The 72089-nt window shown below is 34.6% G+C and overlaps 1 protein-coding gene across 1 annotated transcript; it reads right to left on the bottom strand.

Annotated features, from left to right (window-relative positions):
* Positions 1-42118: 42118 nt before the first annotated feature.
* On the bottom strand, positions 42119-57961 carry LOC131028934 (ERBB-3 BINDING PROTEIN 1). Its single transcript, XM_057959309.2, has 10 exons — positions 57632-57961; positions 57424-57536; positions 55369-55453; positions 55071-55220; positions 54612-54765; positions 44112-44327; positions 43461-43597; positions 43056-43147; positions 42640-42822; positions 42119-42537 (listed from the first exon to the last, which is right to left on the bottom strand). Exons 2-10 carry the CDS (start codon positions 57515-57517, stop codon positions 42458-42460), a joined length of 1191 nt encoding a protein of 396 aa, XP_057815292.1. The 5' UTR covers positions 57518-57536; positions 57632-57961; the 3' UTR covers positions 42119-42457.
* Positions 57962-72089: the final 14128 nt, after the last annotated feature.

Below are 72089 nucleotides of genomic sequence, written 5' to 3'. Positions count from 1 at the left end.
ACTATAACCAAAAAAAGAAAGTGGATCGGGAGGCATACCTTGTCTTGGAAAATTTGGCCTTCTTTGAGCAACAAAGAAAACTTGTTCATCATCACCTTGTATTGTCTTGAAATAAGGAACTTGAAGATTTGCAACTATTTTACATCTACAGTATCTTTGCCTTTGTTTACAATGTGGGCAAAATTATGCAAGAATTGCATCAACTTCCTCATGTTTCTTCTTAGTTGAAAGTGTGTCCAATTGAGCAGCCATATTGTTTATGATATCTTTCTTAAAATCCTTCAATAGATGGCTAAGCTCCATTCGAGAAACTCCATTACTGGATGATGATGAAGTAACTCCTGGCTTAAAACGCCTATTCTTCTTAGAAGAAGATCTGGAATACTTCTGACAAATTTGTCCAATGTAATTCCATGTTGATTGTGTTATATCACCTCCTCCCATTAGATCCAAAGCATCTGTGCATTCATCACTGATTCCTCTTAAAAATATTAACTTAAGAGACTCTTCATTTAGAGTACTATGCTTAGACTTCTTGACACTGAATAGAAATCTCTTCAGATAATTTTCTAGACTCTCATCTTCTTTTTGTGTCATTTTGAAGATATCATCCCCATGGTGGTCAGTCCCTCTACAATAATCCTTGTATTTCACAAGAAACAACCATTTCATCTCATCCCATGTAGTGACTGTGCTACTCCCTAGACTCATAAACCATCTCAAAGATGACTCTTTTAAAGTGGCAGGGAATATTTTGAGTCTATGGGCATCTATAGTATAATCAAAATTCATACATAGGACATCAAACTCAAACAAGAAAGTGTCAAGGTCTTCTGTCATTAATCCATAGAATTTAGGGAGGGAAGAAGCTGGAATGTTCTTGAGATTAGCATTATCATGCTGATCAGAAATAGGGAACTCAAACATTGGAGTCACAGGTGGAGGTGGGTTATTCCCACCAGGGGGTGGATTTCCTTCTATTGGGCTTTGAGGAGGAGTTACCAAATGAAGTTCCTCTTTAGGAGGTCCAAAGAGAATATGGAGGTTGTTCTCAGGAATTTCAAATTCAAGAGGGTTCAAATTATCTGGGGTTTGGTATAGTGCAGCAAAAGGATTTACGTATGGGGGGTCATATGGATTGAGTCTTGTATGATTAGGACAGTTGGGAAGGAATCTACCTTGAGAATATCTTCTTTGTCTATGCATGCAGATTCATGAGAATTACTTTAAACAAATTGAGTTATCAAAAATAACTATACCGAAAGCTAAAAATTAATAACCATAACAGGTTCTTAGTTTGACACCATCCCCGGCAACAGCGCCAAAAATGTTTGCTTCGCCAATAGGAACAATAACTATAGCTAAAGTCTCAACCCAAAGTTTTGACAATCACTCTGTGAAGTTATTATCTCCGTAATTGAAGTTCATTTTTTTATCAACCCAGGGATGTATTACTTGAAACGGGTTTGCACTATATATGCACTAAGTTCCTGCAATAGCTATTCTTCATTCTACAGCAACTAAACCTATTTGAAATAAGCAAGCAAGAATTATAACAACTGAATGGCTACAAGAAAAATCTGCATTAGCATAAAACCCAATTAAATAACTACTAACTAAGTCCAAAGATGACAAGCAAGAATTACTTTGTTTGCTTTGGCTGCAGGAACAGTCACAGGATCTGTTTCCAGTGGTTCCATGAACAGTCAATTGCCAGAACGACTACTGCAGCAGAAAGGGAAACTAAGTTAACAAATGCATAGGAACACTCACCAAGTGGTCCCCCTTGGATGAGTGTATCCAGGCTTCCAAAGATAACTCTAAATACTTAGAATAGCATCACTTTATTCATTGTCTTTCAAAGGTCAATACAACATACAGAATGAAAGAAAGCTAAACATACTCTGCAACTTTATTTCTAAATATTTTGTCTCTCTTCCCCTTCTCATTCTCTAACCTTTGAGAAGAGGCACAGACTCTTATTTAAAAAAAAACTACAACAACTTCCTACAATCAAGGTCACCCTGATGAAATAAGGCGGAGAACATTTATGACATAGAACAAACGGAGTTAAGCCACTGAAAATGTGGATCTCTACTAAACCGCAACCAAGAATATATCATGGCGGTATTACAAGATTTGATGTTTACTAAAGATAGACATAAATGAGTCTTGCGCGCCCTGCTATTCCTTTTCCACTCCTTACGCCCATTATTCTCTTTTTTGTTTGAACTTTTAACCGCCCCTTGAATATCTCAAACTGCCTTCATGACGTGACACAATAACTGCCACTGCAACATCTTATTTATTTCTGCAATTAAAAAGATAGAACATACAAGCATACACATATATCTATTTTAATTAATCAAAACACTTATGCATTTCACATATGATATCACCTATGATAATCTGCATGGCAACAAGATTAATTGGTCAAGACAAAACAGGATTTAATGAGTTCAATTAACATCTATAATGCATATAGTCAAACTCTAATACATCATTACTATCCCATTATATGAATTAAAACATGGTAAAAACTTATGAGTTTTAAGAATAAAAGGAGCTAATATCTCAGCTCATCAATGCCCATTGAGGATATGCCACAGGTCTAATAAATCCCACGTCCAGTAATTTCTTCAGTTCTGCTTTGACAAGGAGAGCTATATGAGGATGCATCTTTCTCATTTTTTGCTTTACCGGTTTATCTCCTGGAGTGATATTTAGATGATGCATTATAAGATCTGTATCCAACCCTAGCATGTCTACATATGACTAGGCAAAATTTATTTGTCGTCTTTTGAAAAATTCCAAATATTTTTGCTTTTCTTGTTCTGATTGAGAGGTTGTCGGATGTAGAATCTTTGGTTGATCTGTTTTTCCAATGTTGATCGCCTATGTTGGATCAATTAGTATAGATGATCTCTCTTGATAATATTCAAGTAAGGTGTCAAATCTCCCATATTCTAGCACCTCAAGGAGATTTTCACTGTTAGATGCATCCTTTATTTTTACTTTTTCTTGGTCTAATGTTGCCAATAAATGGTTTTCAGCATTAGACCTGATTTTTTTCTTTATTTTTACTTTTGCGACTGGGAGATTTGGCACCCACTTGACTGGAAGATGCGTTAGCGAAATCCCTGGTGGAAGTTGTTTTGGGATCAATTGCATTGAGGTATAAGGCTATAGCATGGTCATTAGGAAAGGTATCAATTTCAATATGTCCTTCATTATACCAGTCAATAAGTTCAAGATGTATTAAAGGTAAGAGATCCTCAAGTTGAGATGTTTAAAAGGCATTAAGGATCATGATAGAAACGTTAAAGTATTCAATATGTATTTCAATGTCTAGGATGATACTCTCGTCAGAATGACCTCTCTCAAGTAGTTCCTGGTCATCCACGATTAAATCCAAGTTGACCGAATGTGATTCTAATTCAAGTGATCTAGTTCCTAACATTTGTCCTGCATACGCATGAACTACATCAACACCCACATCTTCTTCATAGCAGGTTTCTTCAGCTGATTGTTCAGAATGGTAGGAATCCCATTCCCATTCATTGGAATCTGTCTCACTGGCAGCTTGCAGATTTGTTCATATAGCTTTTGGTTTGTTTCTTCTATTTTCCTCTCTATCTCTTTTCTTCTCTCATATTCAGCTTCCTCTGGGCTGATATTTTGTTGTGTTAGTCTTGCTATTAGTTCTCCTTTCTTTAGACCACCTTCTTGTCTGTTTTGATTAGAAGTTGACTCTTCTTGGGAAGTGCCATTATTTTGTCTATCTTGCTGATTAGAAGCTCTCTCTTTTTGTGATCTTATGTTTACTTGTTCTTGTTGTTTGGCAGATTCTTCTTCTCTTTCAATTGAAAGTTGCTCTTGTCTTTTGTCATTTTCATCTTTTTGTTGCCTAGAAGATGTTTCTTCTTGTGGAGTAATGTATCCATACCCTAAGCCTAATTTATCTTTAGCCTATTGAGTATGAGGTTGTATAGGTTCTAAGATACCTTATTTATTTTTTCCTACAAGACCTATTCCAGTGTATCCCATTTTCTGAAGGATGTTAAATCATATTCCATATTTCTTTGTGGGTATTCTAACATTATTGATTTTTTGTTGAACTTCTTCATCCTTATAAAGCCATTGTAGCACATCTTTGTCCTTTGTTTCTTCAAATAATGTCCCAACACTAACAAATGCTCCATCAAATATTGGAAGAGTTTTTATAACTGGTTGTTGTTTTGAGTTTGATGGTTTACCAGAAGATTTAGGAGAAAGTGGTAACTATGATAGTGAATATTCTTTGTTCCCTTGATCTCTCAGTTGTATCTACTTTTCAAAACTTGACAAGATTGAGGAAAATGTTTTTTCCTTGGATTGTGTGCTTGAAGATGATTCCTCTCTATTATGTGAAACGATGACCTCTTGTGCCGGTTTCAAATTACTACAATATTGGAATGGATTCGAGTTTGCTGAAATTGTGATTTCTTGCCCATTGTATGGAAACTTCAGGCACTGATGATAAGTTGAGGGAATAGCTTGTATGTCATGAATACATGATCTTCCCAAAAGTGTTGTATGATAAATCCAGGTCTAGAAATTGGCATGTTGTATCTTTCAGCAAGGGTCCTACTCTGATGGGTAATACCACAATTCCTTTGGAGGAATGTTCTTCTTCATCATATGCTTTGATTGTGATCTTTTTATGGGGATCAACTGCATCTTCAAAATAACCTGAATCATGAACAATACTTAATGAGAAAATATTCAAGCCAGCTCCTCCATCTATTAGGACACGTTTAATATGTGTTTTATGAATAAGGACTTTGATATGCAAGGGAGCGTTATGGGGATGTTGCAAAGACATGTCATCTTCTTCTGTGAATGATAAGCAATGAGGCGTTGTGAGGTGTCCCACCATAGTTTGGAAATGATCTACATCAAGATCTTTGGATACCATCATATCTACTAGCGCTCTTTTTAAAATTTCTTTATTTGCGGGTGAAATTTTTAAAAGTTCTAAAACTGATATTTAAGCGGGAGTTTTTTGTAGTTGATTCACTAGACTATATTGTTTTGAAGTGGATGATGTGTTAGTCGTAGGACCCGGAAAAGTAACTTTGGCTTTGCTTCTTGTGATAACATGAGTGGGTTCTTGTTGTTGTTTCTCTTTGACCACAATCACATTGGCCATGTTATCATAAGTATGAGTATAGTTCACTTTTGCTTTACCCTTTCCATTTTGCGTTGCTAATGATTCACCCTTCTCATAATTAGAAAGCAGAGTTTTGAAAGTTGTGTGTGATTCGTTTATCTTATGCCCATCCACAATTATTACACCATTGTCAATCAAATATTGGATAACATGTTTTAACCGTTGACAATCATCTATTTGGTGTCCTTTGTTTCGATGAAAATCACAATAATGGTTGTCGTTCCACCAAGCACGTTTTACCTTGGGTTCAAAGTTTCTTTCTTCTGGAAAGGTAATCAACTTGTTTTCAAGAAGTGTCTTTAATGTTGACCCAAGCGGTTCACCAATGTTAGTAAATTTCCTATAAAAGAAATTATTAAAAGACGATTTTTTTATTATTGTTATCTTGTTGAACCGCTGCTGTGTGATTTGATAAATTGAAAACTAGTTGCTTTAGTTTCACATTATTATTATCCACTATCTCATCATTGATGATGTTTTGATTTATGTTCCAAAACTTGGGCTTATCATTATTGTTATTATTAGTAGTGTTGTTGGGAGGAGGATTAACTCCTTCTTTGTATATCTTCAACTCTCATTTCTTTACCATAGCTTCCTCAATCTTGATTTTATTATCAATCATCTTTTCAAAACTTGGAATGAAATTATATTTTTAGGTTATAACTCATTTGTTCATTTAGATTGTCAATGAATATGCCCATCTTTTCATATTCTGGCACCATACGAGGATATCGTGCAGCTAATCATCTTCACCTTTGTAGAAATGTCATAAAAGGTTCTCCACTCTTTTGCTTGGTGTGACACAAGTCTAGCATTGTGATCTCATGTTGTATGTTGTATGTGTATGCGGGAAAAGTGGGTCGATAGAACTTAATATGTGAAAAATGTTCCAAAAGACTTGTCCACACACACACAGAGGACTTCTTGGTGCAAGCTATGGAGTAATGAAGTATTACTCAGCTTCCCAAGGTTGGTCCCATGGTTCTCTATCTTACAATGTCCCTCAAACCAATGTTTTTTCTCTCAGATCACTGAGCAAAATGGTTTAGGGATGGCAAATGTAAGAACGAGGGATGCTTTGATAGATTTTAGAATGAAATGCATCCTAAGCTATGCATGATTCTAGAAATGCAATAAACTAGATTATAAGATGACAAGGTTAGCATGAATACTATCCTAACATGATATATTAATCTATGATTGAGCTAAATGATAAAGAAAGTATTCTAAACATGCATATTTAGACTAATTTCTATCTAAAAGAGATTCTAAAATGATGAGCATAAAAATGATATGAAAGCTTGAATGTATTTGAGCATAAGTGTGATACTACAAACTTGGATTGATCTCTAAAAATGGAGGAATGAGAGCTCTATTTATAGCAAAAATAGGGCAATGCATGGCCAGGATTCAAAGGTTTAATCAAGGGTTGAGTTTGAAAGTTGGGAATCCATGTTTGCAATTGGCACCAATGAAATGGTGACAATTGTCAACATAAGACTGGTTGAGAAAAGGGGTTGGAGACATTAAATGCCTGAGAAGACCTCATGGTTATCTAGAGGGTAAGAGTCAAGCTTAAGTTAGGCTTACCCATTGGATTAAGAGTTAATCCAAGGATAAACTCTTGTGCAAATGATTAAGAGATAATCATGGTCAAAGCATTAAAGGCTTGATGAGACCCTTGGGTTGGATGAAGGTTAAGTTAGGCAAAAAGTCTCTAACCATGTAAGAGGGTTGAATTAACCATTAATGGTTTGGGAGACTTTGGAAAATTAAGTGGTTGAAGACTTGAAGCCTTTAATGGTTATCAAAGACTTTAAGGGTTTGAGAAGTGACTTCCCCTTGTTTAGGGATGTGACAAAGTTTAGAAGATGGGTTAGGCTAATTAGAAGCGATTAGAAGAGTTTAGAAGAAATTAGGAAGGGGTTTAGGAAGCAAGTGGGAGATGTAGGAAAATGCAAGTGGATGGAGGGATAATAGGATTTAATTGAAATAAAGTTAATTTAATTCAATTTGGTTGCAATTTGGGGAAATTAAATAAATTAGATTTATTCAATTTAGGATAAACTATTTAATTAAATTTGAATTTAATTAAAAGTGGATAGGAGGGATTTAATTGAATAAAATGATTTATTCATTAAATGGTATAGTGAATTTAATTTTAAATAAATTGAGTAATTTACTTAATTAAATAGAGGAATGCGGGTAATTTAATTAAATTGGATTTAATTAAATAGAGAAATGAACATAAAATATTCATTTAAGAATGAAGTCATTTTTATACGTCTACAGTATGTATATTGTGAAACAAACTTGTCCACCAATTCTGCAAATGATCTAATTCCGGGTAAAAGTTTTGAGAAGCATTCTATATCTTGTCCACTTAAGCTCTTTGGAAATAACCTCATTAAGTATGTGTCCTCATGTGCGAATTACATGCTCATTGTGAAAAATTCTCTTATATGATATTGGGGATTTGTTCTTCCATTATATTTGTCATGTCGAGGAGTTTCACAATTTGGAGGAAAAGGTATCATGTTGAGACTTCTGTCAAATGGATAAGGACATATTTCTTGAAGTGAATACTTCTTAGTAGTTCCCCTTTGTATATCTTGAATTTGTGTTTGAAGAGTTTGTATATGTTGCATGAGAGCTAAGAGAGGATCATCGACACGATTTCTCCTTGTATCATCATGAGTTCTTGTGTGATCATGATCTCTTTCTTGTATCACCACGATTCCTTCTTATGTCATCATTAGTTCTTTGTGTGTCCTCATGAGTTCTTGTGTCATCACGATTCCTTCTTGTATCATCATTAGTTCTTTGTGTGTCATCATGAGTTCTTGTATCATCAGGAATTCTTGTGTCATCCTTTTTGTGACTGAAAATTTCTTCATTTTGTTCATTGTCATTGTAAGTGTCACTTGATCTTCCCCTTTGTCTTAAATTGTTTACATCAAAATCTTGGGGAAGTTTAGCTCCAGACTTTTCTAACATTAGGAAGTATTTTTCTTTTTCACCCTCCAATATTTTCTCCATGAATTTATCAAATTTAGGATCTTGTTGGATTTCTCTGATGTGTTGATCAGTTATCTCTTCTTCTTGTATTTCATTTCCTTATGTCATTTCCTCGTGATCTTCTTCCATTTCAAGTGTTTCTATTTATGTTTATTTGATCTTTCGTCTTTAAGTACTCATTAAAATGGGCATGTACAATTGATGTGATCGAGAGCTAGAAGTGATACATATGTTAAGATCAAGTCGAAGCTAGATGTTTGTTTGAGGTGATGATTGGATGAAGAGATTGAGATCAAGTCTGGTTTCACGAACGATCTATCTTGTATAAGATGTAATCTAAGCAAATCAGATTGATGGATGATTGATTGAATCAGCTAGGATATAATTGACAAAATCATGTAACATAATGGTAGGGGCATACTATCAAGATGCTATGCTCAGGATGAAAAAGACAAGGTATATGTTGTCCTGTGATGTATTGAGACTAGCCAGGAAAGTATGACAGAGGTCTATAAAAGATATCAGAATCATGCAAACAAAGTTTTCTGGACTCAGGAAGACAGATTTTCGTACGACAAAATGCCTACGACCATACGACAAACTAAAGGTAACTAGACGACAAACTAGGTTACTCGTACGAGATGTTGTTATAAGTGTTCAAAAAGTTGTTCAAAGCGGACAGTGAAAGTTGCAGGCTCGTACGATAATACACAAAGGCTCATACGACAATTCTCAGATATCAGTACGACAAAATAGGTTACTCATACGAGATGTTGTTATAAGTGTTCAAAAGTTGTTCAAAGAAGACAGTGAAAGTTGTAGGCTTGTATGACAATACACAAAGGCTCATATGAAAAATTAGACAAACTAGGCAATTGAGGTCTTGACTTGTACGGAATAGGATCAGACAGGAAATGAGTTTTGACAAGAAATAAGGTTTTGACCACTGAGTTTGATTCTTCAGTTGATTATTCAGGTTTTCCAACTTCAATTTCAGGTTGTTCTATGATAGTTTCAGATAGTTCAAGGATAAAGACATAGCAGACACGCAAGATGCAAAGTGAATTCAAGCATAGCACACTAATCCTAAGGAATTTGAATGAGATAGAAAATATTTGCTTGCAGACTTAGGTACACACCCAATAGCTAATCAGAATATAGTCGATGAGTCTCACACAATGGATTCTCAACACCGTATTAGCCGAATCCAAATGCTAATGGGGGTATGATATGGCAAGTATCTTGGGAGAGTTACTATCTCTCTTGCACAAAGATTATCCCCCTTTCAGAGGTGAACCAGGTAGCTTCTATCCTAGATTTCTTAGTAAGGGTTTTCGTTCAAAGTTACCCCTTGAAGTTGCGCAAGCACGATTGAGGCCTATAGCCCGACAAGGTACCAAGCAAGATGTAGTCACGCAAGCATGATTGAGACCGCGAGGCCCTACAAAATGCTTGATATGACAAATCTCAAAGAGAAAACTCAAATAACTCCTTGCTCCACGACTTTAATCTCAAAGAGGCTATTTATTATAGTGAACTTCAGAATGCTTGGGTCTAGATGTACTCACTTGGGTTGTTCTCACAAGGTGATTACTTTTTCCCACTGTGACAGGCTCGTTAAAAGAACACAAATCTCAAACTAGAAAAGCTTCAAGGGTCTGGATTCCTGATTGTCTGTGCAGACAAGAGCATACTCTCCTACCATTTAGACTTTTCTCAAACACAAAAAATAGATTTGTTTATTTACCACATCACAATTTAGGTGCCTAGAAAACAATTAAGAATACACAAAGTTTGCTTGAATCTCCTTAGACAACCTTCAAAAATAACGAATCAGTAATCATATTGTTTTTTAGCGATACAGATGTGTTCTTGGACAAACGTTCTACAAAACTTGTCAGGCTGTGAAATCACTTAGATAGACAGAAAACATATTAGGGTTAACATTAGTGCTAGAAAAATAAAATCAGAAAAACCCCTAAGAGTGCTTTGTTTTTCATGCGAGAAAGCAGAGAATTGTACGAACTTTCTCACCTGACCATACGAGAATTCTCACCTACCCATAAGACAGAAGATAGAATATTGTACTATAATGAATAGAATATTGTATGAGATTTTGCAAACAATGTATAGATAGAATCCGAAAGATGAGAATTTGATGATCTGCGAGCCCGAAAAATTGAGTTTTCGGCCCCATGGTGGGTGCCAATTAATGTGTGTGTGAAATTTGGAATTTATATCTGAAACACAAACACTCAATAAATCGTTACATGAATTGTTAGTTGACCAAAATCAATAAATGTAAAAACCATAACAAATCAACCTATTGCCTCCTAAAAGATGTGAGTATAGATTTGCTCTCAAATTTATCTAAGCAATATACCAGTGACTAGACTACACCAAGACGGAGGATTTAATCTATATGAATGCAAACTAAATGAATGCAAGATTAAGCAAATTAAGCTAGATTAATCTAAAATGATATGAGATGCATGATTGTATGCATGATTAATCTAAAATGCTAATTATTCTAGATGATTGAGATTAAAAAATGCCTATAGTAATGATGCTAAAATCTAGGATGCAAGGGATCTTATTGCTCCAAAATGAGGGATATTTATAGGAATTCCAAGGCCAAAGTTGAGGTGGCAGGAATCGACGATCTAGATTTGATTTGAAGATATCAAGGGCTAAGATTGGGGAAGTTGGAGAAGAGGTTGGAGGAAGGGACACTTGTCATCTTTGTGGTGACAAGTGTCAAGGAACCTTGATCATGAAAGGGCAAGTGTCCAAGGGAGGAAACATGTGGAAAAAGTGTCATGTGTCTCAAGGGGACAATATCCAACCCATAAGAGGTTAGGATAAAAGAGGTTAGGATGAGCGAGATAGGATAAGATTAGTTAAACCCAGGATTAGATAGAATGGGTTATGTTAGGGGGAGGTTAGGCTAGGTGGTTAGAAGTTAGGAGCCATGTGCTCATATTTGAATTTAAAAATTCAATTATTAGGAAAATGGTAATTAATCTCAACAAACTTTAGTTTGTTAATCTTAATTAGGAATTAGAAGAATTGATTAAATGGAAGGAATTAATTAATTAAAGGGGGGATATGAAATGAACTATAATGAATAAATCCTTAGATTTATTTATAAGTAGATAAATGGGGAAATTAATCAAATTATTTGCGAATTCAATTAATTGGGAAGAGTTACTAATTAAATAACTGCGTATTTAATTAATTATCTTCAGACCATTTTCAGGTGTATACAGTGCTAAAGAAAACAAAAGGTTCCAAATCAACTAGTTGAAGAGACATCAATATCAAAAATGTCTTGATTGCTAATATCATTCTTGGCATCTTATTACAAGAGCACTAGTGGATTTATTGAAAGAAAAATAATATAAACCAATTCATGAAACAAGAAGGCATGAATTCCATTGGACAACAAGGTGCATAATTTTGGGTGATTCATGATTGTATCATGGATTCTACTAGCTAACAAGTTGTGTTATGCTAGGTGATCCATGAAAAAAAAAGAGACGTGGATTCCACTAGACAACAAGTTATGTTGTGTTGTGTGATCCATGTTAGAGAAAGAAAAGTCAAATAGTTCTAGGAAGGTGTGTTATGCTAGTTGATGCATGCTAAGGAAGACTGCAAATCAAAATCTTTATTTGTTAGATAATCTGAAAATGAGACTACAAAATGGGTACTACATTATACACCAAGAAAAAATTCGGTATGAGATTGTGAAATGGGTACTGCAATGACACCAAGCACAAACAACTAGGATGTGTGATATAACCCCCCTTAAGATGTCAACACACTTCCATTTTGATATCTTAAGCAAGATATAGATACACATTAAGGATAAAACACCTTCATTACCAAGGAGATATCCTTAAAAAAAATGCATATGGTCCAAGCTAAGAAGAAGCTCCTTATGAAGAATACAATCTTCAAGGAATAGGTAATTTTAAAAGAAATATATCTTGCAACAAGTGTAAAAGGATACTACTTATCAAGGATACATAACTATCAAAGGGGAAGGAAGAGATCTTTTCCTAAAGATATGTATCTCCATAAAGAGAGGAGATCAAGTTAATAAAGATGAAATCTTCAACACTAAGAAAGGGGAAGGAGATCAAGAATACACACCTTACCTATTTCTAGGAGGGATTCTTGATGAAGGATTTATAAACTTTCAACACCAAGGAGAGATCATTTGTAAAAGGCATACACTTTCAAGCAAGGAAAAGGTCCTGATCAAGGATGCACACCTCCAAGCAAGATCAAATTCCTCATGAAGAACAAACAATTATATGCAAGAAAGGAGATTCGGTTATAAAAGATACAACTCAACAAGAGGAAAGTAAATCCTTAAGAAGGATGAAGGTTTGAAGACTATTTTTTCCGCCCAATGTAGATTCAAAAATAATTAGGCTAGTATGCTGCTATCCAAGTATGATTGTGCATGAAATTATACCACCATGAATGACAATAAGCCCCCAAAAGGTAAGCTTCTAATATTACATAGTGAGGAGCAACATAATAGGAAAGAAATGTTATTTAGAAGGGGTAGGGCAAAGATGCCACTTATTGTCACTTATCATTTCAATGATACTATAATCAATGAGATTGAATTTTACACTCCAAAGCTTGGTGTTCATTAGTGGAATGTCCATACATTTGATGATACACACAAACTAAATAATTTTCATTAAAAAAAAAATTCTCCTTCATTTTGACCAAGAGAGAGTAATCAATTTGGCTTGAAGAAGGTCAAATAAAATACTCTTTTTTTTAGATGATAAGTTAGGAGAAGAAGGCATAGATGTATTAGGTAATGGTGGAGGGGATGTCAACAAAGAAGGAGGTTGGAAACCTAAACCTTCCTTAAAAAATAATGACGTGGATTTTTCATGAGCCTCAACACTTTGTTCCATACATCCTAAACCATATCCATTGCATCAATGTTTAGAATCAAATTTAGGATCCTTGGTGGGTGTTGAAATGTTAGGAGGAGAGGATTAACTCTTAATTGCAATTAATTATAAATATCCCCAATCATCATCAAGACATCTGTTAGAAGAGAAATTTGGAATGGATTTAGAAGAAGCTTGATAAATGAAACATAAGGCACCTTCAAGGCTTCATACTTAGAATGGGGACTTTAAATTTTCCTTGAAAGGAGAGTGTAAATTCTAATGGACGCAATTTTTTGTCTAAGAAAATATCATTGATGAGATTATGGTGTAGAAGGAATTACAGTGTTAAAGAAAGATATGCATCCTACTTCTTCTTGAACACCGTTGTAAGGATTAGAATTAGCCTTGATTGTGTAAACTTCATTGTCATGTATGAATTTGATTGTGCATGAATGGTAAAATGGATTGCTTGCATAGCATGAATCTATAATCTACCTAGAAGAACATTGTATGTGAGGGTATCAAGCATGACATGGATAAGAGTGTGTAAAGTCATAGGTCCTACTGTAATAGGTAATGTGATTATAGCTAGTGACTCTCTATCAACATTATCAAATCCACAAATAGAGAGAGAGAGAGAAACAATTTGAATAACAGAAGTATCCATATTCATTTTATTTAATAGGTTTATGCTACAAACATTAAAACCTGATACATTATAAATTAAATTACTCTTTTTCCTATGTTCATTAATGAGAGGTATGATCATGAGGGGATCATGTTGATTCCACACCTCAAAAGAAGGTGACTTATCTTGTGATAACATGATATCTATATTTTCATACATATAATAAAATGAGGTTACTACTTTATTTGGTCTAGCAAAAGGAGAGACAGATATCTTTTGTAAGGCTTCTTTAATCAACCCATGGTAGGTAGGTGAAGTTTGAATAAAAATCCAAAGGGAGATCTTAGCTTAAGTAGCATGTAGTTTCTCAACAAGATTAGGCTCCCTACCAACATGTTGCTCGGAAGAATATTGTTTGGATAGTTATATGTATGATCCACTGCATGATAACTATAGACACCTAGAATTGTCCTATCCTAATTAAATAAGTATTTTTATTTAATTAATTATTTTATCCTAAGCCTTCTATTAATTAAATAGTTTTTTGTTTATTTAATTAATTCACTTATCATCTTCTAGTCTTTCCCTATTTAAATAAATATTTTTATTTATTTAAATTATCCTTTCCCTAAATTAAATAAATATTTAATTTATTTAATTTGTCTCACTTCATCTATTAATTAAATAGATCTTCATTTATTTAATTGATTCATTAGCTTTTTCCCTCTATGACACTTGTAATTTATCTCTTCATTTTATCCTCACTACCCCCTCTCATTATTTTATTATTTTCCCTACCTACCCTTATAATCCTAGCTGACCATTTATTCTTTTACCTCTTAATCTTATCCCTCCATTTTCTAAGGTGATCTCTATATAAGGGGATCCTCTCATCCTTTCACAAACCTAACACTTTATGCAATCTAACCTACAAAATATCGAGAAACTTTACAACCACAATCCACTCTTTGTTAAGCTCTTGTGCACAATACAAAATCTAAGAGCAATCATATCAAACAAGATCAATGGAGATAGGAAACAATGGCGATCAAACCCTACCAAGAATGTGAATGGTATAATCTTTCTATTTTTTTGTGATTTGCATTATTTAAGTTCTTCATTGGTGTATGGTGGATTCTTGATTGTAGAACTAGGGTTTTGTGTGGTTGGATATTTTATGGTTTTACAATAGTTTTGATCTTCCAAATTTCACCGTATATAATAACTATGTTGTTGTGACATTTTTTGATTCATCCTATCTCCTTGAGTGATTTGTTTTGCATAGTTTAAGATGTAACTAGGAGGTCTATTTGGCTTCTTAAAAAAATTAGAAGTTTGGTATGAGGTTAAGGGAAATATCAATGAAGATGAACAACAATTTTAGGCTTCATTTCTTCATTTGCGTGATCGAAAACATGAATTGTATCGACTTGGATTGGATTATGTTATATGTTCTTCAAGGATTCATCTCTAGAAGGTAAAGCATGAATAAATTACTAATGATATCATCATCTTGCTCTAAGGTATCCTCATGAGTAGTAAAAACTTTGGGAAAGGAATTTGCAAGATCCATCAATGCTTCATCTCTAGAAGAGATGTCATCTAGGTGCATGGAAGGTAAAGTGATATTAAGGAAGGTGTTTATAATATCATCCTCTTGCACTAAAATATTCTCGTGGGTAAGACCAAATTTGGGAGAAGGACAAGCATGATTCATCAATACTTCGTCCTTAGAAGGGAGAGCATTGATAAGGGTGCAAGTGTTACCACCTTCTTGCTCAAAAATATCCTTATGGATAGGAAAATATTTAGGGGAGCGACAAGCATGATTCATTAAATTCTCATCTCTAGCATAGCTATGGATAAGAGGAAGAGATAATTTATCATCATATGCATAAAATAAATGTCTTGGCTAAAACTTGAAATTGAACAAGAAAAAGAAGATAAGAATCCATTCATCCAATACACTATGATTAAAAAATATACTCAATAACATATGTCATTAATAAATAATTATGTAAATAAAATAAATACTTAACCAATGTATGCAATGAATTTCAAAAATGAATGCTTCTAAATCTAAAAATTTCATGCAAAATTTGGATCTGAAATTGAAAATCAGAAGTTATACAAATGTAAGAAGAGTCAAGTTCACCAAAATAAAATGATGGGAAATTAGATCCCGGCCTAGAGATATGAACTAAGATCCATTTCCAAACTCTTTCCTTGGGGAACAACCAATTAGACTCAACTTCAATCCTAATTTGTACCACCCCCATCATCGTGTCATTTCTATTTAGGGTACTCCAAGAAACTATCAATGTTCTAACGACTTCTCTTATATTGCACATTTCATTAAATTTAGTCAACCTCTAACTTCCATAAAGTAGTCCATACTTGCAAAACTCAGTGAAACAAATAGGTAACCCCTTTCCCTATTTCTCTTCCTCCTTTAACTCTTATTCTTCCATGAGATTCCTTCCTTCTTGTTAGGAATGGCTATGAGTATGATCCTATTGAGTAGCTCCAAGATACTCAAGCAAAGATATATCTTTTGGAGTTGATATAAACTTCACCTTCTTATTGTGGTATGTGTTTGAAAGGGAAAGGGCATTACCAAAATGACCTTTAAGAATCAGTATGAACCTTCAATATCCTTTGTTTATTTTAGTTAGATGTTTATTATCTTGATATAAGAACATACTAGTATGCCTGTAAAGAAAAATTATACATAATTAATTTCCCATTAGATTAACCCATAGAGGAGAGATAATGTAGCCTGCAGACCTAATTAAATTTTAGCAACATAATGACACGTAAATTAACACTTTAAGAATGAGAAAGAAGAAAAAATAGATAGAAGAGAAGAAAGACCAATACACATGGGGAAAACCCTTTTAGGTAAAAATACCAACACTCCAAAGAATCAAACCAATGTATTAATATATAACAAATAAGTTACAACACACTTGTAGGCTTATAGCCTTTAACATAGAGACTACATCTTGTTCTTTGGAGGAAATATAACAACATAATTTAGTATCTTTATAATAATAACCTTATCATCCTACTACTACTTAATAATCCAGCAATTATTTAATGATATACAAGCTAGGTGCCCAAAAAAGCATTCTCCAACTTCAACAAAGCTAAAAGCTGAAAAAAAACCACATCTATGGCTCCACCTTCAAAATGCTAATCCAAACAAATCACTCCTCATTCTGCACCCACCTTCAAGAAAAGTATCCACATCCATTTCTTAGGCACCAAGGAAAGATAAAAGCAAAAAAATTGCTTTCTTTTCTTTTTCTATTCAAGAATTAAAACTACACAATAGGTCTCTCTTCTAAACATAGGAGATTGTCAAATATATTTTTATCTTCAAAAATAAAACTTTGACTTTAATCCCCTAAATCATAGGACCTAAAAATTGGGCACCCATTTCCTATAACATATGGATTGTTCCATGTTTTCTTTCCTACACAATAGGAAACATGCCAAATATTTCACCTGCCATGTAGGATGCCACCTCTCCAAGAGGGCCCATAAAGTGAACAGAAAAATTAGGAAATAATCAACTTGGGATGAATAAATATGGACCACAACAATTAATTAAATTAATTATCAATGTTCAAACTCAAAGGTTGAGACACCTTAATCCCAACATTCTCCCACTTGTTGAAGACATGTCAAGAGTCTAATACAAACCATAGAATACTACCACAATTCCATTATGCTCATCATCTTTACAAAAACATCAATATGGCTTTAACCTCATTACCAAAACACAACTCTAAAGTCCAAAATTTCTCAAAGGAAAAGATCAAACACGAATATTCATAAAACTTATCAAAACAACAACCATAACTAGTTGCTCTCATCCAACTACAAAAACCCACATGACTAGAAAAAGAAACCACAAAAAATTATAAACCATACAATCATCCATACCTCTAAGGTATCAACAACATCAATAAACTCATGCCAACAAAAATGAATCCAACCCATAAACCACAATCAAGCTCTATGTATCAAAACTATAAATGAAGAACTTATATTCCAAGAACTCTCACTACATGGGTAACATCAAATCTTAAAATATGTCATGGCACACCAAATCTACCAATCAACACTTACACTAAGATGTAGCTATTAAATTAATTATATAATAACAAAGAATAATCATAATGATCTACACATTCAGTTCACAAAATGTTGTATAATCTCTCACAACATGTCACCACAAATCTCTTAAGTCCACCACATTGTGCCATGTGAATACAAACCTCCAAGAAGTAGCCATATAACAAGGAGATAACCTGTAAATCATATCCCAACCATGTCCTCCTACCAACACTTCAAAGTGCTAAACTAATTCAAGTAATATCTCTTTCACAACCCCAAAAGAAAATCCTCAACAACACCCATATGTTCAATCTCTAAAGATCAAACTAAATATATGTGCCAAATTTCACCAAAATGGATATAATCTTCTCCAAAAAAATGAATTTCAAACTCAAAAAATATTTCCATCTCAGGAAATCATCCCAATGCACCATCTCCTAAGATCTCGATAATCAATCATCATAATATCAACTCATATGCACAAGGAGATAATCGTGCTAAAGCATCTCTCAAAATGAATCCTTCATAACCATCTATCCATAGCTCAAGATTCGAATCTATGAAAGATAAAGCATAAAATATAACACATCTAAAAATAAGAATAAGCAAATATATTGTCATATGATGATGCAGAGATAGGGTTTCACTCAACAACATGTAGACATATTTCACAACAATGGGCTAATATCTTTCCTCACATTCCCAAACAAGCAACCATATTAGAACATTTATCTCTCAAGGAAAGGTCCTTGGCATTTCAAGTCTTCAAATAGATATGGATTCATCATAGAATGGATTCCCAATCAACACTTTCCCATCATTCTCCACAAACTCCAAGTTTCCCCTTCATAAGGTCATTATGCCGCATAGGCTACAAACACCAATCAAGAGCTCAATGGCTCACAGGACTCCATTGACCATGGGAAAATTTTAGAATAAGTAAAAATGATATGTTCCAACCCTTAACAATCCTCAAACCCACTAGTTATTCCAACTTGTATGCTTTCCACATAAACTGTCTTGATTTCTACTAGCCCTCACAAATGACAAAACAAGGCATAACTTTTGATGTTGATAAGATCTTCGCAAACTGATTACATATTCAGATACCATTTTGGCGCTTGCAAATATATTGAAAAATTGGTCATGATTGTTTTGAAACACATCAATCAAAAATGGACTGATAATCTGCTCTTTAGGCTTAATTACAACAGGAAATTGGGTTTTTTTGGTATAACTTTCACTATAGGATTCATATCAAAAATATAAAACCACTTTTAAATACCTGTTTGGAATTTATACAACATATATCAAAATATGGTAAGATTTATATGGAACATAATCCTCAAAAATGGACTGCTACGTTCGAAAAACCTAGTTTCTGAATTGGGTAACTCGAAAGATTTGACCATTAGACAACTTAAACGACCTTTTATGTTGACCTTGTAAGAACAAAAAATGTTTGAAATTAAATTATCTTTCCAACCATGTGAGTTGAGGATCCATATAATTTTGTATATGGTTGTACGATATGAAAGAACAATAATAAATGTGTGGAAAAATAGAGAAAATGAGGTTCTTTATTCATTCCATCTTCAAAACTATCCTCACCACCTTCCTCCATACTTAACCATGTAAAAATGATTAACAAGGGGTCTATTTATAACTTTCTACACCCTTTATAACTTCTCCAACTACACCTTTACAACTTTGTCTCTTCAAGTTCCCATCATGAACATAACAGGATTAAGCCTTGAAGAACCATGTTTCATTGAAGAAAGTCTATGGGTGTTTTGGTGATCTAAAAAAAATCAGTAATTAGTATCTTTGAACACCTTTGAATCCCATAATTTGATTGTTTTATATTTCTGATATGAATCCTTTAGTGAACGTTGTACCAAAAAAAACCCAATTTGTTGTTGTAATTAGGCCTAAAGAGCATATTACCAGTCTATTTTTTATTGATGTGTTTTGAAACAATCATAGACAAGTTTTTGATATGTTTTTCAATCCCCAAAAGGGTATCTGAATATGTAATTATTTTATGAAGTTCTTATCGGCATCAAAAGTTGTTCCTTGTTTTGTCATTTGTGAGGGCTAGTAGAAATCAGGACAGTTTATGTGGAAAGCATACAAGTTGGAATAAACAGTGGGTTTGAGGGTTTTTAAGGGTTGTAACATATCATGTTTTCTTGTTCTAAAATTTTCCCATGGTCAATGGAGTCATGTGATCCATTGAGCCCTTGATTGGTGTTTGTAGCCTATGAGGCATAGTGACCTTGTGAAGGGGAAAGTTGGAGTTTATGGAGAATGATGGGAAAGTGTTGGTTGGGAATCTATTCTATGATGAATCCATGTCCATTTGAAGACTAGAAATGCCAAGGACCTATCCTTGAGAGATAAATGTTCTAATATAGTTGCTTGTTTTGAGAATGTGAGGAAAGATATCAGCCCATTGTTGTGAAATGTGTCTACTACTTGTTAGAATTGGCACAAAAGATATTTTCACTAGCTATCCCCATGTGAAAAATTCCCCACCTTTGCAATGGCTTTAAAAGCTTGGTTAATTAAATAACCACTAGCATATTAGTCAAAAAAGGACCACTAGATATGAAATAATAGCAAAAGGATGACAAGTTTACAATAAAAGTTGAGGTAACAATTTACTTCCTATTGTTAATAGAAATTATGACTAACATTTAGAGAGTACAAGTAACATGTGCCCACTAGGTTTCACATCAAGTGTGGTTGGATGGAATTTGACCACGTCTTTAGTAGAGGAAAGGATCCAGTAATTGAGCACTGCAATTTTGCACTTCTCAAAATCTTACGTGAATATTAGGTATTAAATCAACAAATGTGAATGTTAAATCAACAAATTCTATCATGGTTATTGAAACGTACTGGAATGTGCTCAACTACCAGATCCTCTCCCCTAATATGACCCTTCAAAACTACTTGAATGATAGAAAATGAGATGAAACCTTCTTTTCATTTATGTTGGGCACCTATGATGTAGATTGGAAAGTACGTATAGATAAACAAATGCTGACACTGGAAAGTGGCATGAGAAGTGGACGTTCCTGGGAGGTGAGAGGTGCCCAGAAACAAAGTGTTGGGTTGTACTATCTGCAAAAAAACACCATATAGGGGAGAGGACCTAGTAGTTGTGCACCCTAACTTCACACTTCTCAAAATCCTATGTGGAAATTTCAAATCACTAATTTTTTTACAGCAGCTTACTTGGCAAGTCTCCTGCTTATAACTAAGGTTTCAAGGCCACGTCATCAAATATGATGCCACATCAACATGCTTTTTGCCAAGGTGTCCAAAACAACCCAAAAGAAAAGTGAGACCAATAGGTGTGCAAAAGGGCCCCAAAACTTATGCAGCTGATGTGGCATCACATGATTGGTTAATTTTCACAACAAATGGTATTTTTTATTTAATTATTGGTACTTATCATACAGCTATTGGTGCAATGTTGTACAAAAGTTGGACATTAAATCAGCAAGTATGGGGGTATTAAATCAATAACTTCTATCACAAGAATTGGAACACGCTCAACTATTGGGTCCTTTCCCCTATTATGCTCAAAATAAAGATATTATGACCAAATATTGTCTTACACCACTAGAAGAGGAACGCCTTAGTCCAGTGGTATGAAGATGAAACAACTTTAAGATAATCATAGAGTAGTTCGATGTGATAATGGATGACCAAGTAATAAATAATTGCTTCTCCAATGAAAGATCCAAAATCTTAGCCACTATTGAAAGATCCAAGTGCACATTGGAGCTGCCAATGATATTAGTAAATGGGCGTGGCCTGCTAGCAAGATTTACAACAACAAAACCAAATGATGTGATGGTAGGTTCTTTCAAGTGACACAAATGGATGTAGATATAGGCATCCAGTTGTTGAAAGTTGGTAAGAACAGTGAAAGGCTTTGCTAGTTATCATAATTGCACACTAGAGTCAATCTTCTTTAACGTGCAATTGAAGACAAATACATCGTCCTACTAAGAAGAAATGGCTACCACAAAATTTGTAAATACTGTTATAAAATAATTCCTCTAGATATGCAAGAACTGGATTGTTGAGCCAAACTAGCAAATGGGTAGAGGGTCAAATGGCCCTCTACTAAAACAATCATTTTTTTACAATTTTTTCAATATAACAAAAAAAATATATTAAAATTTACTCTCTTGATAAGGCTGGTGTTGGAATCACATTGATGTAGGAAGACACATGCAATCATGGCTCCGATACCATGTTGCAATAAGCCAAGAATTTGAAAGCACGAAAAATAAACTTCCACTTATAAAATGATAAACACACAGGATAACCTATCAAGTAATATGAAGATTGTGTAAATGTACATAGAAGTCTTTCTTATGTAGGCAAGAATGACAAGGTGACAATGTAGGAGTGAAATTCTGACTACCACTCCAAAGATGGTACACTTGTAAGCTCACTTCATAAGTGTGCGAGGAAATGTCAAACATAAATGCGATAGGTGTCTTACAAAATGAGGACACATGTCTCAATCATATGGAGGCAAAATTAGGAATGGCCTAAGTAAATTTAAGCTTAATGTGAATGAGTCAATCCTAAAATTGTGATTAGCTAACTAGGTGCATAATGACTTTGTTTACACCAACATTGTATGGCCCTATAGTAAGGAGAATGGCAAGAACTCTAAATGGGGTTGGCACATTTAGTTTGCACCAGATTACAATAGCCTCTCCTTTCTTTGAAATGATTGGTAAATAAATACTTAGTCCCGTGCCATGTGTATATACAAACACATTCCAACCCAAGCCCAACATATTTTATTTTCTTAATGTGTGAATAATATATTTTACCTAACTAGTTCACTAGTAGGCCTACTTGGAACCATATTTCTTATGATATCTTATTTGCCAATTTTTGACACTATGAAACAAAGTTATGGAGAAATTAAAAAAGGTCTAAATTTGGCACTTGAGGGGCCAAAAAAAAAAGCTCTTCTTGCAATGGATCGCCAATCTGACCTCAAGTTCTATCAATGGAAAAACATGTCACCTTAGGTGACGGCACCACTCAGACAATGGTGGTAGAGTATGGTGGTGATTATCGTGCACCACCTACTAGGCAATGAGTGTTAGGTGCTAGCCAATGAACCATAGGATAAAATCCAGGGGCTTAAATATATAGATACTAATAATAAAAATATTTTAATTTAAACCACGAGTTATACCTTATTAGTTGATGATGACATAGAAAATGTATCATTTTGTTGATGATGCAGACCATAGAATATGCCAAAAATCTAGAGCATATTCCCCTTGAGACTAAGGAATATTCTTTGACTAGAGAATTGGCTAATGACTTGTCATATTGTATAGCTCTATAAAGATCATACAAATTTCGAAGGATTGTACAAACAAAAATAATGGTGGGGGCAAACAAAATCTCAAGGCTTGGGAAAAAAGTCTTGAGTTTGACAATTTGATAGTCAATGGGCCTTCTAGGTGCAGTGGTAGGGTCTATTTTAGCCCAAAATGTTGTAAATTGTAGCTACCTTTTAGATATAACAACCACTTACCAACTTCAAACCCTCATCGATTTGGCATCACATATCCAATTTGAATAAAATAAAAGGCAAAATGAATTTTCTTTAACTCTCTTAACTCAATGGTGAGCTCAAAATCACTCCAACAATCTTTAAAATGAACCTACTATAAACATACAAAGAAGAAACCACAAAAAAAAGTGTTTGTATCAAGTTTTTAATTCTCTATGGATGTAGCAGAAAATCATACTCAACTTTTCAAGATCCACCAAGATCTTTGAAATCTAGCAATAGCTCAATGCACAAAATCACCCTCAAATCCAAGAAGGTGTTTGTAGAATTGGAACTTTGGTACCATGTCAAAGTTGGTATAAAATGCTCTTATACTACTCACTTACCCCAAAATCACCTACAAAATAAAAATATAGCCTTCCAAAAGATAGTACGAAAAGAAGAAATCTCGCTTGATATTAATATCCATGTTAATGATCTTCTATTCTTATGATACAAAGTATACAAGAGCCTTACTTATATAGAAAAGGATGAGAGATAGTATTAGACAAGATCATGAAATGTATCTTAATCCTATAACATGGGGGTCCAACTAACTATAAAAATATTAAATGAGCTAGAACACAAGAAGTAAGTGAGATAAGATAAGATAAGGAGCATTGACAACTAAAACTTCTAGAAATATTCTTAGGACCTAAGTAAACTTAACATGTGAATAAGACATATTAGTGAACTAGTTAGGTAAAATATATTATTTGCACCAACACCCCCCTTAAGTGCAACTTAGGGAGGGACAAACTAATGCAAATGATGCAAATATGGGTCCTAACTATGAATTCATTTTAGGTACATCTCATAGCTCAAGCAAAGGACAAAAACATAATGGGAGAAAAATCCTCTCCAAAAGAAAAAAAAGAAAATAATCATGTAGAAGTGATGAAATAAGCGACCAATGGAAGACTAATCAACACTGAAGTAGAAAAAATACCTTATGTGTCTAGCATTACAAAAAATAATAATAAACCCTCTATTATTGGCTTCCAACCCTCTCACATTCCAACTAATAATCTTCATGAAACAATGGAAAAGAAATATTGTTCCAAGGAAAGGAGAGGGCCCTCCTCCTTTACACATTTTTTTTTAAATGATGAAAGAGGGGGGTGTCTAGGCTCCTTCCTTTTACTAGAGTTTCTATGGTTAGGAATTCCTAAGCCCCACCCTAATTTTCTATCACTTCCCAATTTTTTAACATTTTTTTATTTCTCTTTCCATACGAAAAGGACCACATTGGTCAATAATTAAGTTTTTTTCTTTTGAAAAATGGGGATTTTCTACCCATTCAGAAGATTGTTCATTACCAATCTTTGCGGGACCAGTATTTTGGGCCAATGTAGAAGGAACCAAATAACAGTTGGATAAAGGTTAAGGGCCAATTACACTGTGCAAGTCTCGTGTATTGGTATCCTCATGAAGTTTCTCGTTCATATTTCTTCACACCCTACCAATGAGATTTTTAGGTGTTCCTTGGGTGGTTTAGAAGCTAAGGGATTATTATTGGATGGATAACATTTTGTTTTCAAATTGATTCATTTTTTTTACTAGCAGACAAAGCATCATTGGAAATATCACTCTTTAAAAAATTAGAGAGAAATTTGATCTCTAAGTATTTACTAGATATTTCAATATGAAAGTATTAAAAACTCATGGGTCCTTCTCTTTCTAGGTAATCCCTTTGGCTTCCTTTTTTCAAAAGAGGGTGACCTTTTGAAATGCCTGTCATCTTTACAAAGAAACCAATAATTAATACTTGCAAGCCCTTTTAACTAGGAAACAATAACATAACCATAAATTTTAAATGAGAGTGTAGAGGGGACACGAGATTTTAAGGGATTTTAAAATTTTGGCATTCAAATGGAAAAGTGAAGACCTAGTGTCCTCAATCATAATCACCTCATCCAAGGGTTTGAACAATAACTGAAATAAAAATCACAAGTGTGGTGGAACATTACACAATTCTATCCAACTAAGAGTGAATTGTAACAAAACATCTTCTTAGCTAAAAATAGGATCTTTAGAAAAGTCTCTAAACATAGAGCAACCAATGTTCCAAAAAAAATGTATAAGTAATCTCTTCTACATATTCCCATTCTTAAAAATAAAAATAAAGAATACTCCTTTCTACGACATTCTACAAAACAAAACATAGAATTATAGCTTTTTATTCCAAATAGATCATATCTAGTTATAAAATATAATTATTGAAAATAGAGCTTATAATGTCAAATAAAGAAAGAAACGTCATTTTTAAACCTTCGCTCTTCATTGTCAATCACAAATTTCTTAGCTTCATTAAGATTTCTAAAAATGATAAATGAGTACTCACCTTTCTCACTTCTTACTTCAATCTACATTTGGACAAGCCCCTTATCTTTACCCACCATCATTAGTAGAGCACCTTAAAGAGCTTCAATATTTCCATCACTAATGAAAGCATGTTCAAAGGTTTTAATAGTCCCAAATTATTCTTTTTCAACTATATTATTATCTTTCATAAGCGTACTCCAAACTACTACCAATATTTACATAATACTTATAAAGAAAGAAATATATATACTAATATTGATCGATGAATTTAACGAAACCATCAAAAATCAAACAAACAAAATACCAAAATCAAACAATTAAATCCTTGAATTGTGATCAACAATACTAAATAACATAACAAAAACAAACTAGACACAAATAGAACCAAAAATAAACAATACAACAAAGAAGATAACCATAAATGATTCATCTTTCCTTCTCAACATTTGAAAATTCACCATTACAATTATGTCTATCAATATATAAATCAAAACTTGTCTTCATAATTATTTATGAATAAATACATCCCACTCTCATATTCTCTCCATATTATACCACAAGAAGACTTCAAAACTTTATTGCTTGACCAATCAATCAATAGTATTTATATAGAGAATTAATAAAACAATTTCAATCCCACAAATTTGTCATGTTTAGAGCTGACAAAAGGGGTGGTATGATTAGAAACATTGAATTATGAAGGATGTACCTTCAATAATTGACATTTAAAAAGAGAATCCAATTTTTTAATTAAGTCAACTATAGGTGTAAAGTATGGAGTGAATGATGGGAACATATGACTCGATTTCCAATATGACCATCTTTTTCACATTTATATTGTGATGATGAGAATCACAGTGAGCCCCATGCTTGATCCTCTCTCATTTTTATGACTATAAGCTTTGAATCCAAATAATGAATTATGACAGATGCTTAATGCTTCTACAAATTTCCCACATAAATGAATAAACAAAATGAAAATCATTTGAAATCTTCCTAGGTTCTCTTTTGCACTAAATATTTTCCACTTTTATACTAATTAATAAAACAATCATTTGAATCCTACACTAAAGTGGCTAGGAATTGGTAAATTAATAGTCTAAATGGCATGATAAATTAATTTATTAGTTTTAAAGGTATGCTAAGCAATAAATGTAGTCCAACTTTAAATTAATTAAATGATTGAGATTTGAGATATTAAGATAGTTTAAATATGTTAATAAATAATAACTTAAAAGGAGAGAAAGATTTATTTAGAAACTAATAGAATATTTTCTTATATTGTTGAGGTATTATAATATGGAGTTGAAAATTAAAATTTAAAATTAGATTAATAATCAAAAATAACAAAAAAAATCAATTATGAGCTTTCTATGGTCTAGCATTAGATCAAGACTATAGTTTAGTTCAATTAGTGTGATTTTATTCTATGTAATATTTGACCTTCAATGCTTATAAACATAATTTACTTGGATGTTATCTATATTTAGAAAATGGGTTGGTGTTAAGAAGCACTTATAGAATCCTGCTATCTATAAAGGGAACAATGAATCTTCAAGGCAGGTGGATTTATACAACAAGATAGAAATGAAAAAACAAAGAGTTTTAAACATTGAAATCTTGATGTAATAATGCATTATGCAAACTAAGATTAATGTCTTTTGAGACCAAGATCATGTTGGTTGTTGATGCTTATTTTTTCAAAGTGATGGTTAGTTATTGAAAATGTCCTCAAATTTTGTTTGTAAATACACAATCATAGACATACAATTTGAACAAATTTGGTGTACATGCCAACAAGTAATGATCATGTCCTAAGATGTCATTCTTGGAATTAGAATATTTTGATTTTAAAATTGGAAGATTAAATAATGCCTAGATGCTCTAGTCTAGAAGACAAAATTGCACCCAAGCCCAGTCAAAGTGTACACAACTAAAAATTGCATATTTCCTAACATTATCAGTACCTATCCATTCTCTCATTAATTTTATTTATGTCATTTTCCTTAAAATCCTAACCCATTTTCCAAATTCCTAACCCATTTATCTAAATTCCTAATATATCACCCTATTTCCCACTACACATGATTTAATAAATAATATTTGTTATAAACTACATTTTTCCTCTCATAAATCTATAAAAGAATTAAAATTCCTTTTTATTCTCCACCATCTATCTTATAATAATGATTCATGAAATTCATAAAGTAATTTTAAAATATATTTTTCTTCCACCCTCCATCTCTTAACCAACACCCATAGTTCAATGAAATAATTATAAGTGTTTTTTTCTTCCACCCTTCATCTCCCAAATACCCAACCAACTTGATCTCAACCATTGATCTTTTAGTCAATCCTCACCATTGATCCCTCCATCTAAAAGTCTATAATTCAAACTATTGATGCTCAAAGTTGTAAATCTCAAATCCCTAAGGTTGTATAGTTTCTCAAGTGCCACAGATATTAAACTTGAAAAGAATACCTCAAAATGTATATTCAAGTTAGGCAACCAAGGACCAATTACTGAGGTGGGTAAAACCTCCTTTTGTTTTGGTTATACAAGATCAAGGTGGGTTTCCCTAAGATGCTAAATCATATGATACTACAAAGAATAAATAATTATCTTATTGTAAACTATATCTTAGTTTAAAACCATAAGTCTATCCACCTTTATACAATAGTAAACATTAGAACAGTGTTTTACCAAGAAAAGTGTTTTATAGTATGGTTGTAGGAACCATTATTTTTATTATGCATTCATACATGGAATATACAAAGATAATACAACTAAAAATGTATATATATAATTTAATTGGTTTAAAATGTGTTAAGGTAATAGAACAAGGAACTGTAGTGAATGAAAAAGTGAAGTTTTACAATAGAAATCTTTCTTGAGAATTAACCTCAACTAGTACTTTTAAACTTATTTAAAATAATTTTGATTTTTTAAACAAAAAATTTACATAGGTAGCTAAAATACTTAAGAGTAATAAAGTGGTGAAAATAACTAAAATAAATCAATTAAAATAATTTTTAGCTAAAAAATAAAAAATACAAGGAATGAAAAACCTATGACTAAAATATGAGGATCTCAACCAAGGACATCAACATATCCCATGGATGTCCATGCATAGCACTACCATTTGTATGAATAGTGTATGAAGAATACCTAAAAAATGCAAAAGCCCAACTTCATGATTCAACTAATTTGCAAAACCAATAAATAGAAAACAACTCAAAAAATAATAGATAATATAAATAAATAAATAAATAAGATTCAAATTATGAATAAAATAAATGAACAATAAAATAGCACTTGTAAACCTTTGTGTGGTTGATTTCTCTCAAAATACCTACATGCATGAAGAAGAGAAAAAATGTTTGGGGGTTTTAGGGGCTTACATCAATCAATCCCTCATTTTGGTCTTTCAACCTCCATAAACAACCAAGATAAATAGATAAAAATAATATCATGTTTGTTCTTATTTTGAGTACATCTAGAGATAAGAATAGTGATCAAATAAAACAAAAGGGATGTGATAACCCATAGGTTCTTGGGGGAACAATAATATATAAATTAAATCGTATCACCTATAAAGTCTTGAGGAAGCCAAGAGGATAAGAGGTTTATGAGAGAATATTGTAAGAAGTTGTAGAGCTAAAGAGAGTTGTATGTAAGCTTAGGAATGTTTTGAGATCCAAGAGAACCAAGAGAGTGTGAGAGTCTCCAAAATAAAAGTTATATTTTAGTTCAAAAGAGAAGGGGAGGTAAAAGGAAGGGGTTGACAAGCCATTTAGAATTATTCCAAACTATTTTCTCTTACTTGGGAAGGTGACAAGTGGAAAAACACTCAGAATTGTCTACCAAATGAAATCTATCATACATGAAACTAATACAATGCATGTGTTAGGATATGTGACACTAACCTTGAATACCTATATCATTCTCATATGTCTCCACATTCCTTGGATTTTTTTTTAGGGGATATGAGAGTGTAAACATTTATAATGTATTTTATTGACAAATTGTAATTGTATTTCAAAGAGGTAAAGGCATGTTTGTGGTGGTTACAAAACAAAATGGCAAAATATACTTCTTAGGGATCCACCTTGGGAATATGAACAAACATGAGTTGGAAACCCAATCTCAGAAGATGAAAGTTTGTCATATTATGTGGTTGAAAGAGTCATCGACAAGTTACAAAGCATCTAAGAAGGCAAAGAGTTGATTTGCTATGCATTGAGTACCCATGTCGGAGCCATGTGAAAATTATTATTTGATTACTATGTCTATTGGTTTTCCATTATCCTAGGTGTATATTTTTTCAAATAATTTTTGCCTCTTATTTTAGGTTCCCACAATGGATTTCCCTCACATAATTTCTTATAAATTTGAGATAATAGTTTTATGATATTCAATTATAGATGACAAGATGCTAGATTGATCAAAGAATGGCAATCAAGTGTGTTATTGTATACATCTTGTTGAAGATTAATATAATATTTCCCTCTTTCTCATGTGGATTTTTTTTTCAAAAGAGTCTCTCCTTGTAAATCTAGTGTTTATCTTTTGTTTGCTAAATTTTACATTATTCATGAACGTGCAAGACACATAATCTCATTTGTTAATATAATTTTTAAATTGCAAACACATTCTAAAGGTAATATAGTAGTTTAGTTTCACTTTTTTCTCAACATTTAGTATTAGAGCTAACTATTTTGTTGAGAGTGATGCCTTTATCTTAAGTGTTGAAGGTTTTTTGGTTGCAGTGGCAACTTTTGTTCTGTGGTTTCTTGCAAATTTGTGAACAATATTGTATACCATAACTACTACCTCTCGTCAAGATATTGAGAAATTCAATGACACTAACTATGAGATGGTGAAATTAAAGATGAAGGATCTCCTTGAAGAGAGAGATTAGAGGTTTCTAGTTTCATAAGAAACAAATGCATCTACAATGGTAGATGAAAATTACAAGAAGTTAGACAAGAAGACATGAGGAACCATTCGGGTTTACCTTGTAGATTTTGTCCTCATGAATGTTACCATAGAAAATATTACATATATTTCATGGAAGAGGATAGACAAAATTTATTAGACTAGAAATATTTTTTACAAGTTATATCTCAAAATATGTTTATATTCTTTAAAGATGAAGGATGGAGATTCTATTGTAGACCATTTAAATGCGTTTAAATTGATTATAAGTCAGCTTATATCAGTGGATGTTAAGATAGAAGATGAAGATAATTGTATTCTTCTTTTTTTTTGTTCTTTGCCAAATCTTGAGAAAATATAATTGTTACCATGAGTAGTGGTAAGGCAGAGCCAAAGATGGACAACGTCATTGTCATACTTATTTCAAAATAAATGAGGAGAAATTATATGAATGTTGACTTCCAAGATACCTTGCATGTGCAGGGTAGGTCCATAGAGAAAGGGCCTAAAGTGGATAAAAAGAGGGATAAGTCTAAAGGAAATTCTAAAACGCTCAAAAAGAGTAAAGTGTTGGAATTTTGGCCCAAAAGAGGGCATGTGAAGGAATGTAAGAACAAGAAAAAATGATAATTCCTCCATGGAAAATCCCTTTGATGATGATTCTGATGTTTTTTTTATTTTAGATAACATTACTAGTATTGATGTTCGGCTTATTGATTTGGATTGCTCCTACCATATGACTCCTCACAAGGATTGGTTTTCTTCATACTCAACATATGATAGTGGAGATGTTTTCCTTGGTGATAATAGCACAAAGAAGATTTTTTGGTAAGAGAAAGGTAAAGTTGTGTTTCAATGAAGGAAGGATTAAAATCATTGATAATGTTTTGCATATTCTAAGATTGTAAGAAAATTACTTTCAATATCTAATTTAATATTCTAGAATCAATAAGACATTAGAAAACTCTAGTTGCAAGTCGGTAAGAGGGAGTTTGGTAATTGATAAAGGATCTCAAGTAAGAACTTTATTTAGACTTAATGTATCTAATTTGTGTAGCTTTTCCAATATAACTGGCACTAAAAATGCATGTGTATTGTGGCACCATAGATTGGATAACATGAGTGAAAAATATTTAAGAGCATTTTGAATAGAAAGTTGGTTGACGATATTTTTTATTATTATATTGACAAAAATGATTTCTATGAGCATTGTGTGTTTCATAAATAGAATACATCATCATTTCCTAATGGTACTAACATATCTAAAAAATTATTAGAGATCATGCATCTGAATGTGTTTAGACTAGTGAATGTTCAATCTCTTGTAAAATATTGGTATTAAGTTACTTGCATCGATGTTGTCTCAAGATAACTTGGATTTATTTTATGCATTCAAAATTTGAAGTTTTTGCTAAGTTTAAGGAAGTTAAAGTCTTAGTTGAGAAACAATTAGATTATAAGATAAGAGTGTTGAGATCTAACAATGGGGGTAAATATTGTCTAGAGAATTTTATGAGTTATGTGTGCATGCAGGTGTTGTTTGACAAAAGGCTACTCTTTAGACTCCCCCACAAAATGGGATAGTAGGATGAATGAACCCAACCTTGATGGAAAGAGCTAGGAGCATGTTAAGTGGTACCGAGATTTATAGATTCTTTTAGGTAGAAGATGTAAGTAATGTTTGTTATTTAATGAGTAGATCTTCTTGTTCAGTTATTTTTTATAACACTCTTTATGAAGTATGAATAGTAAAAACCTTATGTTTTGCACTTAACGGTCTTTAGTTGTGAGGATTTTTTCATGTGCCTCAAGATGATCCAAAATATCTTAAATTCATCTTCATTGGTTATAGTGAGAATGTAAAGGTTACAAGATTTGGAATACTCTTACCCATGAAACGATGTTTTCTAGAGATGTAATTTTTATGGATTTTGGAGATTACTGAGGTGAAGAATAGCCAAAGGAGAAAGATAAGAAAAAATAATGCACTTCAAGATAAATATTGTAGGAGAATTCTTGACTATGAGAACTATCTTATATCACCTATAATTATTTTATTTTAATTTCTGTAACAGTTTAGTTCTAATGTCCTAGGTGAAATTTATTTCTGTAAAGATGAAGGATGGTGATGATATTACAAATCATTTAAATGCATTTAACTTGATTATAAGTCATCTTACATTAGAAGATGTTAAGATAGAAGATAGAAGATGAAGATAATTGTGTTCTATTTTTCTTTATTTTTTGTGTGAATCTTGGAAAAAAAATATAATGTTACCATAAGTAGTGGTAATGCAGAGCCAAATATGGATAACATTATTATCATACTTATTTCAAATGAAATGAGGAGAAATTATATGAATGTTGACTCCCAAGATGCCTTGCATGTTAGACGTAGGTCCAAAGAGAAAGGGCCTAAAGGGGATAAAACGAGGGATAAGTTTAAAGGAAATTTTAAAACACTCAAAGAAAAACAAGAAAAAAAATGTTGACTCCATGGAAAAGTCCTTTAGTGATGATTTTGATGCTTATTTATTCCATGCGACATTATTAGTAGTGATTCTTGGTTTATTGATTCAAGTTGCTCCATATGACTCTTCACGAGGATTGGTTTTCTTCATACTCAAAAAATGATGGTGGATATTTTTTCCTTGCTGATAATAGCACGAAGAATATTTTTGGTAATACAAAGGTAAATTGTGTTTTAATGAAAGAAGGATTTTTATAACCCTTGATAATTTTTTACATATTCCAAACTTGTGAGAAATTTAATTTCAATTTTTATCTTTAATTATTCTAGAATGCATAATAAATTTGAAAAGTCTCATTGCAAGTTGGTAAGAGGGATTTTGGTGATTGATAAAGGAGCTCAAATAGGGAGCTTATTTAGGCTTAATGCCTATAAATTTTTTAATTTTCAATATAATTGGCACTAAAAATGCATGTATATTGTGTCTCCTAAAACATTTTCTAGGGAATGTTACATTTAGAAAGTGTTCTAGGAGACGAGAGTAAAAATATTTAATATGCATTTTTCATGAGAAATTGTAATTACATTTCAAATAGGTGAACACATGTTGGTGGTGGCTAGAAATCACAATGGGAGAATATTCTTCTTAGGCATCCACTTTGGGAATATGAAGAGTCAAGAGTTGGGTATTCAAGTTTGGAAGATGAAAGGTTGTCCTATTATGTGGTCAAAAGAGTCATCATGGAGTTATGGAGCATCCAAGAAGTCAAAGAGTTGTTTGGCAATGGGCTAAGCACCCATGTGGGAACCATGTAAAATTAATTATTTTATTACTTTCTTTTGACTATCCATTATCCTAGGTGTGGGTTTTGCAAGTGGTTTTTGCCTCTTGTTATGGATTACCATAGTGGTTTTCCTTCCCACAATTTTCAATCGCAAGTAACAAGGTGATACTAGAATGATCAAATAACATATGTGAAGTGTGTTATTGTATATCTCTTGTTAAAGATGAATAATATACTTTACCTCTTTTGTGTGTGGACCTTTATATTAAAATGGTTTCTCCACATAAATCAAGTGTTATCTTTTGTTTGCTAATTTTTATATTATCGTTAAATGTGCAACACAAATAATCTCATTTGGTAACCTAAGTTTCAAATTTGCAAACACATTCCTAAGTTAATATTGCAGTTTCACCTTGTTCTCAACAATGTAAATGTCCACACTAAGTGCTAGTTTCCAAACAATTTATGCTCAAAATGACAAGAGACAAGAAAAAAATAGGGCTAACACAAAGGTGACATGAAAAGTGACCATTAGAAAGTTGGCATAAGCACCTTGAGAAGTAAAAAGTTCAAAGTAGGGGCTAAAATGAACCTACAAAAACACTAAAGAATGGACACCAAAGTGGACACAATAAATGTGAAATTGATAAGGTGTGCAATTTATTACACTATAAGAACAAATCATAAACTAATTCCTATCTAACAAAGCATGGAGTATGTAATCCATGTAGAATATATAATAGTTGAAACCATATAAGATACCTATATCAATATATACCCGAAAAAAATAATTATTGAAATACACACCTAAACTAGGTTCCCCACATGCAAATGAATAAATGACAAAAAATGTATAATTATATAACAATCGATTTAACAATCCAAAAATAAGCATGACTTTCTTTATTGATCTTGAGGAGATACATTATAAAATATTTTAAATGATTTTGTGACATTATGCTAACCAATTCACCAAGAAATTCTCAATACACTACACACATAAATCCTAGAGATACTCAAACAATATTAGATCTACTAGTTACAATAATTCTTCAAGGTTATTGTAATTCTATTACACATTTTGAAAAACCCCACATCATAACAATCTCAAAATAATACTACCCAAAACTGAAAGATGAAACCATAAGGCTTCCTACAATATTTTCTACTTGAAATTGGTTTTGCAAATAAAACCTATTTTATCCAACTATGCACTTGCCTTAGAAGACAATACTATAGCAGTTTGAAATTAGTGGCCCAAATGAACTTCCAAAACAGATGCTTAGGATAAAGAGGAAACCAAAATAATTCAATGTGATAGCTAGAGGATTATGTAGGGTGGCTAAATAGCTCCTACAATAGTAGAAAGTAGATGAACTAGGTGGAGAGGTATGTAATTTCATTGGTTCTTTGCATATAAAAATAATACACTATATTTGATGCTTTGTCCTTTCGGAAGACTTTGAATTTGGTGAACATTCATGAAATCCCCTCTTTCATTATTCATTATTTTAATCCCATGGCCACTTTTTAAAACACAAGATGAAAGATGTCAAGTGCTGATTGGAACAATCTGATATATTTTTCTGAGTCTCATTTCTTTGACCAGTGGTAGGAATTTTGGTTTTTAAATGCGTTTTTTGAGGTTTTATGCTTTTTTTGAGTTTTTTTTTAATTTAAGCTTTGGGAATTGACAAAGCAAAATGAATAACAATAACAACAAATAAAATAATTGACTGAAAAATGGATATCAGACTTCTGATTTTTATTTATCAGCAATAAACAAATGAATGTAAATGATTATCTTCAACAATCCAAGCCAACTATGGCCTACCATGAAGTCCAACGCTAGGAAAAGAGAGTGACTTATTGGCCTGAATAGGTAAAATGACTTAATGAAGCACCTCTAACTGCAACCAATGCACTTCTTGAATTTCCTCCAGGAGAAACTCCAATTTGGTGTGTCTTCTACCCATTGATTTGCTCCTGTAGCTCTAGTATGAATTTTTTCATCAAACAACTATGGGAAATCTTCTTATTTACTGTTAACTATGGTAACCTTTTTTCTCTGATATGAAATTTGAACCCCTGTGTTGTTGTAATACTCATATTTGCTCTTGAATTTGGTCCAAATGGCCTGAAAAGAGCTTCCAATGAAGTCCAATGTTTTTAGGTGAGAGGGCTTTCGTCCTACACCTGCAATTTGAAGGTTTTCGTCTCCAAATATGCTCTAGAACTCTACCAATATGCCACAGACCTGCTAAAGGTAGAAAATTCTCCACTATCCATCAAAACATAATGCACAAATGAACTCCCAAATGCTCTTTTAACATCCCTCAAACCCTAATTAGAATTTGGGGTTAGGGTTGGACTTTGGCATCATAAAACAGGTTAAAATGTTTATTTTTATTAAAAAAACACTCCCCCTAGGTGGCTGACCCATTAAGGGTCTAATTCCTCATTAAAAGTGGCAATATATTTAAGTTATAACCTTTAAGTTATAACTTCTAGGAAAATGTGTCAAGGGGCCACTTTAATAATATAAAGTGGTTATATTATTTCATTTTATTATTATTTATTTAATCCAACCTTAGGAAATATTTTTTTCTCATAAAATGAAATATGTGACTCAAATCTGAATTTTGTCTAAAGCAATGTGATCACTGATGTTGCCCAAGTCCTCCAAGCCAACTGACAATTCCTCCTAAAAAATAGGGACTGGCCCTAAAAAATAGGAACCTCTCTCCAAACACCTGTAACTACTCAAAAGGATCCTGCTCTCCTCCCTGGTCCCCCGGGTGGTCATCTAATCAACTGCCAATTTTGCCTAAAAAGGAGGAGACCTCCCTAAAAAGTAGGAATTGTCATCTGAAGGTCCAAAACGGCTCACAGAGCCCCTGCAAAGCTCCATGACCCTCAGAATGAGTCCCCTAACCATACCGTTGACCTACGGGAACTCTAATGATAGGTCAACCCCTGCTCATCTCATGTCACCTAGAAAAGGGGACATTACACAAGAGCCATTTTAGCACTTTGAAAAGTTTTCAAAGCTATGAACTTGTCAAGATTTCTTTCTCTCCTCCTTCACTCCACAAATTCAGAATTGGAAAACCTATGAACCAATTCAACATATCAATAATTTCACGAACTAGAAAACTTACTAACATGGTGAACCTTAACCATCTCTTAGTCTTTAGTTGATATTTCACCAGGTTTGTAACATTCTTAACTTGTTTCACATTTCTTGTTCTTTTGTGTCACATGACAAGGGATGCAGGATGGGAAAAGACTAAAAAGGGAACCCTAAGAAAGAAGAGGATTTCAAGCTTTTGGGATCAAAAGTTAGGATGGGGCATAACATGGTATCGAGAAATGAGAATGGTCAAAATTATGACTCTAACAAACTGATACCTTTTTGGATGTAAAGGATCAGAGTTTAAGGAGTGAAACTAAAAAGGGAACTCGTACTAAGAGATGGATGGATGAGGGACTCTAAAAGGGGGGAAAGGACTTAAAATTTATGTAAGACTTTTAGGCTTAGGGGCTAGGGATCCCAAAGGGTATGGTATCAAGAAATTAGAAACTTTGACACTTTGATAGAATGACGCGCTTAGACAAAATTAGCAATAGATTGATGGGAACAAAAAGGAGAGTATATAGGTGTGGACAACCCCCTAAGTTTGAAACACTAACATATCAAGGATAATAATGGATAGATCTTGAAACTGGACTTTTTATAGGGTTTTACACCTTTTGACACTTAGTTGACACATTTAGGATTTATCAAATCAGCTCTAGTTGGGGACATGTGTCTCTTGTAGGCATAGTGAGAATCCATATGTTTGGGAGTAGACCAAAATGGGTAACATTGACAAGAGTATGACAACACACTTCATCGTGATCAAACAAGTATCATGACTACACAAAGACACTATATACAAGATAAGACAATATATAAGAACACTAAATTGTAACCAATGATATGCAAGCACATAAACATTGAAGATATAGTTACACAGAGAATTTGTACCACGTTATGTTGTACCCATGACACATGACCATGAGTAAGTTACTACATCTACTTGTCTCTAACAAAGATAAACTTCTTAAAGGATTTTATTTCTCTCAATTCATAGTTGTACTTACCACCTAGTTGCAACAAATGAAGCCCCTTGCTTACATGTATCAATTTAAGATTGTCTCCAAAAATGTGAAGAAGAGTGTTGATGGGTATTTTTACACACAACTACTTGATAAAATATTGAGTAATTTATCTGCCTTTAAAGGAATCAAATCCCAAAAATGGAAAATAACTACCCCAAGGTCTCTATACCCAAGGCTTAGCGTTGCATGATAACTTGTGTTAATGTAATCCTTTACAAACCAAAAATATTATGAGGTTTTGGTATAATTTTCTACAAAAATATTAATACCCAAAGAGTATCAAATATTCTTTGCATATATCATATTGATGTTTGCTGCAAAGTCAAAGCCATCATTCGTTTGGCTCCAACTCAATATCATCATTCCATGAGGATTTTTCATCTTCCCTTTAAGCATTTAGAGTCCTTCCCATTCTTGTGCCAATTTTAGATAGATTATTCTTGAACACAACAAAATTTGTCAATGTCAAATCTTACGTCATGTTCAGCATCAGGGACCTTACGTTTGGTGCAATTAACAGAAGCACATCTTTGTATTCAATGGATCTTCAAATTATCATTATTGTGATGCCATAATTAGTAAACTTATGCTTAAGCCCAACTTTGATTTAAAAAGCTGCGATTAGGAGTAAATCAATTGCCTTCCTACTGTATTTGGAATTGTTCTTGAAACTTTAGGTCTTACCCCAAGCCTCGGAGTATTTGCAAAGAGTTTGTACAGTTGTATCTCCAAAAGTTGACATGGCACGTGTGCATGCTATTTTTTGACATTGAAATTTTTGAAATTAGGTTATGGTACTCTTGCTTTATATTGTATAGTGCAACCCAAACGAAATCGTTGTGAGCTCGCTAAGTTTTGAAGTTGTTAACAAATTGGTCAATGAGATCTTTGCATATATATTATTCAGAAAGCTGAGTAAACCAACAATGGCCCTTGTTAATATCCTCAAGTAATCCTGCGATAATTCATCAAACAAAATGCTTTTCAAGCAAGCAAACGGTAAATGTATTTAAACGAGTCTCTATCATCTTCTTCCTTAAGTTAAATCAGGGGAGCGAAGAAAACAACAGATTAGGTAGTTTTGAGTGCTAAGGTGTGAATCGTTGCAATGCTTACAAATTTCCCACAATTACGTCCGTGTTCCCATTAGTCTATACAAATGTTGATGTCTACGATATGGCACTGGATTCCACTAATTCAATGAGGCCTTTTTCTTATCGAAGGTTGCTTGAAATATTGCTGTAAACAGATGATGAGAGCTTCCATTCCCAGCGCAATGAAGGCTAAGATAATGACTGCAAATAAGGGACGCAAGTCACAAATGACATGGAATTGACAGTACTGCCTATGATCGCCACAAAAGAACTTGTGAATATGTATGATTGACTGACTGCCAAAAGGTTTGGAAATGCACGATTCGTCAGCCTAAAAGTTAGGTATAACTAAAAGAATTAATCAAATCACACGAGCGACTATAGGAAAAAAGTTTTGACTGCCAAAAACTATTACGTAGAGGTGGTCTTATTTCCAAGTCTAGAGTGGTAGTTGTAAAATACACACGTCCCCCATGTGATCCTTGTCTAATTTTATCTCCCCCATATCCGTGCATTTGGTAAAGAGAAATCTGTCTTTAGCTCCTACCATATAAACCGTAGGGCCAAAAATTAGCGAGTTACTCTTGATGTAACAAGATTCCCCCAACGGCACCCCAACCACCTATGTCAGAAAGTTGCTAAATGGAAGAAAGTCCATACCGAAGCCACTGCAATGTAAACTATTAAGTTGACCTATGTGCAGTCATGCTAAATGGAAGAAAGTCCATACCGAAGCCACTGCAATGTAAACTATTAAGTTGACCTATGTGCAGTCACTGTGTGTCAAAATGTTACCGTAAGGCAGAAACTCCAAAGTGGAGTCACCACAACATGACAAGCAGCACGCATATACCCAAAGATCTAACCCTACAAAACTATACACTCCAACAGCTTTGAATAAGAAATATACCCTACAAAACTAGACACTTCAACAGCTTTGATTAAGAAATGTAGTCTCAAGGGAAATCTAACTACTAACTATATAGAATGTAGAGCTATCATGCAAGAATTAAAGAGTAATTAAGTATACGTAACTCTTTTAAATGCATAAACTCCAAGAAAAATATTAGTACATTTGGTTATAGCTGCCCTACAGAGATCGTGAGCATGGGACCCTCACATTCAGTGAAATACACTCACCGCACATTCATAGACCCGCCATCATTTTCAACCATAGGAGACCCTCTTGGGAAAAAAGATCCAATGTGGCCTCTGAAAAGATATTCAAGCTTGGCATTCATGGGCAGTGAGTTAAATTCAGAGTGCTCAAGGCTGACCATGCTTAAACCAACATTTTTTTTTGCACCTTGTGTGCTTTTCTAGAGGTGCATCAAAGTTAATTGAAATGTGTTTCAACTCAGAATGTAGAATTAAAAGAGTATCATTTGCACATCTATATTAATTGAAATACACTCACCGCACATCTATAGACCCTCACATCATCATTTGCAACAATAGGAGCCCCTCTTTGGAAAAAAGACCCAATGTGGCCTCTAATAAGGATATTCAAGCTTAGCATTCATTGACAGTGAGTTAAATTCAGACTGCTCAAGACCAACGATGCTCTAAAACAATTTTTCTTTTGCGCTTGTGTGCTTTTCTAGAGGGATATCAGAGTTAATTGGAGTGTGTTTCAACTCAGAATCATCCGATGAAATGGTGTTGAACAACCACCACTTGACATCCTAAATTGTTGCTTGTAACCCCTCGCAACTATTAATTGATTTTACTTTTTCATTCTTATTGTTATTTAAATGAATTCTTAGTTATTTTGAGCATACCAAGACAAAATACAAGAGATAATTCACAAGAAAATTCCCATGAAATTCTTGCTATTCAAGTTGCAAAAAACGAGAACTAAACAAAGCATCAGAGAATTACTGCCACACCAAAACTCCAAGCTGAGACTGTTCATTGTAAATATGCTTGATATTGTCCATGTGAAGTTAAAAACATCTCCAAGATTGAAATATTATAAGGTAGAAAGCATTGTTAAAGCAACCAACAAACAAGGCGAATGAACCTCAACATACCAAAGCCAGTTACAACCATATACAACTACATGAGGAGGTAAGGGAATGATAAGTATCAAAAACCGGGCATCAGAACATAAAAATGGTAGTGTAGGAGCAAAACCCAAAATCACAGCCGATCAGAAGAGAATCTCAAGGGCATCACTGCAATATGCAAGTACAAGTAAAAAAATTGTGAACAAAAAATTTGCCCAGAATAAGTTGCAGATACACGGCATCCACAACTAGTAACATCAACAGTACAAAACCACAATGAGAGAAGAACTTGAATTCAAAATAGTAAAATGGCTGCCTCTGCAAATATAATCTCATACTAGAAATCGTCAAAACAATAATCAAAATTCTCATATCTGCCAAACCATTGATTAATCCATCACACCCTTTCCCACATCATAAATCACAAATTCAAAATTTAGTATCAACATCGAAAGATACAACAGTTCTCGTACCAACACCACACAAGTAAAACAACTCTACTTTTTTCATGATGCAATATCATTTAGGTTACTCCTAATAGAACAAACTCAAAAGTTGTTGACTGAGACATTTAATAGCTTGAACCAAGGTATAACTAAATTTGAAAAAAGCCAACCTCAAATGAAATCATGAACGTGAATAAATCTACTTGTTGCTCCATTGCCCATGACAATAGAAGCATGCATCATGTAGACAATATGTTCAATAAAAGAAAACAGATTGCTCGACACACTACTGTCCGTTATACAAAAAAACTACCATACAACTAAGCTATCTCTTGATTTTGACTCCCATTTGACCAGGTTCAAAATGTAACAGCAGAGCATCACGAAACATTTATAAAGACAAGATTTCAATTATACATAGGTTTCTCAATTCTAAGAGCAAACAAAACCAACAGTTAACATGTTTTAACCAAAAAAAAGAGTTGCATAAACTTTCAAGAAAGACAACTCAGGAAAATTGTCATGCCGTGAGACGAAAAGTGGCTCTTGCACCACCCGCCTATACAAAAACAAGTGTAATTAATTGATTAATAATGAAAATCTGGATTCTTGAGGTAATAGATATCACCATTATAAGTTCAAATATGAAGACTGCCTATGGCAAGGAACATGTAACAAGACATTATAAAATAGACTCTGTATCTTATCATCCCTGTGATGTGTCCATGCTATCAGCTCCATCAACAGCAGCATCTGTTGAGTCTTCTTGTGCATCACCTTTCTTGCCTGTTACGATAAAATTCATCTCAGTAAAAACTTCCTAAAAGTACATCTTTAACACACAAACGATCACAAAGAGAGCTTGGGCCAAATGTACAAACATCTCACCTTTCTTTTTCTTTCCCCCTCCCTTCTTTTTAGATTTGATTCCTAAAGCTAACCATGCCTTTATCTCAGGATCCTCAACAACCTTGGTTGGTTGCAGTTCCTGCAAAGGATGATTTCCTGTGATTTTATCTGATCCATTGGGCATCAACAAAACCGTAAATTTTATATGGGCAACAAGATCACCTGCAACCCACAAAGAAAACACCCAATATTTTATAACATAGAAACATCCAGAAGAATTCAGATTTGAAAAGAACGATTGTTTTGATTATTTGAACATAAAGTTGGCAACCGCCTAATATGATAACAAAACATATATTGGAGAGAACAAGCAAAAATTGTAGAGGGTGTCATAGAACACTTCGAGACAGCTTGCGAATTTGAAACGAAGTTTAGATTTTGTATTTATGACCAACCTGACTTCTCATGGAGAACAGGGTAAGGTTGTAAGAGTTCATGGTTGACACATTCCACCAGACCTAGACGTGCACGTTTATCTTCGAAAGCCCTGAGAGTCAATGCAGCAAAATGTATTCATTGATTGATCAAAAACTGGCTTGTCCACTTTGAAAGCTTTAGTCACTTTTTATAGACAGAAAGTTCATAAATCACATACAAAGAGAGATGTTTAACAGCCAAACGCCAGCGAAAAACTAAGTTGTAGAACAAAATATATTCATTGATTGACCAAACACTGGCTTGTGCACTTTGTAATATGTTTTAGTCACAAGTTGTACAATAAGCAAAATGCACAAATCACATATGCAGAGAGGTGTTTAATAGCCAAACATCAGCAAAAAAATTAAGTTGTGGGAACATACCTTGCAGTAAAGGGCATGATAGGGAACTTCTGGTTTATTTCACTGAAAATAAGCCTTGAAGATTTCATCTTCAAATGATAATTTTTATCGACGGCCCTCTTATATATAGTCGTTTCCTTTTCATCAAGCAGCTTCAGCTGAACATGAATTTCGAAGTACAGAATGTTCAGAAATAATCAGCTAACATGCTTACATTTAAGTTCTACACATCCTAAATAGAGCAATGCTTGTGTGCAACTCGAGAAGATTGAAAGTCCTTTTTTCTCTATTCCATCACAAGATTGCCAGTGACTCGTTCAGTTTAACTTTTTTTATGTTGTTAGAAATCACAAAAATGATTTCAAATTTTGATCCCTTACTCCTCTTTCACAGATTTTTTAGCATTCCTCTCCCTCTGACCACTATATTGATTCAAAATACTACAACAGCAAACTGCAGTATCATATTCACTAAATGTGTAGCTTTGGAGTTACCTATGAATAACAAGGATGTCTAAGAAAAGAAAGCATATACCATGGATTATCCTTTCAGAAGAAACAACTTTGCCATTCAAAATTTTCAAAATGATACGTAAAATACATTTACTTATGATTGAGGCTTAAAAAAACATTGATTCCAGTAGACCTATTAATCTTGATCATATTCCCTCACCTTGCCATCCCCTGTGGTTGTGACAATATCAATGGCATAGACTTCATTTTCCTCAAACTCGGCATCATCAACTCGAGTATCTGGGTTGCTTGCACTCAGGATAACTTTGTTCCCATCAATAACAAATTGTTTCATCTGGTGGCTCAAAACACCCTCAGCAATTTTACAATCATATGCCGCTGCAACTCTCTGTATAGCTTCAGTGACATCTTTATTCTGTGTCATCACAAAATGTCAAAAAACAATAATACAATGTTGTATGCAAGACATCCAAATCAGACAAATGAATGCCTTAAAGCTACAGTACTTCTACAAACATACTAAATAGTATAAATCATCTTCTGCGTTCAGAAATCCAGCAGAAAAGCAATGAGATCAGACCCAAAAACTTGGTCTCTATACATTGTGTATGGTCACCAAGTCACCAAGACACCATAAGAAACACACAAACTCTATTTATAATTTATAAAGAATAAAAGGTTTGTCTTAGAAACAAGCAACCTCCAATTGTCGCTTTAGTTGACCTTAAATTATTAATGTTATGTCTTTTTGTACAAGCCATTGTTAAACACATCAACCTTTACCAACGGGCTGCTAGATTTATTTGGTTAACATTCAGAGATCTGCATATGTATTATGAAACATGCTGACATGGACAGGTTACATGGCATATATCTGAGATTTGAAGAAATAATCATTGACATTCTTAATTCATACCCATAACATTGATCACATATGTATCATAATATTATGTCACAGCAATATCATTATGATTTCAAAGCCTGCACAATTAAGCAAATAATCTCATTCCACAATTAATTGCATTCCCCACTAACTGATATAAGCTGCTACAATTAGACGAATACAGAAGTAGCCTTATCTTAAGGAGGTAGCCTAATTTTGATCTGGTGAAATTTTGCTCTGCAGAGCACCATGATAAATTGATGTCATCATTTCTAGTTTAGAAGTAGCTGTTTCTGATAATTCTGATTGTGTGAACCCCATTCAAAGTTTAAGATCATGATCAAATAAGGATCACTGCAGCATGATCATCATAATATGGGCGTCATGCCTCTCAGCAATCACAAAACTTACAACAATAACATGCCGTCTGATTCATTGATGCAGTTTTGTGTTCATGAGTTCAACATAAAGGTGAACATATTAATAGAGAAGATGAGACAGACATGGACAAGGACTAGTTGTTCCATTGTCATGGATGGGTGGATTGATACTCATCGTCAGCCACTCATCAATATTATTGTTACAAGTCTTGTTAATTCATTCTTTCTTAGAACTATTGATTGCTCTAGTAAATGTAAGGATGTTGATTTACCAATTTGCCCTTTTAAAGGAGGCCATAGAAGAGGTTGGATTTTCTCATGTTGTGCAAGTTGTGATAAATTCAGCTCATGTTTGTAAGTTGAATGGTTTGATGGTTAAAGGTTATGTCACAAGGTTCGAGTTCAAGTTTGGCAACAATAAAATTCAAATGAAGTTCAAAAGGGAGAAAAAAATCGGAAAAAGATTTGTGATTAAATTCATCTTGCATATATTTAATTTTTTAAAAACTATAAATAATAAATTTGATTTTTTTAAATCTAAGTAATAAATCCAAAAAAAGAAACAATAATATGTTAAATTTAAATCAATTATAATAAATATACAAATATTATATTATATAAATATGTTTAAAGTTTTAGTTTGAATAAAATTAATAGATAAATAATAAATCTGATATAATTCAAAATAAAATATTAAATTTTAAAATATTAATAATACGATTGAGTAACAAATGGCATGGTTTTACTTTTATACATAAAAAATAAAGACTAAATTTTATTTGAAAAAACAAAAGATTAAAACTTAAAAAAAAATAAAAGGTCTTTGTGAAAAATCCCTAAAAAAGCCAATCCAATAGAGGAATAAGCAACACAAGGGCAGGAGTTTCGTGGACAACTAGGGTGAGGATAAGAGATTTACTTTTATACATAAAAAATAAAGACTAAAATTTATTTGAAAAAACAAAAGATTAAAACAAAAACAAAACTTTAAAAAAATAAAAGGTCTTTGTGAAAAATCCCTAAATAAGCCAATCCAATAGAGGAATAAGCAACACAAGGGCAGGAGTTTCGTGGACAACTAGGGTGAGGATAAGAGATCATGGTAGGAGCAAGGATGGAAGGAACCCCAATGAAGGGGATCAATTAGGGCATGTGGTAGCAATGAAGGAATAGATGGTGTTAAAATAATATTAATATCTTCTATAATGATCGTCTTCTATTTTTAGCAGTCATCTTAGTTGTCGACTTATTAGCTATTTAGTTTTTTAGTCGGCTTATTTAGCTTGTTAAGTTAGCTTTTTATTATTTAGCCTTTTAAGTTTAGCATTTTAAGCTTTTCTTATTTGATTTCACTTTAACAACTAGTTCTATTTATAGAATATCGTGTGCATATCTTTCAATGTAATTATCCGATTATTGAATCATTCATTCAATTTATTTTTCATGGTATCAGAGCATGGAAATTAAAAATTCCATTTAAAATTTTTCGAAGTTTTTATTGAAAAGATTTTTTTTAACTGTTTTTTTTTCTAAAGAGTACGTTCTTTTTTTCTTCTTGGGCGGATTTTTTTTTTTTGCAAGTTGAAATTTTTCCTAGGGTTTCTGCAATTTTCGACTAGGGTTTTGACTCTTCCATTCAAGTCAAAATTTTATCATGGTTGCAGATTCTTGGTGGGTTTTTCAAGACCTCAATTGGGTCGTCCTCAAATTTTTTGGGGTGCATCGTTTTCCATGCCCCAATTTTTGAGCCGTCAGATCTACATTCTAATTTCAGATTCTTGGTGGTTTTTTCGAGAGCTTTTCTGAGTTGGTCTCAAATTTTTCTGGGTGCCTCGTTTTTTGTGCCTCAAATTTTGTGTCAGCAAATTTGCCTTGGAATTTAAAAACAATCCACAATTTCTAGTAATTCTGTGGATGTCAGGAATTGTGGTGTCTTCTAAGCGCCGTTTATGTTGTACATCCAACCTAGGGTTTCTACCCCTTTTTTTTTTGAAAAAAATAAAATCGTCTATATTTTTCTGTTTTTTTACAAACAAAATCAAAGGTATTTTTTTATTTTCTGCAAATTATTATTTTTTTCTGATTATTTTCAAGAAAAATTTCAGGTTTTAAGTTTGCAGAAAATTTTAATTTTTGGGTTCTTCCAAACCTCGAAATTCGCTCATTGGGATTCGTGTCTCAAATTCCACTCCAGGGTTTCAGATTTTTCGTGCAGCTGCTTCTATTCTGATTTTTTAATTAGATTCTTATGTCTCGTGCTTTCACTAGGTTGACCTCGTTCAACCTCCATTTTCGTGATGGCATCTTTGAGCAACATCATGTTGGCACACAGTCAAAAGTTCAACAGCTGCCACAACACCTGGAAACAGTGCATGTTCACGATATCTGAATATCGTTACCTTTATCAGATTAATTTAGGCCAAACCTCGTCTTACAAGTCCCAAGGTTTTCATGATTTCTTCCTGAAAAATTGTCTATCGGTTTTCTGATTTTTTCCACAAAAAATCATGGGAGGGTTTTCACAATTTTTTCCTCAAAAATTGTTCGCAGGGTTTATAATTTTCCCTTAAAAATTATCTCATCTGTAATCCGCGATATTCGCGTAAGATTTTAGTTATATGGGTTTTACTGTTTTTTTCCACAAAAACGATGATTTGTAACTCAGATTTCTTGGTTTTTCAATTTTCTCCTCAAAATCATAAATTCGCTTTTCAAGGGTTCCTATTTCAAGGTTTGATGGTTTTTTCCTCAAAAATCGTGCTTTGTTGCAGTTAGTTTAGGTCGCACCTGCCAAGGCAAACATCTACAACTATGGTATCTTGCAGTCAGTTTTGGAGTTGGTACTCTTTTGCAAAAGGGTTTGCTAATTTTTTCCTCAAAATCATGGTTTCAGGCTTTAGTAATTCATGTGTGCCAGATCTCTAATTCGCGTGTGAAGGCTACATTAGCTTGGATGGCTTTTGGTACTCTTGGTCATTTACATTCTATAGATCCTAGGAGGGTCTCCGTATCAACAGATGGTCTTTCCATTTGTGATCATAACACCTGCAGTGTCTTCTGTAGGGTATTGAGTACGATGACCATTAGGGAGGGTGTTAAAAAACTATAAAGGTCATCTTCTATTTTTAGCAGTCATCTTAATTGTCGACTTATTTAGCTATTTAGCTTTTTAGTCGACTTATTTAGCTTGTTAAGTTAGCTTTTTATTATTTAGCCTTTTAAGCTTTTTAGCTTATTGATTTCACTTTAATGACTAGTTCTATTTATAGAACATCATCTTGTAACCTCTATATATGCGTGTGTATATCGTTCAATGTAATTAACCGATTATTGAATCATTCATTCAATTTATTTTTCAGATGGGTGGGCCCAATCAAAAGTGAAGATCGGATGTGTGGGAAGAGGTAGGTAGCTATTCTTTCCTACTCCCAATTCAATCTTGCTTGATGACAAGAACAATGCCTTTGGTCTCCATCTAATAGTTGACTGCTACTTTTGTATGTTGTTTTAGACAAGGTAGAGCTTTCCCCACCAGTTACACCCACTCCACCTATTCCCACAACTAGTGATTAGACACAGTCGAGCTTTCACTTCTAGGGTTGCATTAACGACAAAGGCTAGAAAGGAAAAATTATACCCTTCACCCGTACGCCTTTGAGGCGAATTTCAACAATTTTATTTTGCATTTAAAAGTTCATCGAATTTCAAACTTCGTGGCTGAAGTTTGTCGAGCCACGTGGCATAAGGTTAAAGGGGCTTAAAAAACATATTTTTTGGACTCCATGCTATGTACGTGCTTTGAATAATTCTTTGAAAGACATTGGCAAAATAGATTGGATAAAGATAGAAGTGGCGATTGAGACTACATATACCCAAGATTGTAAAAAAAGTGGGCTCAATCAAAAATAGAAGAGAAGGTGAGAGAAAAGGTGCTTAATAACACTTGGTGGTCCAATATAATATTTAATAATTAATATTTTCCTACTTTGTTTACATTTTAAAATTTTAATTTAAAATTTAAATTAATAGTAGAGTTAATGTCTTATAATTTTTAAGTTGCTTGCAAATATATTTCCCCTATCATATCACCTGTTGTGGGGATAATTGGGTATGTGGATGCACTCTTTCCTAGTCTTGGAGAGATTTATGAGACTTATTATAGCATGCTTGATCAAATGAGGCAAACAATTCATGACAAGGATCCTCGATTACAAAAGAAGTGTAACACAATGAACATCACTCTTCATATGGCTAACTACGCTCTTACTCCCAAGTGGTATGCACCTAGACTTAAATAAATTCTTCCTTTCAAAAATGATAACAATGGAATGATTTATGAAAGCCCTTCATCAAATATATAGAGGTGAGGAGACAATCATACTTAAAGAGTGGTGGCTCCAATTTTCCGATCTTTAGGGTGCTACATATAGTAAACCAAAGGCTGGGACAGATAGGCCTGCTATTGGACAAAAGAAAAAACTCATTCGATGGTGGAAATTCCAAGAGAAAAACACCCACTAGAGTTGAAACAACTTGCTATTCATTTACTCTCACAAATTGTTAGTTCCTTGAAAACAAAGAGGAATACATCCACCTACGCTTCAACTGCTCGCTCAAGAGGAATGGGCTTACCTCTAAAAAAGCAAAGAGGTAAATGTACTTCATAGTGCCTTAATAGTTCAAGATCAACAAACTACCAAGTATCAACAAACTCCCACATCACATTGGGATGTTGATTCTAAAGATGTTAGACTAACTGACAATGAGGTAATTCAGAATTGGTCAGAATTCCATTTGACAAAGCACACTTCAGCCTGCAAGCGACACAGATAGCTCTTTTGATATTGATAGGACAGATGAAGACAAAGAGGAATACATCCACCTACGGCTTCATCCACTCACTCAAGAGGAATGGGCTTACCTCTAAAAAAGCAAAGAGGTAAATGTACTTAATAGTGCCTTAATAGTTCAAGATCAACAAACTACCAAGCATCAACAAACTCCCACATCACATTGGGATGTTGATTCTAAATATGTTAGATAAATTGACAATGAGGTGAATTCAGAATTGGTCAGAATTCCATTTGACAAAGCACACTTCAGCCTGCAAGTGACGCAGATAGCTCTTTTGATATTGATAGGACAGATGAGGCATAATTATATTTTAAAGTTTGAGACTTTGCATTAAAACTTTAATTTTAATTTTTACACTTTAAACTATAAAAGTTAAACAATGAAATATTGTTGCTATTTAATGTTTTCATGATTAAAGTTTTAATTGTTTAAAGTTTAAACTGGTGTTGTACTGATGTCATGATAAATTTTATTAGTGTTATACCGCTGTCATGACTAAATTTACAATTTTACTGCTGTTAATATTTATTGCTCTCTCTCTCTCTCTGTATATATCTACCCCCCCCCCCCCACCAATCCCCTCAGACAGCCATTCCCCCATCCTCATTCCCATCCCCAAAGCACCATGGAAAATAGATGTCCTCTCATATGAGATTATAGCAAACAGTCCCAAGAAAGACAGGCAGGTGTATTAAAAAAAGGATCACAGAAAAAATACAAAATGGGTGTACACATTTGCAGAAAATTCAAAGTGAAACAATAGGGACATTAGGCTAGCTAACCTAAAAAGCAAGACACTAGACAGCCTCTCATCGTAGGCTTGGCTAGTTCTGGCCCAAGGAGATATCTCAGAGAAATCATACCAAATGAAAATAGTGCATATTTGGCAAAAAATTAATTGTGGCGACAGTATGCTTTGTGTCAAATATCCGGGGCTGTGAATTGTGATTATATAAAAAAAATGAGGCATGTATCAAGAAAGTCTACAGGACATCATACAAGCTGATTAACTGCCCATTCTTTCCGAAGTGAACTCCTAATATTCACAAATTTTGGTTCATGGGTGTTGAAGACTCATATCTAGAGAAGATATCTCTGTCTAGCTATTTGTTTTATCGGGAGACTGTTTCCATGTACCTCAAGACAAACAGCATGTGTGCATCCAGAAACCCAATTGCCTCTTCAATCTATTGGTACTTCTAAAGTTCCAGTGACTTTAGAAGAGATTCTGTTTCGGGAAAGAAACCAAGATGGACTAAAACATTCAAATGGCACAAACCATTGGTAACAGAATAACTTGAACCTTTATTAGTTGTCTTCCAAATTAGAATGAGTTTGCCAACATATCTCACATTTCCAGTTTTTTACTTATAAACTTCCATTAGAACTCCCGCAAACTTACATCCAAATAGACTCTTTCTCGCCGTCAAAAAACCTAAAAAACAGTTATAAGGTTCTGAAATGGTTATGCAAGTGCTTTCTCAATATTATTGTCTCCTGACTCCACAAAACATATATAGCTCTAAAGCACATAGCTTGGCAGTTACCTTGACTACTCCAAATTCTACATTTTCTTTCAAACTATACATCCAAATAACCTAAAAAACAGTTGTAAGGCCCTAAAATGGTTTTGCAAGTGCTTTCTCAATACTATTGTCTATTGACACCACAAAACATATTTAGTTCTACAGCATATAGCTTGGCAGTTACCTTGACTACAAATTTTACATTTTCTATCAAACTATACATCCAAAGGGTTACATAGACTTTGTAGAAAACATGATAAGCTCCAAACCTGAATGGAATCTTGGGATCCTCAAACAACTAGAAACATGGCTCCAATCTTCATACACACGGAAACCTAAGCCTCATTTTGGTCACAAACTCAAACAATCATATAGATAGTAAAATGGCGAAATAAATTTCAAAGGAAATGCACATTTATTTTCACATTAAGTACAAAGTTGGAAACATGCCATGGCAAGAGAAGGGTTACAACAGTTGGCAACCCTACTAGGAAGAGAAAAATAGTTGAACCTAAAAAACAAAATGGAAATTGTAGATTAACACTTGTAATCATGGGTTAAACTACTAAATCAAATAAATTATAGAACTAAAATAAGAAGAATCGGCTTCAAATTATTGCAAGTTTTAACTTCTAATCTTCATTATAATGACATGAATAGATGTGGTTCCAATTATTATTAACAATAGAAACGAATCTTGGGAACAAGTAGCTCTTAAAACATTTGTCGTAATTGCACAACTTACTCAGACACTGCACAGTCACTTTGTGGAACCTGTCCATGTTGAAGTAAGGATTCCTCCCAATTCTACTTAGCCTCATGGAGTATAGCTGTCACTGAAGGGCACATTTTCATTAACAACTGCCCATTGCCACTTCCTATCAACTAGTGCTTGACTAGTGCTGTGAGGTATTAACATCTTACAGACAGCAATGCTTGTCCACTACATTTTCTTTACCAAATATTTCAACATTTCTCTGACAAGTCTGAATAATAAAAAAAGTGATTTAATTCTAACAATAAGCGGCACTAGCTATGGTAATAAGAAAGATCTGTGTATGGACAACAAGTTAGACCAACATGACCAATCAATAGAACAGTGAAGAAACCAGTTAAAATAAAAACTTTACTTATAAACCAAACTAATAGTAGCAAACTCCCTGTAAATCTTAGTAGAGCTGGAAAAATTCATGTATGCAAGACATCAACAACTTACAATTAGCAAATAATCGAATTGTTTCCCTGATGCAAGGGATTTAAATATTGGCATGAGGTAAAACCATAAAAGGTGTGAAAAAATGGTTTCATCCTGTATTACTGAACTGACCAGGAAACTCCCTGGAAACTGGTACAAAACATTTCAAGTACAGGTATGGATACTCCATGGAATTGCATAGGGTGGTGCAGATCTGTCCCACAATCTCCTGGTATGTCCAGCAATATACCTGAGCAATTCCAAAACAGATCTGTTGTATCCTGTACCTTGAAGCATTGAATCCTCTAGGAACATCTCTTGATATTGTTGATAGGGCATATTTATGAGTTTTCTTACCTAAGTGTCATTTAACAGACCTTGTTTGTGGAAGACTGGTCGATAATACTGCTCCTGGTATGTCCAGCGATATACCTGAGCAATTCCAAAACAGATCTGTTGTATCCTGTACCTTGAAGCATTGAATCCTCTAGGAACATCTCTTGATATTGTTGATAGGGCATATTTATGAGTTTTCTTACCTGAGTGTCATTTAACAGACCTTGTTTGTGGAAGACTGGTTGATAATACTGCAAAGGAAATGCTGCTGCAGAGTGTCTTTCAAATCCTTTTGACTGGATCTATCAATAATTCCATGTACTATGGTATTGCTCAGTCATTATGTATGTCTAGAGATCTAAATCATCCGATTGTCCTTCATGTTAGCAGAGTCTCAGTTTTACCTAGAGGATAATGGGTAATGCACTTTTGTGGATTACAAGGATGTGGCAATGGGATGGGAATGAGGGGTCAAAACACATAAAACAATGGGAAAGCTTGAATGGGTTAATGGAAGCAGGAACTGGAAGGGTGTTCATAGAGAAGGGTGGTATGGGGAGGTTGTTATAGTGACTAGGAGATGAAAACAATAAATAAAGAGTATGGGTCAAGGTTGGCAAAATAGGTTAGTCAATACTAAACTAGGTGATGAAAATAAGAGGAATATAAACTTTGAAAGAGACAAAATAGTGGAAAGTGATGGATTTCGTACACCAAGTGTGCATGGTTAAACTTAAGTTTGATGTAAGAGCATGTGAATGTATGGCACCTGGACCATCTTGCATCATCAATTATGTGCAGCTTATAAGGATTATAAGCTTCTAAGAGACCAAATAGTGGAGAGTGATGGGCATCATCCACCAAGTGTGCAAAGTTAAACTTAATTTTGATGTTAGTAAACACATGTGAATGTGTATATGCCACCTAGACCATCTTGCATCATCAATTTTATGCAGCTTAAAAAAGTTATGAACTTTGAAAGAGCCCAAATACTGGAGATTGATGGATGCCATCCAACAAGTGTGCATGGTTAAACGATGTGTATATGCTACCTCCACCATCTTGCATTATCAATTTTATGCAGCTTTAGATGTGATTGTTGTAAGGGGATATATGGGGAAAGTTGTTATACATATACATAGCACAAAAAAACTGTAACCACATACCTGAGTCACCAGACACATACCAGTAACTTAAGTTTCATCAAAAATGGTATTCATATGTTGCCCACATCCCAATAGTAATGCCCAGCATTCAGATAGCAAATTAATATTTCAATTGAATCACCATACACATACCAGTAATATGAGTTTTATCAAAAATGGTATTCAGAATTGAGCACATCCCAATAGTAATACCCAGCATTCAGGTAGCAAATCATCATTTCAATTTCAAACAACTATTGACGAGACACATCCCAATATAAGACAAAAATCACTAATTATATTAGAGCTATAATTGACATCCATTCCTGATGTACAGTACTTCAAAACCAGAAAAGAAAAAATATGAACACAATATTCACCTTCTTTCCAGGCCTGACAAGTCTCAAAGCAACATCAGCTGCAGTTTTTGCTGCAGCAATAACATCTGCTGCCCTTCCAGTAAGGGGGCCTTCTTGGACCACACACGTGTGTCCCACTACTGCTATAAAGCCATCAATATGGCAACCCATATCACTGGCATCCAAGAAGATTGATTATTAAATCTGTATAAATCTCTCAATGAAACCATATTACTAAAGTGAAACTAAAAATCACGTGCATCTTCTTTTTTAAAGAAAGTGAAAATTCAATTAGAACAACCACACAGGATCAGTAAAATTGACTCCAAAGCTGTATTAATTGTATGAGAAAACAAAACTACGAAACTGACCTGGTTTTTCTCAAACAGTGCTACAGAACAAAATAAAACAGTGCAACTCACTAGAAAAAATCGGACACTTGCAGTTGAAAAATTCTCTGGATATGTTAAACATACTCACATTTTGACAATGTCATTTTCTTCCAATATTGTCTCATCCCCTACATTTGGAGAAAAATGGCATACAGTGCTATTGATTGAGATACAAGTAGGAAACGCTACACCTTTTTCAATTTTCTTTTTTGCATTTTTATACATATTTCCTGTTGTTCTGCACAGAATGCAACAAAGAAACCATTAGAAAACATATGTCCTACAGATTTTACAATTCAATAGAAAATAACCAAATTCTACATCAAATAGCAAATCAACATTTAGAAAATTCAAAATTGATAACTAGTACACTTATAATGTCTTACTCTTTGATATATGAATCTCCAATTTCACAAAGGTCAACCACCTTTGCTTTTGGCTTGCATTCAGATACAACTCTCTGCAATGCCTCTGCTTATTTGAACAATGGTATGTCAGCTATGAAGACCCTTTTCCTAAAACGAAATGGATGCTAGTACAGTGCAACATTGTGCATAAAAATACTCCTTATTTGTAGAAATAAGTACAAACTAGTTGTTTGATGACCACAAACATAAAAGAAAGTTAATCATCTCAAATCATACACATCTTCAGTCTTTCAACATAATGCATGAGACAATAACAAACTTAAATATATACAAAATATTACGTGGACGTGAATTTCATTGTTACAGCCTTGTATAATCTAATTATATTCTCCAAGCAACATGAATAAGGCTACTGGAAATAAATAGCCTTAAAGGGTTCATCCACAATCACCCATTGTTCAAATTTCCCCTCACATTGGTTACCAGTAAAATGTTTGTCCCCTCCTGTTATTACAAATATATTGTTGTAGAAGCTTTAATTCTTTCTCTTCAGGAAGAATGTTAAAAGCGAACCAATATAGAATAACCAAGACCACCTGCTTCTGCTGAAGTAGTACTCTAGAAAGCTTACCCTAGGATTTGATACTAGTCCAGCACTTGTTAAGTTGGCACACAGTCTCTTCTAGGCAAGGAGGATGTTAAAATCAAACTCAAAATAGTATTTCAGACAAAGCATCAGATTATGCCACTATGTAGCAGATTGGCTTCACAATATTTACTAGTTCAATCATAAAGCTGACAAACACACTGCAATTTACAAAGTTGTACCAATAAAAAAGGATCTTGTCCTCTTCTCTAGTGAAGCCATCTTATGATCACATACAGCCAAAATGGCATGTTGACTTGATTGACCAAACTGTGAATGAAGGAATGTCAATTTGATCAAATCAGATGAAGTTCAGTGAGCAACTACCAGAGAAAAAAATAAATGAACCTTTCGTTGCATATCATTTGGAAACAATACTGGATTTGGTATTAGCTCCTTCCATTAACAAATCCAATAGGGAACCATATGAAGTAGCACGGGACCCTGTATTGAGTGTTCCAAGTCCTCATCCCCCTACTAGTGTGCAAGAGCACACATTCCCTTCACAGATTGAAGGATGTTAAAACCCAATTCCAAAAATGGTGTTTCACACACGGCCTCAGCCACTCTAGCCATAGACAAACATTATGCAAATGTTCATCATCTTCAAAGAATCATGCATACAATGATCTAAGTTAGAAACGAGAGTCATTGTGATTACACTGCCAACAAGTATATTTGAACCGCTGAAAGCAATAAAGCATGACCTTGACGTGCCATTGTAAAAATTTGGGGTGTGTTATATTGCTGACTTAGCAATTCAATTGACTGGTTTCAATCATTGTCTAATACAATTTATTTCTAAGTTTTCTTCAGTTTGTAATAGAAAACAGCAATCTCTGGAATTGCAAACCAGATCATTATTAATGGGACAGAAAAATAATGCCTCTGCTATAAATTTTAAATCCTAAAAGTAAACAACTAATACATATTCAAAGCCCATCCAACAACAGAAATTAGAAACGAATTAATATATCATCTACCTCTGCTTTACAAAGAAACCCCATTAAAAACTTTGAACAGCCCACATCTTAAGAAACCACTAAATTCCATATCCACGTCCAAAAGGAACCTAAACTATACAGCAACAAATATTTAAAATACCACTAAATTCATCAACCACACTGGCAAGAAAACAAAAGGCTATCCCAATAGCCGAAACTTGGCCAATAACAAAATTTAAAATCAGTCCACAAGATGTCCGATTGAATCTGTAGGTTAAAATCCACCAAAAGACTTTTTTTAAAAAAAAGAAACTGGTGATTAGATAAAAGGCACTCCTCAAAACCAGTGTTTTTAAGGCAAAACAAATGCATGGATTTGGAGTTAAGGAAGTAGATTGGCGTTTAAAGAACCTTGCTACCTCAAGCAACGGATTAGGGTTTAAGAGCGTAATGCTAAGGAGGTTAGGGTTTTAAGAAACTTACTGTTCACAATCTCAGCAGCGCCTTTGTACTTCGTAACGACATCATTTGAACTAAGATCCAACTCCTTCTCCTCCTTGGCCTCGTCGTCCGACATTTTTCCTCGCTTCTTGAAACTGCATAAACCTCAAATCAAAACCCTAATGACACAAACATTGGAAAGCACCAGAACCCATTTTTTAAAAAAATCCAAAAGAGTCACAATGATTACCAGGCTTAGAATCTGCAAAGTGGTGAACCCGCTAGGGTTTCCTCAAATACAGCAGTTTCCAAAATTCTTGAGAAAAGAAACCACAATGAAGTGGACCCGGACAAAGATAATCTATGTTGCGAAATGGGTGTCGATCGTATGAGAAGAGGTTGGCGGCGATAATAGTAAAAAACGATAACCGCTGTTAATGGAGGTTTTCCAGGTGTGTTGAGGTTTTTAACACGGCACGAGGGGGTTCGAAAGGGGTTTTAGGATTCCTACTTTGACAACGTGGATAATTATTTGAACCGTGGTTTTAGGTTGTTTGGGTTGCCTACGATTTTGTGTGGGTTAGCTTTGTGTGGATTTGTATGGATATATGTTAATGTTATCTCCGGATTTGTATGAATACTAATGGTGATTAAGTTTGATTTTAAAAAGGTTAAAAAATATATACTAGTATATTTTTAAAAACATATCAAATTTTAAAATATTTAATATTTATAATTAAGATAAATTATCAAATTTACTATTAAAGACAATTAAGAGGAGTATAAATAAAGAAAAATGAGATTACTATAAACTAATGTAAATTGTGAACTTTACAATAGAAATGTATTCTATTTGATTATTATCAAATCTATAATTTTTACAAATTGTGATGGCGTTGTTGTCGAATGACGCATGGGCTAGAGTTTGAACTCTAATTGCAATCTCTTTTTTCTTCTGAAATGTGTGGGTGCGTGGAGGGAGGTTCATGTGGTTGTGCAAGAGGTGGCAAGGTCTGTCATCGGGAGTAAGGGGTTGTTTTGAGCTTGTGTTGTGTTTGGGGTGCCTGTAGCGGTAGGGGGTTTTAGTTTTATGTTGTTTTTGTTTTATGTTTGTGTGGTTGTTGTGTTAGATGTGCTTCTAGCAATGACGGAGGGATTACTTTCTAAAGGGAGTCCTTCCTTTTGTGATGTGGTGTCGGGTTTTGATCAGATGTATTTTGGGGACAAGATTGGGGTTGATTTTTGGAACAAGAATTTGCATGTAGAGGGGACCACGAAGATCGATCACCCTTAAGTCTAAAAGGTTAATGGTTGCTTGGAAAGAAGCCAGGACAAACTAATTCTAGTGAATCAACCATATTCAGTCGCGAAAGATGTGAATTACTTGAGTGCTCGTGCTTTAATATGTAAGTTTTTGGGAATCCAGGTCTCTTTGCCTTTCCTATAGTTGTGGGCCCGTAGAACTTGGAACCCAAAAGGGGATGTGGAGATTATGCTTTCAACCAATGGTTATTTTATTGTGGTTTTCTCTTGTTTGGTAGATCAGAACAAGGCCTTTGAAGGCGGTCCCTGTTTTCGTAATCAAGTTGGTTTATTGATCAAGCCTTAGCATGTAGGATTTAACCCAATCATGGAGCTCCCATCTAGGGTCCTATTATGGGTGAGACTTCCTTGGCTCCTACTAAAATTTTGGAGACATGACAATTCTATGCATGATAGCTTTGTTATGAGATAAGTCGTTGGGTCCCTCTCTACAGACTTCAGATAAAAAGGTGATTTCTTGTGCACGTATTTGTATTGAACTTGATTTGAATAGACCATTACCAAATTCAATGGATATTCAAGTTGGTTCCACCTTATGGTTGCAATAGCTTGATTATGAGGTGCTACCTTTTAGGTGTATTTGTCATGAATATGGGCACCTGTAGAGGAAATGCCCAAAATCCACTCCTTCAGGTGCTCCTCCTAAAGAGGGTCCAACCAATGTGTACTCTCATGCAATGCCAATGAAGGATAAAGGTAAGGCCCTTGTGGTAGAAAGTGGAAAGGACAAAGATGGATTTATCCTAGTTAGGCCCCATAAAAAAGGCAAAGGGTTAAAGAGATCATTTAAAGATAGGCAATCTAAGGGACTTTTTAATCACTTTGATGCTTTGGAATATTTTGATCAACAAGATTTGAATATTGTTAGTTAACATATTATGCTTCCTTGATTTTTATTCAATTAAACTCCACGCCCTCACAAAGTCACAATTGTAAACTAACAAATTGGGAAAATACAGTTGTTCTTTTCCCTCTAAATTTTAAAATAGGTACAGCTCCCTTATATAATATTCAATGAATTATTCAATATAACTTTGTGCCCACTTTTAACCAGAAAGCAGTAAGGCAATACATTCATTCATAAACATGCAATGAACATAGCATACGTAAATATTTTCGTTGATCATGAAAACACAGTTTCACATATTTCAGACTTCACATACGCAAGGAATTGGCAAATCAGTATTGCTAGATAATGTTCTTTCTCAGATAAATCATTCACATAAACATATATAGTTTAGTGATAATTAAACCCACAAAGAGGCAAATTCCCAAGATTGAACACACAAATTCAAGTCTTTCAGCCAATATCTATTTTCTTCATCCATTCAAAGATAAATAACGATTCAACATGATTATCTTTCTAAAAGAAACATGCAACAAAACAATAATAAACCCAAAACCTTATGGATATCTCCAAAAATTTGAACCCTTCTTCAGTTCAAAACATCCCTTAAATAACAACAAATTGTTTCTTTTACCCTTAAATAGCAACTTATCCTTCTCACCTTCTTCGCCCGGGTCTAGATCAATAAAGTGTTCTGCAACCTGCGGTTTGCTCCTACTAGTTTTGGCCCTTGATCTAGTCACACGAACAGAAATAGGTGATCTGATAGCCTCTTTAGCTGTAGAGGTGGGTTTCTTCTGGTTAGAATATTTCTTGGTTTTTGTTTATGTTCCTTGTGTCAACAAATTCCTGAAATCCCTATGCTTGCAGAAAAAGTTTACCTCTCGCCACCTCTAGCACCTTATCAAAAACTGGCTGAGCTTTTGGTAAAATCATCACTTGTATCGATGCCATATATCAAATTTAAATTCACCGAGAAAAAAATCCGCCTCGCACATGCCAGAGATTTTGATATGACAAGCATTAAATGCAATCTCTTAACTTTCGTCACCTCACTCATTCCACTCATTGCAACCATTTTGACACGTGTCATTAACTTAACTTTCCATGATTACAAACATCCAATCATGTGCCTCGGGAAAGTCGACGCCAGCTATTATCTTTGAAAGAAGAGTCCTGGGCATTCAAAATGAATCATAACATTCCCTTATTGAACCCCGTGAACCCATTGAACATAAAGGTTCAAGTCAGTTCACACATGTTCCAGCATGTTCATGTATTTATCAAGAAAGACTCTCGACTATATTGAAAAGAAAGGAGACATAACCAACTTGAACAAAAACAAAAAGTACAAGGCAGTTCATGCTAGTTCAACTAGGTTCACATAAGTTCAATAAAGTACACATTTTACAAACTATCGACCTTGCATTTAAAAACGAGGATACAAATTACCATAGAGCTAACTTGCCTAAAATGAACCTTAATCATGACATAAAATAGAACACAAAAATTGAAAGATGACGACAAAAGCCTAGGATATAGGCAAACTGTTGCCAACATCGGCTCTGACTGGGGACTGGCTTTCATGCCTTAAATACAGAGAACTCCAAACTCTGGTATCACATAACTAAAAATAAAGGAAGGGATAAACGGACACAAAAATAAGACAAAAACAAAATGAAACAACAAAAACTATATACAAAGGACGAACAGCTTCAGAACCTATAAAGCTTGAGATCTTGCCCATTGTATGACAAGGGCAAGATCGTACCATCAGCATATGAGAGCTTGAAAGAATTTGGGCCTAATACCTGATGAATCTTGAAGGGGCCCTTCCATAGAGAATCAAATTTTCCATGTGCACCTTTCGGCTCCCTACGCTTATCCCACAAAAGGACCTCATCACCCTCCGTGAACTTCTGAGGCCTTGCCTTTTTGTCAAATATCTATTTGACATGAGCTTGATGCAGAGTTATTCTGTCAACCAGTTCTTCTCTTTCCTCCTCTAACTTGGTGAGATACATAAATTGCTTCTCAATAGAATCCTTGAAGAACTGATCCTCAATCACAGTCTGAAGTCAAGAAGCAGCTAATTCCAATGGCAGCGCCACTTGAGCCCCAATCCCATATGCTAATTCAAAAGGTGCCATACCAATTGCTCTCTTTGGAGTTGTCTAATCAGCCCACAGAGCTTCATAGAGATGTTTATGTCAAGTTTTTGTATTCTCATTAACCAATTTTTTTATTATATTGACCAAGTTTTTGTTACTCGACTTGGCCTGACCATTTCCCTGTGGATAATAATCAGGTGAATGCACTCGGGATATGCCATGATCATAACAAAACATTATTAACTCTTGAGAAGTAAAATATGAAGCATTATTTGTCACTATTATTTGTGGCACACCAAAACGAACCAACATGTTGTTCCTCAAAAAATCACAAACCACCTCTGTGGTTGTTCCCTTGGTTGGTATAGCCTCGACCCATTTGGTAAAATAGTCAGTTGTTGTCAATATGTATGAATGCCTTGCACTTGACGAAGGGTTCACTGGACCAATAAAATCAAGACCCCGTTGCGTAAAAGGTTCTTCTACAATAACTGGCTTCAAAGGAAGAGCTGCTAATTGAGGTCTCCCAGTAAACATCTTACTTTTTTCACATCCTGCAACCCATCTATATGCATCCCCGAACTTGCCAAGCCAATAGAAACAACTTCGGAGAATTTTAAGTGCTGTAACAATTGAGGAAAAATGTCCACTACAGGCCTCATTATGGTATGCGTGCAATAACTTTTGTTGTTGCTCTTTATCTACACAGCGCAAATAAGTACCATCTAAGCCCTTCTTATACAGAATATCCTGCCATATTACATATTTCATTGCCTTAAGTTTAAGATTCCTTTTCTTTTTAGCAGAGAGATGCCTTGGATAGCTACCATAAGTCAAATAATATGCTACATCAGAAAACCAGGTGTCTTGTAAACCTACAAACAAGGTTAATGGAAATTCTTCCTCTATTTCTACCTTGTTTTCTGCAATCAATTTGCACAATCCCTGACCTCTCACCAATTTTGTAGGACGTATGTCTAGATCATACTCTTGAATTTTGGTCACCCATGCAGCACTCTTATTGAGTCCAACTCCTTGTTGGGTTAAGATGCTCTTAACCGCAATATCTAGAACGAATACCATAGAATGAGAGTGCAGAATGCAATATCTAAATTGCTTCACGACCTTAACAACTGCAAAATCTTTCTTCTCAGAAAGTGAATAATTAAGCTCGTGTTTCTTGAGAGGAACGCTCATAAATGCAATAGGTGCTTCAACTCCTGCATCATCTTTTTGCCATAGGATCCCAGACATTGTGTGCTATGATGCATAGCAATACACAATAATATCTTTTTTAAAATTTGGATTGATAAGAGTAGGAGCCTCAACAACTTAACTTTTAACTCTTTCAAAAGCTTCTCTAGCCTCTTCAGTCCATTTGAAAGGATGTTTTTCACTCATCAACCCAACAATGTGCTTTGTAGTTTATGAGAAGTCGGGGACAAATCTTCTTAGGAAATTTAATTGCCCAAAAAATGATCTTACCCCATTCCGGTTTGATGACAAACTGAGCTGTTGAATTGCCTTAACATGTTCAGGATCAATCTTAATTCCTTCTTTCGAAACTATATGCCCCAACGGTTTCCCCTCTGTGACACAAAAAACTGACTTCTTCGGGTTCAGAGAAATTCCATGATCTCTGCAATGTTGAAGGGTTGCTCTCAAATCTCTAAGATGATTCTTCCTTTCTTTTGAAAATACTGTCCGATCATCTAAATAAACCACTATGACCCTGTCTCTTAAATCTCTGAAAGAAGAATCCATTGCCCTTTGGAAAGTAGCACCTGCATTAATTAGACCAAAAGGCATTCTATTGTATGCAAAATTTCCTCACAGGGTTATGAATGCAGTCTTATGTTGCTCCTGTTTGTCAACTCCAATCTGGTTGTAGCCGGAAAACCCATCCAGCATTGACATCATTTTTGAACCAGCAACAATCTGCAAGATATGATCCATATTGGGCAGAGCATAATTGTCCTTTAAACTTGCTTGATTAAAGTTCCTAAGATCTACACAGATTCTGATCTCACCATTCTTTTTCCCGACTGGAACTATGTTCGCCACCCATGTGGAATGATGTATAAGATAAATTATCCTTGCCTTTAGTATTTTATCAACCTCCTTGAAAATCGCCTCAACAACCATTGGATTGAAATTCTCAACTTCTGTCTAAAAGGAGTAGCGTCAGGCTTCAAAGGAATTTGATGTTGAAAACGCCCATTTCTAAACTCCTTTAAGTCATCATAACACTAGGCAAATACATCGATATATTCCCTAAGAAGTTCTATAAGTTTACTTTTTTCCTCCAGAGTACAACATTTACAAATGGTGATCCATTTTGGATCTTCCTCACTCCCAATGTTCACTTTCTCACATTCTCCTTTTCCATCTTCTTTATTCATAATCTTCTTACTACCAGTAAACACATCATTCCAAGAGAAAAACCACTCAAGAGTGACTAGGCCTTTTGGGATCTTATTTCCCTTAAGTTGTGTAACATCTTTGTCTACTTCAATCCCAAGATTAGGGCTAAATTCTTTACACACATCCTCAGAACCTTCAAAATAAGAGTAAATAAAAGACCGGGCACACTCAAGAAAATCCCTTATCTGTGCATCTCCTTCAAAAATCTACCAGTTCTAAACATTGTCAGGAACACTTGGTCGGTAAATCATCTCCATCCTATATGTATCTTCCTTAAAATTTGGATGAGGCAATAAAAGTGAGGTGGAAACAACTAGAGAATCAGCTCTGGTATTTTGTTCCCCAGGCACGACTTCGATTGAAAAGGTATCAAAGAATTCTATTTCATCCCACACCCTATTCCTGTAGTGCTTCAATCTTTCATTCTTAACTAAAAAGACATTTCTAACTTGCTTCACTATTAACTCAGCATCACCCTTCGCTCTTAACAACTTAATACCCTTATTTTTAGCCTCTGAAATACCCAATAATAATGCTTCATATTCAGTTGCATTATTGGTATTCTTAAAATCCAATCTAAAAGAAAAAGGAATAATATCACCCTGTGAAGAAATCAGGACCACACCAGCACCTGAACCAGAGCTAGCACAACTTCCATCAAACTCCATGGTCCATAAGCTATCGTTAGTAATATTTGACTCCTCCTTCTCCTTTTTCTCATTAGCTGAAAGAATGAGATAATTTCCAAATTCAATCTCCTCAAACAATATTTGAGCCTTTGGATTATCTGAAGGGAAGACTGTAAATTTGTTCTTGACCTCGGGCTCCAACTTAACTCGCTTTTTACCAACCGGGATAACTACCTCAAACCAATCCATCTTAATTTCTCCTCCAAGATCTTTACAAAATGTTCTACTAAGAAGCATACCATAGCTGACGGGTATATCAGCTACTAATATTGTTAATTTCAACCTTTTATCAGGATACGTTGCCAACACAGCCTGAGCGTCTTTAACCTGACCCATGAGCGAAACCTGTTTACCATCCATTGAGTAGCATCTCCCAAAATTTTTAGTCAAAGTTAACCCTAAATCTTTAGCTACAGATGAGGGCATAATGTTATCAAATGCACCTAAATCAACAATACAGTTGCTCATTTTATGACCATTGAGAAGTAGTGAGATATAGAAAGGATTGGGTTCGTCTTCACAAGCCTGAGAAGGTTCACCTAAAATTCCCTAAGCAAAATTGGATTCATCTTGTGAACTATAATCATGAAAAGGTAATTCAGTACTCACAAAACTTTCTAAAACAAGTTTTTGGTCATCAGTGTATTCCTGACTCTCATCCCTGACATATTTAACCTACTTATCTAGCTCCTTTGGATTTAATCTCAAATATTCTGCAGGAGATGTCTGAATAGTAGATGCTTTACAGAATTCAACAATATCAAAAGAAGAAGATAGGGAAGTAGAAGGAGAATAACCTCTTGAAAGAATTTTAACATCGGAAGGCTTAGGATCCTCGAGAGTCTTTTGAGTCGACTTGTCTTTTTCATGGGCTAAGTCGACAGAAGATAACATTCTAAATGGTGTCTTAGTTGCCTTTTGATTCCTTGTCAAAATAGCACAAGAGGGGTCCTCCAATATATCACCTCCTCGTTGTCATGTCCCCTTTCTAGAGTGGACATCGGAGACGGAGGAGTTGGCCTATCATTGGAGTCTCGTAGGCTAGCAGAGGTTGATTGGGACTCATTCAATGCATAAAGTGATTGGATTTTGGCTTTACAAGCAGTTTAGAGCCAGTTTGGAGCAGTTCCTAGATTTTAGGGGGTATCCCTAAATTTTAGGAGGTCGTGACAGTTGCCAGTCGTGAGGTTATTCATGACCTTTTAGATGGTTTCAGTTTCAGGAGATTTGGGTGTGTTTCCTAGTTTCTAGGAGCATCCCTAGATTTTAGGGATGAGACTGCCAGTTGATCCATGATTTCCGACTTCAGTCGCAGACAGGTGGCAAATTCCGTTTCAGGTTTTTGGAGTCATTTGAGCCTTCTACAGCTATTTGGGATATATTTTTAATATATTTAAATATTTCTTAAGTTAGCCTTTAATTATTTAAATAAGGCTATGTTTATAGCCATTTTGGAGTGATAAGGGGTTTTTGGCCTCATTTGGATGCGTATCCCTTGGTGTGATAGCTCGTTGGAAAGGTCTTGGACTTTTCTAAATATTTCTCTTTTGACTCAGATCCTTTCGGTGAACGGATTTCTTTATATTTGAAAAAAGGTCATTTTCTATGCACTTGACAACTTAAAATGAGAAATATAACATTTTAACCCTAAACGCCCCATTGAGTCACTTTTAGGGTTTGAGCTTAGTGGGAAGGTGTTATAAGGAAGTTGAGACCTAATTCTTATTATCTTTTACACATTTTACATCTTGGATTTGAGATTTGGCTCTGGAAGAGCTTTTCAGCATCTGGGACGCCAACCCCAATGCCTTGCCTGTTTGGGACGTAGCCCCCAATACAGTGGTTTGGATTTGTTTGCAGCTATTAGCATCTTGGAGATTGTACGACATTCTTTCTAGAGGTTCAGCAATTCTGACAGAGTTCAGCGTGGGGTTTGGGGTTTCTAACCAGTTGGGTGTACTTGGCAGTCGTACAGCTGTACCTGGCAGCCACTTTCCTTCCCATGTGCAGCACTTGGAGGGTTGGAATCTTGCCACAACTTCATTCCTAGTTATGTTACTCTTTCAACATCCAGGTTGGAATTATTCCTGATTGTAATCTTCCTGAAATTATTGGAAATCTTCATCTGGTCAAATATTTGATTTTATATTCAGAAATCTGCCTTGAATCGAATTTGTTTTGGCTGTATATGAACTTCATTTTCAGTACTTTGTTCATGTACTTGTACTTCATTATTTACTTGTTGAAAAATCATCAAAATGCAAAAAGAATTCAACCCTACTGCAACTTCTGTCTATTTCTGAAAGAAAATATTAATAAGCAGGAAAAATCAATTTAAATAAATAAAAATTACAGCAGATTGGTAAAAGAGATCCATCAGGGATCTTTCAGTGGTATCAGAGCTTTGATTTTGCCAGCCTGTTGGGTGAAGATCAAGAGTTCTAATTCAGATTTGAGTTTAGTTTGGTTGAAAATCAAATTGGACATCATGACAGGGTTGTTTAGAAATAAACAAGCAGGGAAAGAATTTGAACAAACACCTTCAAGGAGTTTCAGGCAGTCTAAGGGTACAACTCCTTCAACAAGTACAAGGAGAAGGTCTCCTGCCAAGACATTCAATAATACAGTTATGAACAAATATGATAAGTATTGCTCTCTTCCTAAAAAGATACGTGACCACCTTTCCTTCACACAATTCATGGGTGTACCAGTTGAAGATGACTTGATGTTTTCAAGTCCACGTCATCAACCAAGAACAAAACAAGAGTCAATTGAGAGCAAAGGAAGCAAAGGAAGAGGAGCAGATATGATGTTTACCAGTGAGATTGGTAGGAAACTATTTGAAGATTTTGAGAGACATGTAGATCCAATTGGTGCCTCTTTGGTTGGTTACAATGCTGTCCCATCATTTTTGGTGGAAGATGTGAAGGAAGAGTTTGTAACTTCAAGCAATACACCAGACATTCATGAGAGGTTTGATGAGTTTTCAGATTGCCCAAAGACTGATTTTGAATCAGCAATTGATGAAGAACATGAGGTTGAAATGGACAGCGTAAGTTTGGATTCATTTGTCACACTACTTCCTATTCTCAATTGGGAAGACCATGAGGAAAGTCAAAATTTAATGGTGTGTAGTGAATCCAAAGATTTGTCACCACGGTATGATCATAATTTTGAAGTCCATAACAGCAGTGACGTAACTTCTCTTCCTCAAGATATGACAGCCTTTGGTCATGAAGAGAATAAAGATTTGCATTCTACATTTGTAGGTGCTTATGGTACAAGCATGGGTTATGCTGATGCAAATAATACAACTCACCATAAGTCTGATTTTGTGTACTCTGGGGCAGCTGGTATAAAACATTGCCAAAAGTTGAACGAAGATTGGTTACATAGAGCTGCCCAAGCAAAAACCCTTGCTGCCCAAGCAAGACACCACCTCCAAAGAGTCAAAGAGCGTCACAATCGGTTAGATGACGCAAGGATACAAAGAGAATCATCCATTAGATCTTTATTTCTTCCAAGGGAAGAAAAGGACAGCGAAGATATATTGAATGGAAATAGAAATCAGTTTGATTTTCTGAGTTTGATCAGCAATTCTCCTTCATCTAATGAATCAAATTTGAAACCTTGAATTGAGAACATTCAAGTTGGGAAGACTAGGTGTGAATTTTATGAGTTGTTAGGTGGCATTCATAGTGGACCAGCCACTGAAGGTTTATCCATGTTGCAAAACAAAAACATCTACTATTCATTTGTGGACTTGTCACCTCTTTCATATGATAGGGCAGCGATGTACTTATTAATTGGTGACTCAGTTTTCTTAGATGTGACAGTGGGCTATGAAGATCAGCGTGTAAGAGACTATATTTGGTGCATGGCTAAACAATATATTTATTTGGCATCCTCCAATGAAGACATACTAACTTGTGGAGAAATTGGGCAAGTTGCACCCGCTGATCATAGGTTTTGGAGAGGTTTCCATCACACTTTGCTTGTTGGAAATTGTCTTATCGATGAATCCATTTCAACATTGAAGATTGGTGGTATTTTTGGTTTCACAGTGGCTGTAGAGAGACACGGTATCGAGGATGCCTCTTACTATCATTGTCTCTTCATGACAGATGGATGTGGATTTAGTTTTATTTGGGATCCAGGTGTTGATTCATTTGATACAGCATCTTATAGGGATTATAGTATGTTGCTCCAGATATTAAGATTATATGGCACTTATATCAGAGGAGAGCAGCAAGAGCAATTTATGTCCTACAAGTGGTTTGTGTGGGATCATGGTATAGACATGTGTAGTACCTTTCTTTTGTGGATTCTACATGGGTTGCTTCACTTCAGATGTATAGATGTAGTTGTGGGTGTACAGTGGTTGTTGACACTTGGACGGTATGTTCGGAATATCACGAGGATGGAGGTGGAGTTTACCCACTATCCATCTCAGTTTATCGAGCAGAGTGGGACGACAGTTGATCCACAGGTTGATTGTCATCAGATAGCTGACGTGGATGTTACTCCTAGTGAGTACTTTGAGCCAGTTGATGTGGCAGTTTCACCTAATTCTCTAGACATGGTGATTGTTTCATTGCTGGTTGGTGATTACATATTTTTAGATGCCAGCCTGGACAGTGATGATTTTAGTCAGTATTATATATTGTCTAGTGAGTTGGCATTAGATCTTCCAACACATCAGCAACAATTTGTGGCAGTTGTGTGTCACTTGTGTCAAATGAGGTCAGATCACAGAGGGTCTTCCATGGATTGGCATTCATTGGATATTATGACGGATGTTATGCATGTTGGTGATCATAGACACACTAGTGGTCTTGGCATTTATGGATATTTGATCTATGGAGATGATATAGTTTTTCATTGCTCACTTGAGGTATTCAACGGGAGCTATGCTTCACTCTGGGACCCAGGCAGTGTTGATTTGACAGCACAGATGCTTCAGCGTTTTGAGGAGCCATTCCAGACCGAGGTATTGCATGTTGTTTATATCAAAGATGAGCAACAGTTACATGCAATGATTTGTTTACATCTTATTTGGGATGGCGGAGGATTGGTGTTTCAGTTGCTTGTGGGCAAGCAACTCCGAGAGGGGAGGCTTGTCATGTCCCCTTTCTAGAGTGGACATCGGAGACGGAGGAGTTGGCCTATCATTGGAGTCTCGTAGGCTAGCAGAGGTTGATTGGGACTCATTCAATGCATAGAGTGATTGGATTTTGGCTTTACAAGCAGTTTAGAGCCAGTTTGGAGCAGTTCCTAGATTTTAGGGGGTATCCCTAAATTTTAGGAGGTCGTGACAATTGCCAGTCGTGAGGTTATTCATGACCTTTTAGATGGTTTCAGTTTCAGGAGATTTGGGTGTGTTTCCTAGTTTCTAGGAGCATCCCTAGATTTTAGGGATGAGACTGCCAGTTGATCCATGATTTCCGACTTCAGTCGCAGACAGGTGGCAAATTCCGTTTCAGGTTTTTGGAGTCATTTGAGCCTTCTACAGCTATTTGGGATATATTTTTAATATATTTAAATATTTCTTAAGTTAGCGTTTAATTATTTAAATAAGGCTATGTTTATAGCCATTTTGGAGTGATAAGGGGTTTTTGGCCTCATTTGGATGCGTATCCCTTGGTGTGATAGCTCGTTGGAAAGGTCTTGGACTTTTCTAAATATTTCTCTTTTGACTCAGATCCTTTCGGTGAACGGATTTCTTTATATTTGAAAAAAGGTCATTTTCTATGCACTTGACAACTTAAAATGAGAAATATAACATTTTAACCCTAAACGCCCCATTGAGTCACTTTTAGGGTTTGAGCTTAGTGGGAAGGTGTTATAAGGAAGTTGAGACCTAATTCTTATTATCTTTTACACATTTTACATCTTGGATTTGAGATTTGGCTCTGGAAGAGCTTTTCAGCATCTGGGACGCCAACCCCAATGCCTTGCCTGTTTGGGACGTAGCCCCCAATACAGTGGTTTGGATTTGTTTGCAGCTATTAGCATCTTGGAGATTGTACGGCATTCTTTCTAGAGGTTCAGCAATTCTGACAGAGTTCAGCGTGGGGTTTGGGGTTTCTAACCAGTTGGGTGTACTTGGCAGCCGTACGGCTGTACCTGGCAGCCACTTTCCTTCCCACGTGCAGCACTTGGAGGGCTGGAATCTTGCCACAACTTCATTCCTAGTTATGTTACTCTTTCAGCATCCAGGTTGGAATTATTCCTGATTGTAATCTTCCTGAAATTATTGGAAATCTTCATCTGGTCAAATATTTGATTTTATATTCAGAAATCTGCCTTGAATCGAATTTGTTTTGGCTGTATATGAACTTCATTTTCAGTACTTTGTTCATGTACTTGTACTTCATTATTTACTTGTTGAAAAATCATCAAAATGCAAAAAGAATTCAACCCTACTGCAACTTCTGTCTATTTCTGAAAGAAAATATTAATAAGCAGGAAAAATCAATTTAAATAAATAAAAATTACAGCAGATTGGTAAAAGAGATCCATCAGGGATCTTTCACTCGTTTAGAATCTGAATCATATTCAAGGAAGTAAGTTCCAGAGTCGCCAGGCACTCCAGAAGCTCTCTCTTCTGCTGTCATCTCCCCTAAAGTATCTTTGGTAGCTTCCATTTGCAAATACCTTTGCATGTCAGGACAAGTAGCTCCATCATGGTCAGTTGTCAAATGAAAAACACACATACTTGTTTGTCCAGGTGGGGCTTCAATGGCTAATCTTGGTTGAGATGCAGGTAATTGGGGTAACCTACATGAATTGAGCTGATTAAATTGCCTTCTCCCGATATCTTGATAGGGTTGTTGGTATGTTGGATTAGTCTTTGGTAATTGTCTTTTAAGAGCAATTACATCATTCATAAGGCGTAGTATCATAGGGTTTGAAGATGTGGATGGTTGCATGTTGGGAATTTGTACATCTTTCCTCCATTTTCCAGTAGTTATTAAGTCATCCTCTAAACTTATTGCTTCGTTTTGTGCCGCTGTCAAATCCGCTACGAGACTTCTTCTAAGATGAAAACCTATATATGGGGGCATTGCATTCAAAAAGAAAGTATTTTGGTTCTCATCATTTGGTCTTTTAGCGACATGAATCTTTTGAATTAATTTGTTGTATTTGGCTACAAATTCTCTCATTGGCTCATGTATTTCTTTCTTCATTTGAGTTAACTATACTAAAAAGGTATGATCATCCTCTGCAATCCTATATGTGTTTTCAAATCGAGTTTTAATATCATCCCATGTCGTTATTACACCATGTGGCAAGTGGTAGAACCAGTCAGCC

This window comes from Cryptomeria japonica, chromosome 7, assembly GCF_030272615.1.
Source record: "Cryptomeria japonica chromosome 7, Sugi_1.0, whole genome shotgun sequence".
NCBI classification, from domain to species: domain Eukaryota; kingdom Viridiplantae; phylum Streptophyta; class Pinopsida; order Cupressales; family Cupressaceae; genus Cryptomeria; species Cryptomeria japonica.
Note: the sequence above shows the minus strand (reverse complement) of the source record. Positions and strands in the feature narration are given on the sequence as shown.

Excerpts from the sequence above, each read along its gene's own strand:
- LOC131028934 (XM_057959309.2), bottom strand. The coding sequence starts at position 57,517 with ATGTCGGACGACGAGGCCAAGGAGGAGAAGGAGTTGGATCTTAGTTCA. Across the intron at positions 54,766-55,070 it reads GAAAATGACATTGTCAAAAT|TGATATGGGTTGCCATATTG; the intron begins GTGAGTATGTTT and ends CTTGGATGCCAG. Across the intron at positions 43,598-44,111 it reads CAACCACAGGGGATGGCAAG|CTGAAGCTGCTTGATGAAAA; the intron begins GTGAGGGAATAT and ends ATTCATGTTCAG.